General features: G+C 38.0%; 2 protein-coding genes across 2 annotated transcripts in view; one reads left to right on the top strand and one right to left on the bottom strand.

The window, feature by feature from the left end:
* Positions 1–28,571, top strand: part of LOC150087362 (homeobox protein Nkx-6.2-like) — a 30,692-nt gene extending 2,121 nt beyond the window's left edge. The window contains exons 2-3 of the mRNA XM_090372457.1: positions 21,287–21,456; positions 28,121–28,571. Of these exons, the coding sequence (XP_090228583.1) occupies positions 21,287–21,456; positions 28,121–28,333 (383 nt within the window). The 3' untranslated portion in view covers positions 28,334–28,571. The remainder of the gene's footprint in view (positions 1–21,286; positions 21,457–28,120) is intronic.
* A 10,770-nt stretch (positions 28,572–39,341) lies between these two features.
* Positions 39,342–70,495, bottom strand: LOC150087361 (uncharacterized). Its single transcript, XM_090371152.1, has 3 exons — positions 70,358–70,495; positions 41,250–41,472; positions 39,342–41,080 (listed from the first exon to the last, which is right to left on the bottom strand). Exons 1-3 carry the CDS (start codon positions 70,410–70,412, stop codon positions 39,526–39,528), a joined length of 1,833 nt encoding a protein of 610 aa, XP_090227278.1. The 5' UTR covers positions 70,413–70,495; the 3' UTR covers positions 39,342–39,525.
* Positions 70,496–72,089: the final 1,594 nt, after the last annotated feature.

The following is a 72,089-nucleotide window of genomic DNA, read 5'->3' as shown; positions in this document are numbered from 1 at the left end:
AAGTGACCACACAAATGAATCCAATAGTAGCTGTGTATCTATATCACCAGGCAACACGAGATGGTAGATGATTCCCACCCGGTGCAATACTACCATTTTGCTTATTGGAGGCTCGAAGGGGTGAAACATAAATTCAGTCTCCCGAACAGCATCTCTTCGCTTGTGGTACCGTTTGAGTTGTTGATGGCCATCACGATGAGTTCGAGTATTCCTTAAATAAATAAATCTTCTGTTTATACTCCGGTACGTCATGTGGACACGAACCATGGTCACCCAAATGCGTGTATTTCTGTACCCTCACCCTATGGGCTACGGATCTTCTTGTTGCTTGTACTCCAACTGTGACCGGAATGAGCCTGAGTAGTGTGTATACAGAAAGCACTGCCGTGGTCTGAGTTCCATCCTCAATGATTCGATTTCCACGTACAATCTAGCAAGCCTTTTACTTTTTCTGACTTTGATAATCTGTTACTTTTTATGAGAGATCATAATTATCGATTGCTTGAACCACCACTCATCTCAGTTGCCTTAATTAATCTCTGTAATTACACCCAACCTGATGGTTTAAATGTTCAAAACTCCAGCTGGCTTCAGTTTTCAATTTGTACAGGTTGAGTTATTGAAATTATATCAACCTGGAAGTTTTGTATTGTCCTTTCATAGATTTAAACTATGTAGTTAATGTAATAATTTAATCGCTCACAGCAGAACAAACTTTGCCTTCACAGCTAGTTACCTCGGTATTGCACTACCTTCAAAGAAATGAGTAATCTGCGATTTACTTAAAAGATGAGACACTACTATAACAGCTTGTTTCAGATCTTCTCTCATCGCACAGCAGATGGTCTCTTAATTATATAAGAGATTAATAAGATAGATTAATCTTTTTGGAGATGCAAGTTGTTTGAAAGTAGTACAATACCGGAGCAACTAGTTTTGAAGGGAAAGACGTCACTTCCGTAACGCTTTTCGCATGACGGTTTTTTGTTACAAAATTTTTGGAAAAACGCCACTTAAAACTTTTTAACTTCAAATATTCAAATTATAAAAGACTACATAACTCATCTCATCTCATCATACCCAGTGGTACTCAAAATTAGGCTGGATTGATCAACATTCCCTTATGAGTTAGCACAATTTCGAAAATTTAATCCCCCTTCCTTTTGAGTTCTGCCACTATTTCATCAACAAACACTCAAAATTTGTGACTGGAGTCTCCTAAAGGTCGAAGGTAATTAGGATAGACAAAAAACATTAAACAAGAACTTTATGAATATAAATAAACTCAGAAACATGTATGAACTACATTTTAATCTTTGAGAACATAATTGTGGTAAAGTATAAATAAGAACAAGAAGTTATTACGAAATTATTTCTATTTATACTCGGAGACGGCCACCATGGTCAATTCAAACGCGTGTACTACTTTACCATCGCATTTCACCACCCTACAATTCATTCTACGGTTTAATCTTTATGCAAACTTACTATTCTTCAGTGTATAATGAAATAAGGAGTTTGCGATCTCTCAATTTTCTTCAGCTTCATGAACCAAAACACGTATTTGAGTGCTCCTGATTGCACAAATTATTATTTTTTAAATTATAATTAGTCAAATTAGACATCATAGACACAAATATCGAACTACAGCTTCGCACATCAGTCAGCTTCAAGGTTTCACATATGCACGCATCCCCCAACGTTTCGATATGCACTTATGACAGCTTTGGCATCATTTCTACAATTTTAAATAGTAAAAGTTATTTTTTTGCATCTGTACACTAGTGACATCTATATCTCACTATACGAAGCATTCGATGTTTGAAATGCGCATGCCCTTAACACATGCGTGTGTTGTTAGTAATACGAATATAATGAAAACTTAAAATACAGTATTTCTGATTATTATTCAGGTGACTGTCTTTTTCCCCCCATTAAATTCTCTCAATCACCAGATGGATTGTGGGTAGAATTGACTTCGATTGAACTGATTTCAACAGAAAATCTGTGTACCACGTCTCACGTAGTAAAAATGCCCACACTTTCCTTCTTTTGAAAAACAATATTATTCATTGTATTTAGGCAAAAACAAACAAACAAAAAACTCTGTGGTGTCAAGTCTGCCAATAACCTGGGTTCTTATGCGCAGCTGTTCAATCTCACTGGTTAATACTGAAATAAATTTTCTGTTTACACTACAGGTGGACCATGTAAGGTCAGAGAAGTCTATAAGAAACAGAACACAAGAACATTACTGTATTTAGCAGTTACGTGAGTTCGAACCACGGTCTACTAAAAACGCATGTACTGCTGAACCCCCGCGTAATGTATGCCTGAACAAGAAATGATCAGGCATACAATCCCCGTATTATTAGACAGGATTTGTTTAGCCAGAAAATGTACACCATGGAAGAGATGGTTATCCAGGTCATCAGGTGCACTGTTTCACTAAGTGGTTCCATATCTCCCCAACTCAATCTCTAAACCTTGCTTAATTTCTTTCTTGAATTATTTTGTAATCTAAGCAGTCCTGGAGTATTTTCGCTTCTATCAACCTCCTCTGTTCAGCATGCAAATATTTCAAATTTGAAAACAAATTATTGACACCACCAACACCTCTGTTGTTCATCGTACTTGAAACTTTTAAGAAGCCGTATAATGTACTCGAATTTATTAAGAGATTCATATATAAGTTCAATAAATCCAGTGTTTACCAGACATTTATTTATCGCGACAGTGAACTCATGGTTGGTTGGTTATTCTAGGGTTTCTAGGCCATATTGCGCTGTCCATGCTACCCTCACCAGAAACCGACTAACTCAGCCACGTTGTGGAAAAGATCCATAAAAATTCCTGGCATCACGGATGGGATTCGAACTCAGGCCTTTTCCACTTTGTATGAGGAGGACAGTGATTATTCGAACTATGCTACTCACAAGTGCCGTGGATTCATGGCAGTGTATCCATTCTCTGTATCCATTCACAAAATGTTCTTAATCAGCTTATTGAATATCGAAATCAGTGCCGATTTAGTTGGGTTCAAGGGAAAACTAACTGCGTCCAGAATAGTTTTCCAGTTCAATTATTTTGTTGTTTGCTGATCTCTGGAATTAGTTTCTCTTCTTTGGAGCTAAAGCTTTTAAAACTAGTTATGAAAACTTAACTTTTCAAAGAAATTCTAGAAATAATTTTCTAAGAAAATTATTTCTTAGATAAGAAAACGAAATAAATTAAAATTAATAAAATATAAATCTGCGGTCTTAGAATATCCATTTGTCCCCCAAGGGGTCCTGATGAGTTTTTCAAAGAGCCTTGATTTTCTGCTAAAGGTTCATCCACTCGCACAACGAGTTGCCTCGGTAATGTACTACTTGAAATAAAAAAAAAACAGCCATTTTAGAGTGTGGTTTTTAGGAGATGAAGAAGACGGTTTTTAAAATCTAAGTTGAGGTAACTAAAGCTATGAGGTGTCAGTCTATTGCGTGCATTTTATGGTCTATTTGTCTATTTTACGAGAGCAGCGAGCGTAGCCCTCGTCACCCATGAGTGGAATTTTATAAGATGTCGAAGGGGACATGATTAATTGCTCGTTATTGATTGCGGCGATTTATTCTGTGCAGTAGAGGAAGGATCATAAAAGCATTCTTAGGTTGAAAGTCGCGAGCGGATGAAGGGTCATAAAAGCAATAAGTCCACCTTGAAGGAGTACAAATAAATGACCTGAAATGGAGGAATTGAGACCCGGTCTACCCGTTAATCCAAGTCGTCTCTCCACTAAGAAATCAATGTACCGGCTTGTATTCTTCGCTTCTGCGTGTTCAACTTACCAGAAGTCGTCGAACAGAACGCGGTTATTAATGGCACGTGCCAAAACATCGAGGTCAAGCAATGTTTCTGTAGTATAAGAATCGAAACCGTGTAACGGAGCCCGGCTATGGTCGGCACACGCGACCTGCAACCACGACAAAATACGGTGTCAATCACGCTGAAGCACCACGAAGATAACAAAACAACCTGAAAAGTAAGGGACCAGAAACGCGCACACAAATAATTTTCAATGAAATCCATCAGGTAAAAGCCAATCGGATTCTCAAAGTGAGGAAGGCCTTGACCATCTGCGAGTATTGATGAGTGAGAAATGCATCTCAAATTGTCAAAATTGCGAATTCTGGTGGGAATGTTCTTAGATCTTTGTAGCAGGGTCCAAAAAAACCCCCCAAAAAAACCTTGCTTTTTTTGATTTTAAGTACGAAATTTCGATAATTCGAATCCCGTTAATTCGATGCTATCCATAGCATAACAAAGGAAGATTTGCATAAATTAAAATATGAAATTTGCATAAATAGAAATAGATTTGCATAAACAAAATTTTGTAAATTAAGTTGTTTTCAGTAAAAAGTGATTGAAAATATTTTTTTAAATTTTTTCTCTAATATGACGGGTTGTACTGCACGAAGATTATTCTATCACTCAATAATCACAGTTGGGTCTGCTCTCATTTTTCTCAGAAATCGATATTCTACTCTAGTGCAATATCGAGGCAACTCGTTGTTACAGATGGATCATGCTTCTGCCATTAATCAAGAAAATGTTTTGCTTCCTAATACTGTACTTATATTGCTCCATACTATTATAGAATAAAAAAAGTTGTCTGCTTTTTATAAACATGGATTAAAAAACATTTAATTATTCATAGATTCATTTCCTGAAATGGTTTCTTTATTTCAAGTAGTGCATTACTGAGGCAGTTCGTTGCAAACTTTGCGATTGCTGTGTATGAAGATTACAATGTACACCATTTTAAGGAATGAATAAACTTCCACCGCGAGCTGCCGAATGATAGAAGTCATCATCCAACTCAAGGAAAGGACTACACCAGGAAGATAACAGCCAGTGTCCACAAGGCGCAGTGTTATCTGGAATCTTATTCTCTGAAGTGTTGAGAACCACGAAGACAATTTCCTCTGCTGACGATGTAAAGCTGTTTAAGACATTCAAATCAGAGGACAGTCCAGATGATCTTAATAACTTTATCAGAAAGAAGACATTGAAGTACCCATCTAAGTCTCGTCAGGTGATCTCAGTTAAACGTATCCCAATTCAAATGTCGATCAGCAGATCTAAGCAAGTTGCCCTTCCTAAATCTCACGTCGACTGTCTTCTGTAGAGTAAAACTCTAAAGCAAATGATGCGTGCACTTAACCAAGCAATAGCACGCAGATGCATCAATGCTTCCATCTATTCGCAAGCGTATACTGGAAGTTTAGAAAAACCACAGTTAAAGCTGAACATAAAAAGGATCTACGCAGGAGAATACTGGCTACACATGGCCAAGGCCCCGTGTCCCTGTTTCTCAGACCTAATTCGAATTCCAGTAGGTTGAAGGTGTTAAATCGGTTTCTGCATGTTCAAATACGTCCAAAATATCTGTGGCCAACCTTTATGAGTTCCCTCCAGAAAAGAACTATAGCTGAAACAAACATTATTCTCCACACGAGAGAAATGCAGTAGGACCGGTCTTTAGGGCAGGTGATCATTGTGATTTCGCCATAATAATTGTAATTTTTTTATTTAATAAAATAAATGATAGATATTATTATTTGCTAAGAGGTTCGGGCTTCATCTCTGTCCTGGACTGGACATCATTCATTTTTTTGGAAATATTAAAAGCAATATGCGGAACTAGACTGGATTTTAAAGTGACTTGAAAATGGATCATGTCCTCTAGCATGTTTACTTCTCTCTATTATTATGGAAATACGTAGCTGTGGACAAAGACATGATATCAATGGACCCGAACAGATTTCAATATGTAGACTGAACTCTATTATTCAGAACTTTGGTATAACTGCGAGAAAGAAAGAGAATGTGAGTGTATTTTATTTCGGTGATGTCAGGGTTGGGCAGGGCCGAGAAGATATCAAGAGATGGATAGCAGCTTCCTCTGGGGTCTAGCTGAGGCCCTCGATACGCTTTTAATACACAAATCCATACAAAAATGTTTTTATTTTCTCAGTAGCAGGGCTTCTAAGAAAATAAAACTGCATTCTGTTTGGAAGTGACCATATTGTGTCACGGGTCCTTTTCATATTACCAGGACCTTTTCACCTAGTGGAAGAGATGTTATTTTCATGTTGCGCCCGTACCCTTAAGTCTTGACACGACCCTTCTCAGAGGCCCGTTTATTCAAGATATTGAGGCTAGACCTTTTTCCAGCCCGATCCTATCCTCAGTTCTATATGTTGGTTGTAGTGGCGTTTTAGGAGCATCAGCAACTAAGGCCATATTGCTCCGAGTGGAAAAAGCCCAAGTTCCTAACCAAAAACCATGCTACACTCGTCTGAGACCGACTAACTCAGCTTTGTTGTAAATAGGCCTATTAAAATTCCTTACGTCATCAACGGGACTCGAACTCGGGTCTTTTCCACCCGATGTGGGGAGGACGACGATCCTACCAACTGTGTTACGCACGAGGGCCCTGTATGTAGTACGATGGATACGAAATAGTGTCAAGGGATCGTGAATAAATATAAGTTCAAGATATTAACCAGAATTAAACAAATCCAGAAAAAAAAAAAAGTAAATTTAGGCAAAATGCTCCTGGAGTTAAAAAACATTATTGTACAAGTAGGGCATAGCCACATTCTGGACTTAATAATAAGCAAATAGGCTCTCAACTTAGTAAATGTAGTTATTATTAGGACAGTGATCTCATATTTTGGAATGGTACAGTATCATGGACTCATGGCGATGTGCTCCATGATTGGAACTCGCGGATTTGTAGCTCAATCAGTAACAGAACTTTCTTGATTTGCTGGATGACCGCTTTCTACGCAAACAGTTAGGGAGGCAACGAGACAAAGCAAGTCCTTGATATGGTTATCATCATCAGCGATTCATCATTTATTAGGAATCTTCAAGTAAAGGAACTTTTAGATAACAGTGACCATAGCGCATTGATGTGGGATTACTTAAAGATGTAGCTGTTGTAGAGGGTAAAGGAAAGGAATTCTCTTTTCGGAAAAAATAACTATAATAGGCTCGGGTAGTTTTTAAAATCTTTTCAGTGGGACCAGATGATGTTTATAAAAGTGGAAGTGCCAAATGGAAGTGTTCAGAGAGGTAATCATGGAGGCCACTAAGCATTTTATAAAAAGTAAAAGATATTTTAAGGCTTAGAACAAAATGGATGTGAGATAAACTTATGAGCCAAGTGGCAACGAAGAGGAATGCATGGGATAATTATACATTGTCAGGATTCTGCAGCATGCTCTGCAACTAGTCTGTAATCAGGTTACTGGAGGTTAGGCAAGCTAAGGCAGATTATGAGCAGTCTTTGACCAAAAATGCAAAAGAAATATAACAAAGAATTCTTTGTTTATTTTGACACTAGAAGGAGAGGGTTGAATCAAATTGGTGAAATAATGATCTGTACAGATCATTAGATCACCAATTTGGTCTCTGAGTTGAACGTTTTTATAATAAGGGAAGCTAAAGTTCACTTTTAGCTGCAGCTAAAAGTGAACAAAGCACTTGGAGCTGATGGAATCTGTTCAATCATATTAAAGAAGCAGCAAAATAGGTAATTAAACCTTAGGCTATAATAATGACAGCATCCCTGGATTCAAGAGAAGTCCCTATGGATTGGAGAAGTGTAAATGCATCGCCTATTTACAATGGTGGCTCTAAGGGTGAATTACGTACCTAAAGACCTACAAGTTTGACTCCTGATTCCAGAAAAAATAATGGAATCAATAGTTAAAGAAATAACAAGATCATCTTGATAGGAACGGTATCATTAAGCGATCACAGCACGGGTTTGTTTAAAGTAAATCATACCTGACCAATCTGATTAGCTACCATGTTTATGACAAAGGAACTGGATGTAAAGAATAATTATACACTTAGATTATTGCTGTATAAATTAAGAATGTGGCATTATGAGCAAGTTAATAATATGGATAAAGAGACAGTTAAGCGGTAGGAGAAAAAGAGTGGTTGAAAATGATAACTGCTCTTCATGGACTATAGTGATGAGCTGGTTACCAGGATCGGTGTTAGGTCCTTACTGCTTTTGATATTTATTAATGATATTGATATAAGTATTTAAATTTTGATCTTTAAGTTTGCGGATTATAGAGCGGTGGGCACAGTAGTTAATGACAGCAATCAGGGAATACTATTTCAAAAAGATCTCAATAGACTAAATAGAAGGGCTTAAAATTGCGAGTCAAGGTTTAACCTTGATAGCAGTAATAGCAACCCCAGAATAACCTACAATTTGGGTGATACCCAACTCAAGGTAGTTTACAAGGACAAAGGACCTTAGGGTAATTGCACAGTTTACAAGGACCTTAGGGTAATTGCACAGTCCAACATGAAATTCTTTGAGCAGGGCAAACAGGCTGCTGGAACTCATGAGAGTTCTGTCAATGATGAACAGGAATGAGGTTTCCATAGGGGTTTGGAAACTTCATTTATAAAGGACATAGGGCGGTTGGAAATAATGCAGAGAACAGCAACATCAGTTGGGGCACAAAAGGATGTTGCCAAGGATGGCTGTAAACTGGGATTCTGTAAACTGCAGTCTTCAGAAATTAGGCATTTGCGCGGGGAACTAATTACATGATTTGTTTAAAGTAGTGGAATACTTAGGCAACTCGTTGTATGGGAGTTTGTTCTGTTGTGAGTACAAAGGACATTCTCGGGAAGAACATGAATTATTTCGTTTTACCAAATTTTTTTGCTAATGAATATCGCTCAAACACGTTCTTTTAAAACGTTTTAAATATCGTTTTAAAATATAATAAATTAAATAAATACGGCAAACCTTTCTATTTCGTAAGAAGGGTATTAAATTAAGAAAAATAAAGCCTTTTCTATATTTATTAATTCTATAATTATCATCGCATCACATTAATCAATCAAACAACAAAATACATTCTACAAAAATAAATATATTTGTATAGAGATTATCGTTTGGAAAGTATACTTAATTTATAAGATGTTTTATTATTTTATTTATAAAATCTTAATAAGAATTTATCAGAAATTCAGTAAAGTAGAAATTTCTTAAGGTTTGGTTTCAGTTGTAAAAAAATCTTGGAGTCTTGAGGTGAAGGATACAATACAAAACCATCTCGACTGTAATGGTATCCTTAATGGACAACATGGGTTCGTGAAGGGGAAGTTTTCCCTGACCAATCTAGTTAGTTATTATGACGAAGTCACAAGGCAGTTGGATGCAAGAAACAATTTTAACATTATTTACTTTGACTTCAGTAAAGCTTCTGATACAGTTCTCCAAGAGAGGCTTTTACATAAACTGGAGTAAATTGGGATTAATAGCAGGATCCTTCGTTGGCTTAAAGACTGACTAAAAGATAGGAGACAGAGAGTAGTCATAAATGGACTACCCCCGAGTGGACTAGTGTAGCAAGTGGAGTTCTTCAGGGCTCGTTATTGGGACTATTTCTGTTTGTGGTCTTCCTTAATGATATTGATGACGGAGTATCGGGGAAGTTGTCAAAATCTGCTGATGATTAAAGGAAGGAAGGATGGTTAATGACCAGAACCAGGCCATTTTGTTTCGAAACGACTTAGATCTGTTGCGAGAATGTTCTGAAAATGGTAACTGATGTTTAATGCTTCTAAATGTAAGGTTTTGCACCTAGAGAACAGAAAACCAGGAGTTGAGTTAAAAGTGGTCCAGGAGGAAAAATACTTGGAGGTTACTCTTCAGTCAGACATGAAATTTTCCACTCAGTGTAAACAGGCAGCTACGAGGGCACACCGTGTCTTGTTTGTGATAAATAGGACATTCGCAAGTTGGGAAAAGTGTATCACCATCCTTGAAGAAAGACAGAACTTATAGAAAGGGTTCAGAGAAAGCCAACCAGGTTATTGGCAAGGAACACTAATGGCGTCCATAAAGAAGAACGGCTTAAAAGTATTAATTGCAAAGCTTAGCACTTAGACATGTTAATGAGGAGAGAGGAAGGGACCTGATAAAGATACACAAGACCCTAAACGGAATCAGTAAAATGAACGAGGAAGGTATATTTTCACTTGCAGAAGACAAGAACCAGAGGTGGACAAATGCAAAATTTTAGTGAGTATAGAAGGCTGGATCGTATGAAGTTTACTTTTTGGCTGCATGTTGTGGATCATTGGAATGATCCACAACACGCAGTCGAGGTTGATAGTTTGGGAAAGTTCAAAGTGGAATTGGATGAGCACTTTTTGGCGACTGGGAAGACGTGTGTGTGTGTGTGTGTGTGTGTGTGTGTGTGTGTGTGTGTGTGTGTGTGTGTGTGTGTGTGTGTGTGTGTGTGTGTGTGTGTGTGTGTGCATTAACGCGCCCCTGACCACAGCTGTAGACACCATAATACTATATTTTTTTCTGTTATAAAATCACAAGCCACAATCTGTCTGGAAGGGATTCAGTGAAAATTTAAGTCATCGTATTATTGAATTATTTGCCTTAATTTACTGAGTATTGCAAAATTTGTTGTTTTAACGAAACCATGAATCCGAAAATAGCTAACTGGTAAGAGGAGAATTAGTTTGAGTGAATAATGTAAGATCTCTCTCTCTCTCTCTCTCTCATCCTCAAAGATATTCGATAAACGATTAGCTTCGAGTGCCCCAACATGTTTTCGCATATTTTACTTACGAACACGTTCCGTACAGGAATGTGCCAGTAAGGGAGAAATCGTGGGAGTGATATCTCTAAACGCAAGTATGTATTACATTTGCACATTTTAATAAATATTTTGAACATTTTGCGAGAAAATTTATCGTGGGACTGGAATTCCTTAGAGCTAGGCGATCGCACGGGGTGGAAGGGTCCTCTCATAAATATATTACCACTTATTACTGACACGAATCATATGGGATCTAAATTCACTGGCATTTATACATACGCATCGGTACACAGTACTCTTTAATCGGTGATATGTATGCAAATACTGAAGCAAATCTCCCTTGACTCAACAGTTAACCAATTGAGAAAGCCCAAAACTTCATTGCACTCGAAGGCCTTAAGCTGTTGCATCATCTTTAAGATTTTAACGCGTAAAAATTTCTCTACGAAAGCATCTAAGAAAGATTCTTCTTAAACATTGTGATGAGGAAGTCTTGTCATCCCGAACCAAGAACCAGATATAGTTGCCCCTAATAGCTTCATTCCATCTTCCTTGGTACCTTCTCACATATGATACATTGACTGCATGTCCTGGTCAAACTGACCAGGACATGCAGCTTTTCCCATAATTTTCAATCAACTTTCCAACAAGTAATCTTCACTCTTATTAGTTGAAATCTCAACAACGATTCTTTAAAAACAAAAAATGTAATTTCAACTTTTTTGAGCGACTTGAATTCTCTATAAATGCGCATGCGCAACTTTTCTAAGTTAGCAACTCGATTCTCAAGAAATGAGCATGCGCACTTTTATATGTCTACTAACCTCAGAAGTTTTGTGATCTGCAAGCCTTTAAAGGAAGAAAGTTTCCATTTCGTCCTTAAAAGCACACTATATTCTCTCTTTAAACAGAAAATTTTATGTTTTATATACATTAAAATCCTTTATGTGCGCAGTTCTTTTGAGAATATTTTAAAATACTCCATTTGAAGTTTTCTCATTTAAGTGCTTTGTTTAAAACTTAAATTCGAACTTGATCATGTTCATCATACACTTACTAATGTATAAGATAATATTATGTTTATATAAATTCTTTTATTAAATATAATATTTCTTAACTTTTATTTAAATTTTCTTTAAACTTTAAAAACATTAAGTATTCTTACATATATTAAAAACGCCTTTCTTTATTTATCATCGTAATAGTATTTTAAAACTCACCTATGCATGTCATGAATTTTGTTAAAACAAAACAATGAATTGAGAAGCATGAACAAAATTTCGACTGATATCATGAGCAATGATTTGCTATGGATGACATATCATGCTGTTTACTAAACAAAACAATGAATTGGGAATCATGAACAAAATTTCGTCTGATATCATGAGCAATGATATGTTATGGATATTATCATGCTGTTTACCAAACAAAACAATGAATTGGGAAGCATGAACAAAATTTCAGCTAAGCTTTATGTTTACAGCAAAACAAACTTTACCTTCACAAAGAGTTGCACCGGTATTGCATTGCTTTCAAATAACTTACATCTGCCATTTTTTAAAAATAACTGTAGTCTAAAAGCAAGTAATACTTGAATCACAAACACTTCCAATGCAATCATAATGCTCACAGGAGGAAAAAACTGCATTCACAACGGGTTGCTTTGGTATTGCACTACCTTCAAATAATAGAATGAAGACAGTGGTGTTCCAATAGTTAGGCAAGTTCGTTCTATCAGAGAGACACCCCTATACGGTCACCATAAAATGTTTTGTACTGACTATGTACTTATGCATCAAGAATAAATTCAAGATAAATAAAAGTTTGCTTTTTTTTTAAATTTCTTAACTTTATTTCTGTGTTTATAATACATATATAAACGTAGTACCTGTTTCAGTTATTAATTATGTGGGTAAAAATGGCCTTGAAAAAACTTTCAAGTTAATGGACCTTCAACAATAACGGGCATCCCCCTTTTAGCCCTATCAGTTCGTAAAATAGAAGATTTACTGTAATTTTTGGTGGTATCAGTAAGTGTTTTATTGAAGCAATGTTTGTTTTTATTTATCATCGAAAAATGGATAAATAGAACAGAAAATCAGCAATTAAAAAACACGGATAGAAAGCAATATGGTGAACACAGGATTTTGTGTTAGTTAAGGGGGTCTATACCACGGACTCGTTGAGCAGGTACAACACCCAAAAGCTACTGCACATATTTACACCAAAATTTCTTGTTAACACAGAAAGGTGCTGTTTATTTAAATATAGAAAACTTTTATACCTTCACCAGTTTCTCGGTATTGAACTACTTCAAATAGCACTTCATGGTACAGAATCGAGGCAACTTTCTATGAAGGTGAAGATGGTAAATGTCGTATGTACTTCCCCCTGCGTAATATTGCCAACCTTGGTTTGTGCATCCGAAGAAGTACAATGCCATTGCAATTTTCAATGCAGACAAATCGCATCAGATCTCTCCCTATACGAGACCTAATTCGATTTACAGAAAAAACCACCCCGCAACCTTTCTAACAAAAATTAACAGAGGAACAAAAACATGTTCCTCTGTTTAAGAGGCCTGACGTAGCCGAATGATTAGTACGCGATTTCAATAGTACACGCGTTTGAATCGACTTGATATATAGTACGTATTGACTATTTTTAACAAAATTATTAGTTATAAATTCTGTGACTTAGGTGATAGTGCGGAGTATAAACAGAACTTTTTTTTGTTTGTTTATTCGTTGAATAATTCACACTGATGAAACTTTTTAAATTGTGGGATTTTATGTTTCTTTGCGGTAGAAATTACACTTATTATATTCGGCACCGAAATACAGCTGATCGTGCAGACTCAATTAAACCTAACTGTACTTTAGCATTAGCAAAGGCACATAATGCAAGAAAGCAATCTTATATAGCATCAGCCAAAGAACACACACACACCCCTTCTCATTTCACCCATCCACTCGCTCCAAATGTTTGTCTAGTTCTACCTTGAATCTATTTAAGCTATCAACTTCTACAACGACAGATGGAAATTTCTTCCAGAAATCAACCATCCGCTGGCTGAAGGCAAACTTCCGCATATCTATTCTACATCTGTCTTTCCTCAATTTGAATTTATGCCCTCTCAGGTGAGCAAGTGAAAGAATCCCATGAGCATTGAGCATGCTCAAACCATTCAAGACTTTATACACCTCAATCAGATCACCTCGCAGGTGCCTAGTCTCCAGACACTGTAGTTTGCAAAACTTAAGCCTTTCTTCGTAAGAGCAACCTTTTGTTCCATTCACTAATCTTGTTGCCCTTCTCTATATTCATTCCAGCAGCTCTGCATCCTTCTTGAATGGAGGCCTCCAGACCTGTATGCAGTACTCAAAGTGTGGCCTGACCATTGCCTTATACAAAGGGATAATCACCTCTTATCCCTACTAGAGTGCGTAGCACACGCTTCTTGATTAGACCGGGGTTCGAGCCCGTCACCACCAAATACAGAGGATGCGGAAAGGTCAGGGAATGACCACCGCATATCCCGGAGCAATATGGCCTTAGTTGCTAATGCTCCAAATAACAAACAAACAATCTTATCCCTGCTAGAAAAATTCCTGTATATCATTGACAAGACACAATGAGTTCCTCTTGCAGATCGTCTGCGCTGCTCAGAAAATTTCATATCAGCCTGCACAATTACCCCCAGGCCCTTTTCATTCTCTACCATTGTCAGTGTAGTACCACACAATTGATACGTTACTCTGGGGTTGCTGTTTCTCATATGCAGTAATTTACATTTGTCAATGTTAAACTTCATTTGCCACCTCTCAGCCCATCTGCTCAACTTTTCTAGATCCTGTTGCAGCAGTGTACTGTCATTAGTGTCCTTGACAACCCTGCCAACCTTCGTATCGTCTGCAAACTTGGACATTAAGCCTGATATACCATCATTAATATCATTTATAAATACAGAAAACAACAATGGACCCAACACTGAACCCTGAGGGACTCCACTAATAACATTATTCTACGAAGAGCAGTGTCCATTAATTACAACTCTCTGTCTTCTCCCACTCAACCGTCCCTTTATCCATAGCAGCAATTTGCCCCCAATGCCACACTGCTCCAATTTGTGCAGCAGTCTTCCGTGTGCAACAGTATCAAAAGCCTTTCTAAGATCCAAATATATAATATCAAAGTTATTCCCAGCATCCAGTTCCTTTGTGACCACATCATAGTATCCAATCAAATTGGTCAGGCAAGACTTCCCCTTAACAAAACCATGCTGAGTCCGAGCTGTAACGGAAGGCTTGTCTAGATGATCCTGCAATGCTTCTTTAACCAGTGATTCCATTATTTTCCCCGGGAACAGAAGTTAAACTAACAGGTCTATAATTACCTGTCTCCCTTTGATCCTCCTTTGTGGATTGGGGTCACATTTGCACATCTCTAGTCCGTGGGAGCATCCCCTGAGTACAAGGAAGCCCTCATAATTATGGCTAAAGGTTTGCTTACTTCCTTTGCTGGATAGATTCCATCCGCCCCAGGTGTCTTTCTTTGAAGATAAACAGAAAAACTGTTTATCTTCAACAGTTTTTCCTTCTCATTACTCTCAGTTATTACAAGATTATCTAGCTTACTGTCAGAGTTTAATACACCTCTGGCAATCCCCTCCGTGAATAACTCCTCGTGTGTGAATTTCGATGCAAATATTCATTTAGTTTGTTAGCCACGTGAGCAGGATCATCAACAGTTGACCCACCGATATCAAGTGGACCAATCTGATTCATCCCCTTCCTTCTATAGCTTATATAAGTAAAGAAGTCTTTGCTGTTTTCCTTTGCCAAATATTCTCGTATTGCATCTATTATAGGCTTCCGTGTCACCTGTTAAAATATATGTATCCATGCATTTTCCTTCTCTGCAACATGTCTAATTAGTTCATCTGACATCCATTTAGACCTTAATGTTCAAGTATAGTAGTGAAAGTTCAAAATACAAACCTGAAACTATTATGAATGCTTTTCGGAGGCTCAAAATTCAGTTTTGAGCGATAAATACTTCCATCCTTAAGAAGTTTCATCGCTTTAAGAAGTTCATTAATTTGTCTCTTCAGCGAGTGTCAGTGAATTCGAAGAGTGTTACCTGCTTCGTTTTTGCCAAAAATTAGATTGCAATACTTGACACCAAAACAAAGTGTTATGAAACATTTTATTGTGGTTCAGCGCTCATTGAAGACTCTTAACTATTTATTTTATGGTCGAAAGACCTTTAGTTTCCAAAATGTTCTATTGAATTGTCTGTAATTTCTCTTTGCTTTTTAAGATAACTAAGTTTACCATTAACTTGGTTTTCGGACGAATCCTTCACTCATACAAATAAACTTTCTAAATGAGGCTGTCGTTTAAAGAAAATGTTTTATGAATTTGCATCATTAATCTATATACAGTACAAAACCATCTGATGCTGCGGTTAAGCGTAGACTTTAGACTCTTTAGATTGAAGAGATTGGCGATTGAGAAGATTGGGATTGAAGATTGAGAGATCTCAGAGAGGTATAACTAGAGGTTGAGCAGTTTTAGAGAAGCCTATTTCAATTAATATTAGGTACAAGTGCTGTTATTTACATCTGTAAACATTTATGACTACGTATCTTGTCCTTCCATCTACTTCCATAAGCAGCAGGATTTGAACTGTACGGATAATACAATGGGGTTGACTCTGAGAGAAACTTGCCTTTGTAATGAGTTGCTCTGGTATTGCACTACTTCCATCTTTGAAACTGAAAACTGATTTCGTTCACCGCATGACAGTTGACATCGAACTACTTCTTTACAATTCCGCATGTTGTCACTAGAGACCATTTGCTATCTAATGAGAGACCAGTTGGTCTTGAAACATGCTGTCACAACAGTTTCATTTTTAAACAAATGGCCAGTTGTAGAGGCTATTTGTTTGAAAATAGTGCAATCTGGGACAACTCGTTGCAAAGGCACCATTCATTTTTGCATGGATTCTTAAAGAATAATGCGATCTTCGATACGAGTGCAGATACCTTTCTTAATATTTTCAAATTTAAAATACTGATACTAGAGGTGATATAAGTACATGAAGAAAATGACCAACCTGTCCGAATTCTAGAGAGAAGAGAGATCAAATAGTTGGTGCACGTTTAGCAGGGACATTGGTGGCTAAAACTGCTGATTTCTTTAATGTATCCAGAGCAACTGCATCGAGAATTATGTCTGCCTTCACCAAGTATGGAAAAACAAAATCTGATAGGACGAATTGTGGCAGAAAATCGAAGCTGACTGAAAGAGACTGCTGGACACGGACGCTGAAAAAGGATTGTAGGTGCAAAACATCAAAAATAACTGCAGAACTTAATGCGAGTCTCAGCAAACTAGTTTCTAGTAAAATAGTTCGGCGAGAACTTCATAAAGCTGAAATTTATAGCTGAGCAGCTATTGAAGGTGATGCAATGGTGTAAGGAGCATAAAAACTGGACACTTGATGATTGCAATCATGTCATATTTTCAGACGAATCATCACTCACACTTTTTACAACATCAGGGAGAGTTTACGTTTGGAGAAAGAAAGTGCATCGCCCTGTGATGTCTTGTGCCAACCATCAGATATGGAGGAGGATTAACAATGGTGTGGGCAGCGATATATTGGTATTCTTTTGGTCCCATCATCACCATGAACGAGAGCGAATTACTGCCACTGATCACCTTGATATTTTGAGTGATCAGGTTCATCCCATAGTGCAAACGTTGTTTCCACAAATAATACCATGTTTCAAGATGATAACGCTGCTCCAGAACGCACAACCAGGTGAAAGTGAGGCTAAGAATCTCCCATGGCCTGCACAATCACTAAACATGAACGTTGTTGAGCCACTGTGGGCATATCTGGAAAGGAGAATAAGAAGCAGATTTCCTCCACCTTCATCACTCAAGGAGCTTGAAACGTTCCTCCACGAAGAATTCCTCTAGTCCAGTAATCCTCTTAAGATTTATTTGAATCTATTCTCCATAGAACGCAAGCTGTTGAATGTTTGCATTAGAGATTCCAAACGGATAAATTCATAATAAGTTGCCCTATTAGCAATAAATTCGTAGCAAAACTGGAACATCCTAGATCACTGGTTGCTGACAAAATCGCCCAATGGACATGTTCATGGTGCTACCATAACTGGGACAGTTCAGTGACTGAAATAAACGGAAAGAGAGCAAAGGGCGCTCAGAAGAGCGGTACGTGGATTCAGTCAGGCTTCACTGAATACTATCAGCCAGTAATTCAAGAAGGCCACAGGAACTGATCTTGTTAGTACAAGGATGATACTTCGGAAGCTTGATGGGTGCGTGCAACAGCTTCATTTTGGCCTGCATAACGCGCCGACTTTAACCTCCACCGAACACCTTTCGATTAAACATGGGACAGGCCAAGAGGTCCACAGTCATTAACGGAATTCACCACTACGTTGAAGGAGGACTGGACCAAAGTGCAGCCCTCAATGGAAGTAAATTTCTGTATGAAATTCGTGTCCTCTAGCTGCAAAGCTGTAAAGTGACATTTCTTCGGAAATAAATTAATAATCATAAAACGACAGAACTAGTTTTATTACCCTTTCATAAACTAAATAATTTATTCAAGATTTGTGTCCCTGATGAAAAACTGAACCCCAAAAGTTTTTGCAATTTCTATTATCGTTAAATATTCCAACCCATGGAGGGAATGCCTTCATATTAGATGAATTTCTCTGTTAGTGTGTGTTCTTCAGCAATAAAGAAATGCGTCGTATTTTAATCTAGATTATGATTTCAAATCTTCTTAACGTTAAAAGTACATATAAAACGATCATTTACTTACAAATTCTATAAAAAAACATTTGTAAGTATAATATTATTTTTAAAAAAAATTTAAATATTCAGAAATTTTAAATAAAATTTTAATTTAATTTTCTTTATACACCTTTTTGCGCTAAATGTGAACTTAAGCCTTTAATTTTTAGTCACCCAACTACGTTTAACTGTATAGACCGATCAAGATGCTTTCTTTTTTTCTGTTGTTTCTCAGTTTTATCACCTGAATAGCCTGAAAATTTCTAATTTCTGGTAAGACACACACGTGCGTATACCCATCAGTATAATGCGTACGTTTTGATTAGTGTACGTTAATATGCAGCTGTTTGATGAATGAGTGCAGTGGACATAAAATCGCAAGCAAGTCTTCAGCAGACGACTAATTCGACTAGCAGACGATAATTGTTTCGCGCGCTTTGCTCGTTTTGCCTGTTTCCGACTTTCAGCCTTCACCAGCGTTACAGGCCACTCCATTCCTACACAATGGAGGTGTTGCTAATGCAAAGCCAGCTCTGTGTATATGTATAAAATTGTTATTTTGCCATTAAATCGAGTCATTCTAACCTTTTAATTCGAGCATAAGTAGATATTTCCTTTTTAGATGATTTTTTTTTCTTGCATCAAAAGTTAACTTACACACTGCGAGGGTAAGTTCAATGGCCTTAATGCTAACAGCAGGATGAACTTCTTTACCTCGAATTTCCTTTGTATTATACAACTTTTAAGAAAACGGAACGTCTTCGTCATGCATTTTTCAATGGCTTAAAAAAGCACTCTGAGTACCTTTCGGCTATTGATTGAATCGTGCTACGTCCAGTTCAAACTGCAATTCAGAAAAGTAGGTCGTACAAGATACTGCTTTCGGTTTTTCAGAGGTACAATCGAGTGGCCAGTGAGGAAGTTCTGAGCGCGTGTTCGAACTTGTAACATTGATTAAAAAAGAGAATTGTACAGCTCCGATTAATAATGTCATTTAATGCTCATACGAAACTGCACTCATGCTAATAGGCAAATACACCACAATCAGATCGGTTCTATTCAGTGACATTTGAGAAATTAATAGTTAATAATTTATATAAAATGTGTTAATGCTAAATTATACAAAAGTATAACATGCGCCAATTTAAATGGCAAAAAGTTAAACCAGGAGATAAATTGTCTGTAAATTTTGTGCGTTCTAAGAGTAGGCTTGTCTGTATTTTATAATTTATGCATCAACCAAATAATGTAGTAATGGTGGTATCTGATAACTTTCATATCCTCGAGCGTGATCTTATTACTTTAATTGTATATCTTCACTTTTCCACCAGAGGATTTACCACTAAAGTTCTTATTGACGTTGCGCACTATGGCCCTAGACGCCGCTACTCCATTAACATCCAAATATCTAATCATCCATCCTTATTGATATCCTTCTCCAAAACTTAAATATTGAGGGTGTCAATGCAGACAACATATTACTTCTGATCACTTCCTTTTTCATTTTATTTTGCCTTTTAAACTGACAGTTAGCCCCATCCCCTCTCTGTTGGCTGTCCAGATCATTTAAACTTAAGAGTCAACTGGAAATTAGTTAAGCATGGCGAGAATACTGTATTGGTCTGTTTTATCAAAGTAGAAAAAAAAGCAAACTACTCTATTACTTTACACCTTGACCGTAGAATACCATTTTTCAACCAATTGCTGTTTTACATAATCAAAGGAAGACACTAGGCAGTGGATCAAGTTGATGTAGTCTTTGACATTTCATAGAGTAGATTACATAAAGTTATCAGGACATTGATCAAGTAATCATTCTCAAATTTCAATGCGAGTGGAGACCTCACCTGCTTTCTCACTCCAAAGGTGTGTTCCATCCACAGAGCTCTTTCTTCGGTCCATTAATATTTTCGATTTTTCTAAATAATCTGTGAATGCAGCTTGAGTGGTTGTTTCCATACCTGCTCTGGTTACGCCGACATATTTAAGAATTCCCGCCCTACCATAGATTGTCATCAACTAAAGCATGAAAGATTGTGGAGTTCGATGAAATGAATAGGTACTGTGGACAAATATTCTTATCTCAATTTTGAATTCTGACATAACTTACAGCATCTTTTTGACTTTTTTGTGAATGAGTCGTGGAGCAATTTTCTTCCACATGGGTTAATACTCATATTAATAATAACTGTGCTTCAGCAGCTAAGAAAGTCGCCTTTTCCAAAGACTCTTTAAGAATTTTAATACGAAATCCTTAAAGATCCTTAATTTCTGAAGTCATCAACCACACAGTTTTCAGAAATACAGTTGGTGTTGCCAACATTTTCTACTCCCTCCCTTTCAAAAGAGAAGACAGCTTTAATTGAGCTCAGTTTTTCTCAATGTGATGGTTTTAGCAACCGTTGACTTGTAAATTGTCTCTTAATGGATGGACAGCTCCTCAATTTAAATTTTCTCAACCTGAGGAACTTTGTAACTTATTAAACCGCAGACGAATCTTTGGGCGAGTCATCGTGTCAAGTCCTGTTTACTTTCTCATAAAATCCTTCGTGGAGTTAGGAAAATTCTATTGAGATGCTCAACCAAATATATTTCTTCCAAATTTAAAGTTCAGGTTGATTAAAACATGAGTTCTGTAATAGTTTAATTCAATAGAAGTGGAAATCCAGGCCGGTTTTAACTCTGAAGTGACTTTCAAACCTTTAAACAATTTATAATAAATAGATGTCTTACAAATAATTTCATTCCAGATTTCTCAAGTGAGTACATGTCAGTAAATAAGTGTGTATTCCACAGTGGTGCAGAACTGTCTGGACAAGGATGGAAAGAAAAAGCACACGAGGCCCACCTTTTCTGGTCACCAGATATATGTTCTCGAGAAAACATTCGAACAGACCAAGTATTTGGCAGGACCGGAAAGAGCAAAGTTGGCGTATGCTTTGGGAATGTCAGAAAGTCAAGTCAAGGTAATATTATATAGCAGGTTAGTTCACTAAATTACAAGCTGGAAAAGGACAAAAAATAAAATAAATAAATAGAGAATAAAAAAATGTGTTTATGGATAAATAGAAAGTTCTCGTTTTTTTGTCCTCTTCCTGAATTACTTTCAAATCATTTAGAAATTTTTAAAGTAGGTAATACCCAGGTAAGTTTCCATGCGTTTAAACTGATTAGGTATTATTATTATTATTGCTCTTATATAATATTTCTCCCTGATTGGGGGAAATGGGATTCTTGGTATTGCTACCAAGTACACAGGGTGGTTGTTGTTATGTCTGGTGTTACTGTTGGTCGAGGAACTCTCTGACTATCCTACAGGATTGCGACTTTCTGGAGTTTCTGTTCGCTGGAAGACCTATTGCTGCTAGGCTGTTATGTAGGGTCTTTGGCACCACACCTGTGGTTGACACGATGATCGGGGTGGTCGTTACTTGTTCCATATGCCACACTCTTTGATCTCCTGTCTTAGGTTCGTGTACTTCCTGAATTTTTCCCCATGGGTTTTCTGCAGGTTGCTAGTGTTGGGTACCGCTATATCAATCAGATAGGTAGTCTTTTCCTTCTTGTCCACAAGGGTTATGTCCGGTCTGTTGTGCGGGATTGTCCTATCCGTTATTATGGCGCGGTCCCAGTACAGCTTGTGGGTTGGGGTCTCTAGTACTGCCTGGGGTTCGTACTTGTAGTACGGTACACTTTCTTCGACCAACTGGTATTTCCTTGCTAGCTTCTGATGTACTGGTCGTGTCTATGAGTGTACACAGTCTGGGTGATCACCTTGCACTCCGCGGTGATGTGTTGGATCGTTTCTAAGGCCTGGTGGCATCGTCGACATGTGTAATTGGACATTCCGGGCTCCTTGGCGATGTATTTTCTATAGTTGCTGGTGTTTTTTACCTGGTCTTGGATGGCGAGCATGAATCCTTCAGTCTCGGGGAAGAGCGTCCCTCTCGTGAACCAAGTATTGAAAGCAATTTTATCTATGTGATCTTGATGGAGATCATTGTAGTGTCTGCCATGGAGTGTCTTCTTTGCCCATCTTTCTAGCTTCGTTTGTACCTCCAGGTTGAGGGGGGGACTCCTCGCTTAGTTTGAATGGGGTATCCAGCTTGTCTATCTTCCTTATAGCCTGGTGGAGTGCTACTGTGTGTTTCTGGAAGTAGAAGAAAATCTTTATTGTACAGTAAAGATACAGATACAATAATGTGCCCGCCACAGCCAGGAGGCCAGGGGCTTGACAATGATATGGGGTAATATAAAAATATGTACAGTATAAAAGATAACATAACAATTAAAAACGTAGCATTAGCCATTCAATAGGTATGAGTATGTACATAGTTGTGAGGCAGACAGTACACCAAGGTATGTGCACGTTCATATGTACAAAGTACATATTTAAGCATATTCACACAAGTCAGAATATTTCACAGTGCCAAATTGATGTTCGGTATTGCATTTTCTTGTGAAGACAGTTCGTCGATTTGCCTGCGACGTGCCGTTATGCGCCTCATAGGAGATAGCAGGTGGAGATATCAGTATGAGTCGACATCAGGGGCCAAACAAAAGGGGAACAAGTTCGGCCAACGAGCGCCTGTAATTGCGATCAGAAGCGAATTTCTGCAGGTCAACTCCGATCATTAGCAGGGCTTGTACTGTAGGAAGTACTTGTCCAGGTAGGAATCTGTCACTGATCTTCAGCCTGTTCCGTTGTAGCTGAAGAAGAGGGGTGGCTCGTAAGGAAGGAAGTGGAACATGCCACTGGCATATATCCCAGAAGTCAGGGGAGTTGATTTTGCCAGCCAGCATTTTGACTGTGGTTGCAGTTCTCCTCATGCGGATTATTTGAGGCAGCCGCGGGATTTGGAGTTGGTCGGCCATGCTGGTGGTCCTCTGCTGAGGGGGGAGTCGATGTTTGTGGGTTGCCCACTTCAATATCCAGTATTCACTGGCGAAGATGGGCTTCATGAGAGAAGGGACTGCGGATGCCCATATTTCAGAGGCATACAGAAAGGTAGGATACACAACGGTTTCCAGGTATCTGATTGTGGTTCTTGCATCTGTGTTATGAAGAAGATGTTGACGGGCAATCCAGCGCATTCGGCTGATCTTGCGTAGAACACATTCGATGTGACAGTTGAACCTAAGGTTTGGGTCGAAGGTTACACCGAGATCTTTGTATTTAGTTACACTTGGAATAGCTGCACCCTGCAGTGAGGGTTGTATGGATGTGGGACACTTCTTCAGAGAAAAAACCATAATAACGGATTTTTGGGGGTTCAGTTTAAGACCGAAATGGTTGAGATGGCTAGAGAAAGCTGTGATCTTATTACAGATTTCCGATGTGATCACTCCCCTGTCGGCTGATGGTAGTATTTCCGTTAGGAACTTTATATCGTCGGCGTAGGTAATGACATCATCTCTGTTACACACAAACGGAATAAGGAGGGCGGTAAAAAGTAACCCCGATAAAACGCCACCTTGCGGCACATCAGCATTGATGGATCGGGTATAGCAGAGGTTGCGATGAGTGAGGTACACTGTTCTATTCCAGAGGAGAGAGTGCAGGAAAGCGAAAACGTCACCTTTGATCCGAAAGAAGTTAGTTAGGAGATTCAGAAGGGCTGAGATGTTGAGGCTATCAAAAGCAGCTTCGATATCCTTCAGGTTAGCTATCGCTGTCTTCTGTTGCTCAATGAAGTCTATCAGGCCCCTTCCTCCTCCTTCCCGGGCAATCGTCAGTCTTTCTACGGCAGATTCCGGGTGGTATTGGCGGCTCTTGGTCATCATTGTCCTTGTCTTTCTCATATATCCTCCAGCTCGGTGTTAGTCCAATCTATCACCCCCAAGGTGTATGTTAGCATTGAGACTGCATAAGTGTTTATGGCCTTAATTCTGTTCCCTCCGTTCAGCTTTGCTTTCAGCAGGCTTCTGAGTCTCTGATGGTATTTTTTGGACAGGCAGGCCTTAATTTCTTTGTGCTGTAACTGCTGAGCCTGCATCATCCACAAGCATTTGTAGGCCTCTCCCTCTGCCATGGCTTCGATCTCTTTACCAGTCTGCAGCTGGTAGTTTCGGTTGACAAATTTTCCCTGGTGCAATCCGTGGGTCTTCCATTTATCTAGACCAAATTCTATCCTAATGAATTCTTCGGTGATGAGGAGTAGTAGTTGCTGGAGTTGCTTCTCGTTTCCCGCGTAGAGCTTGATGTCATCCATGTACATCAGGTGGATGAGGGTGTACAGGTTCCTTCCTTCTTTGAAGTTATTATTATTATTATTTCCACATTGAACGTTAGACAAGAATCGAGTAGGAAGTTCATAGCATAATTGTCTTCAAACTGACAAGAAGTTATTACGCTACAAACAAATCCTTCCACTGTAAGCAAAAAGTCATGATATTTGAGTTATGGCAAAAATTATTCATTTATTAAAAAGCTAATTTCTGACTTTTTTATGAAATCTATTATTATTAGTATAGTCAGTAAAATAAAATTCTTCTATAACTTCTGATTCGATACTCATAATGAATGATTATCAGTTTTTTTTTTTTTTTATGTTTAATTGGTTTCGGACCCAGGGCATCCCGAATTAACAGATAAGCGTTGATGAAGACCTTGTTAATTTAATGTTTATAGATATAGACACAGTAAGGGCACATTACAATCACCTTACTGATTGCCACGTGACCATTATACCTAAGATTTAAATTCAGTCCACTTTACAATTAGAAATAAAAGTAGAGGCGTCAAAATAAATTTCTATTTAGTAAGTAAAGAACGAAAGAAAATAAGTATAAAGAAGAATATAATTCATTTTAATATATTTTAATAATATAATATACTTTTTAATACACTGAGTGAACAGAAATCATGGGATACCTACCTAGTAAAGGGTAGGCCCATCTTTCGCTGGATTAAGGGCAGTCACACGGCGAGCCATTGAGTCCACTAGTTCACGAAAGCGTTCCACAGGTATTTCCATCCATGCTAGCTGCACCGCTATCCATAATTCCGTACCATTCTTGGGTGGAGGATCCAGAGCTCGAACGGACCTTTCCACAGCATCCCAAAGATGCTCCGCAGGGTTCATGTCTGGTGAACAGGGAGGCCATTCCATGGTGGTAAAATCTGCGGAATGCTCTTCGAACCATGTTCTAGTCACCACGGCTCTGTGGGGGATATACCGGTACATTGTCCTGCTGGAAGAGTCCATTGCTCTGTGGATGCACGATGACCATGAAAGGATGCAGATGGTATATAAGGTATAAGGTATAAGGTATGTTAGTGTCTAACGGCTCCTGGGATTTCTCCCATCTCCGCGGGTGTACATTGTATCGGGGCCAGAGATTTGAAGTGTGTGGGGGTCATGTGCTGTATATTGTGTTGTGCCCTTTGTTCCTCCGGTCTATTAGCCGCCGAGCCCCTAGTGGGACCCGACGTTACCACACCATGCCACGGGGAGGCTGACCGGGTGTACCACTGTAGCTAGAGTACTCTGGCGGGTCCTGCCACCTACTTTCCTGGGATTTCAGTGGCTAGGACCAGATTTAAGAATGAGATGATCGCTGTTTCTTGAGCAACGGTTGTAATTTTAACAGAGCGTAGGGTTGTTCGCTGATAACTTGTTCTAGGGCCAAATAGGTCGGGCAGTAATTTTGATGTTTTTAGATTTAGACCTGTGGGGGCATGAGTGTGTGTGTATATAAAAATATATATACACACACACCCACACACAAATATATATATATATATAAACTAAAACAAAAAAAAAAAAAAAAACGTTGTGCAGGAGAAAAGTAAGGGAGGAAGGCAAAAAGACTGGAGGGTAGGAAACAGAAGAAAGGGGCCAATAGGATGCAGATGGTGTACAAGGATGGACACGTAACCTGGACCGTTCAGAGATGCATCTAGAAGTACCAGAGGTCCCAAAGTATGCCAGTTGAACTCGCCGCAGACCATTACCGACCGTCCACCTGCCTGGACAGTTCCTTGTTGACATGACGTGTGTATAGCTTCGTGCGGCTTCCGCCAGATGCTAACACCACGACACAGGACTCTATGCCTCAACTGAGCTTTCGCCCGGTTGAGGCGAAGAGTCCTGTGTCGTGGTGTTAGTAATCGGACTCTGGTGGGTTGGCGGCTCCCATAACCTATTGCGGCTAATGATCGCCTGGTGGTCTTTGTGGAGACGTTTCTGGCACTTTCCTTGTTGAAGTCGGCGGTGATTTGCGCCACTGTCACTCTCCGGTTGACTGAAACAATACGAGACAGACGTCGACGACCACGTTCATCCACCACCTTTCTCCGCTCACAGCGCTGTCCAATGAGATGTTATTCCGGAAATGGGGTATTCCCGCTACACTCTTAATACTGCCGAATGGGACAGTCCAATTTCTGTACTACCTCCGCGATAGAGCGACCCATGCGTCAGACACCCACTATCATCCCTCTTTCAAAGTTGGTTAACTCACGACATTTATCCATACTGACATCGAATTACCGTCTACACGAATGCAGTGTACCTATATACCTGCCAAGAGGTGGGTTCGTCCACGAGCGAGAGGTATGACAGCGTGGCGTTGCCCAGAAACCAGATATCCTACGAATTCTGTCCTTTCAGTGTATTTCGAGATGGAGAAATCCACAGAAGATTCAGATGATGACAATTTATTTATTTATTAGATAAGTTCTTGCACCAGTGCACGAATCGAATGATCACTCCCGTATATGTACATAAATAATATTTAGAGTGTAATATATACCAGCATTTTTTTTACAGTTACCATGGTGGCAGTGGTCAGTTTCTTTTAATCCTGTTTATGGTAATGTTTACAAAATGAGACACTTGACAGTAGAGTAATCAAACTGCCATTTCCGTATGAGCTCTACTCCTCAGGTCAGCTGGAAAATTGGACCAAACCCAATGGAGTATTGTCTGTAAGCAGCCAACAACTGGTGCATGTACGCAGCCACATGAGGTGAACGTAAACTTTCTCCAAAACAAGCGCAGAACGACACGTTAAAACAAAATTTTTCCCCTTATAAAGCTATCAGTCTATAACGTTGGGATTAATGGGCTGTTGTCAGCACGTTGCGCCCCCTATCTACACTCTACCTAATGTCATTTATAGAGGAACGCGTCCGTACTCTCAGTTCGGCTCCAGTGACTAATAAATGCAAGCTATGCCGCACGTGCGGGCGACAGCTGTTTTCTAGGGATTAACTACACTTGCATGCGCCGTTAGACAATGCGACGTTTATTAATACGAGAAGGCGGAACTGACTGTACTCCGCCGCACGTACACGCACTGATTCCCGACAAGGAAAAAATATAACGATAATAATAAATAAAATGAAGTAAAACCCTTAAATAAACGATAACTAAAAAAAAAAAAAAAAATGGTACATATATTATATAAAATTACTAACACCAGATGGCGCTGCCAAAGGTGTTCTTAATCTTTTTCATCGGATGGTTTATAAATGTAAACATTGACCTCAAACCTCTTTTTTGATGCGGATTTATTATTAATAATATTAATCGTATAAAATAATATTAATATTTACATTATAAATAGTTTTTAAAGATGTATTTTAAGACGTAATTTTATTTATTTCTTTGGTATGACTTTCAGGTGTGGTTCCAGAATCGCAGGACGAAATGGAGAAAAAAGCACGCAGCCGAAATGGCTTCGGCTAAAAAGAAGCAGGACTCTGAGGCCGAGCAGCTAAGGCAAGTTGATCTATCTGATCCCGAGGATATAGACTGCATAGAAAAACATTTTAAAATGAACACTGGAGGCCCTTGCCGGCAAGATGACTGTACTCAAAGTATAACGTCGACTTAAAGTGTTGTAAAATTAATTCCTAAAAGCGGTGGTAAAGAAAAAAAATAAATAAAAATAAAACTATCGCGACGGAGACCTTACCGAATAGGTTTTACCGTGACACCTTGTGGGTGTTGGTGTAGGCTGAGGTCTCTTACAAGTACTCTCGACTTCTGATGCCCATCCCGGTTCCTGAAGAGCGTGACCATTTCCAGCATCGAAAAGTGGATCGTCACTTTCTACTAGACCAAGGACTTACTCCTACTGATAGCTTAGATTACGTCATCACCTCGTCCGGGACAAGTTCCTGTACAATAATGTCTCCGGACCTCGGGATGACCACAATGAGGTGTTTAAGTTGTGTTTTCGCCGTTTGTTGAAAATCTGACTAGAAAGATGACGAAAGAAGAACAATCAACACCTACTTTAGTAGTTAATTAAAGTATTTCTGTGTTAGTTGTCTCGTTCTCTTTAATTTCCACCGCGAAAGTGGACCTTCTCAGGTTACAAATGTAAGGACGAGTGAAAGGCATTCAATACGTTCACGATTACTTTTTCTAACATGCCTTTCGTGTGCAATTCGACACAGGAGTGTTCAATCTTTTGTGGTTCGGAACCAAAAAAAGGTTGGACACCCCTGTAAAGGAAATTCTGTGAAATCCAAAACTTTACAATCCGGAAATATTAAGTAAATAATCCTACTCAAACGATCGCATTTGTCAAAAATCCATTACAAAAACGGCAGTTTCTCTTGTTTAGTGCTATCTCTTATTCAGTAAACTTAGCGCATATTGCTTCTTCAAACTGCCTCTACGTGACTGGTTATACAGCGCTCGCGTGAGCCGGAGAAATCGGTAATGTCTTAACAGCAACTTACTGATGCGCACAAAAAGTAAATATAATTCTTACTTTTTGTCACCATTATAACTCCTATTCATACAGCCCTGCAAAAAGTAAACTTAAGTGAGCTTTGTTATTATTACACACTAGAAATTGATAGAATATTGCTATAAACGGCCACTTATTGTGAAATAGCCTGTATACAGTAATCCACTTTCATTTCTAACGATGTTGTTGTGTGTTTTATTTATTAATTAACGAAATGCCACTTACATTCAAGAAAAGCATGAACTTTTTGGTCGGAATTATATTTCTTTATTTTCTTGGGTCAGAATCAAGATTTTATATTTATTTAAACAGCGGTTTAAGAGGTTATATAAAATTCACGAAATAATGAAACGGTTAACTTTTTTTGTTTGTTTTTTACAATTCTCAAAGTTTAGGTAGACGAATAAAAATAAACTACTAAAATTGCATTTATTATAATTTTATGTTTTTGAGAGATTTGTAGTTGCGTTTGTTTTTTAATAAAAAGTCAAAAAAACAAAAAAAAAAAAAACAAAGACCCAATAACACAATTTTAAAAAAAAGTGCGAAACTTTGAGGCTTTTTCTTTTAGTTATTTTTTTCTTTTTCTCACCTGTTTATCATTAACAATTTTATAAATATAAAAAGCATAACGCGAGGACCGATTTGTATTTCAAATTTAGAATTATTTAGAATTGTTTATTCGATTCTAGATTTATTTATTTATTCATTCGATTCTACATTTCTTTCTTTATTTATTCATTCGATTCTACATTTCTTTCTTTATGTATTCATTCGATTCTATATTTATTTCTTTATTTTATTATTTATTAAAACAATAAATATTATTAAGGGTTTCATAATATACATTTACATTATAATGTAAATATATATTATGATGATCGAAGTTCCACTAAAATATCCTAGATGGCGCCACTAACGTAATGACACTGTACAGTATCTCCAAACAGGCCTATGGGGCTGGGAAATTCCATACTACAATAATTAAAGACAAACACCAGCCAAGGAATAAAAATTTTTACTATAAAAATGCATTTATTTTTATAGGAAAAAATTTTTATTCCTTGGTTGGTGTTTGTCTTTAATTATTGTAGTAATGACACTGGTTTACAATCTCTTATTGCAAAGCTGCATATTCGACAGATCTACCAAAGGTTGTCTCAGTTTATTTTTACTATTAAAAGAATAATAATAATAATAATATATTAGAATCTTAGCTTTATTTGCATTTTAACAGCTTCATATTTGTATAAAAAAACACGGCAAGCAAATATCAAACGTTATTAGTAAAAGAATTCGCCTTAACGTAGTGTTTAATTTTTAATCAAAGTTTCTGTTTTTCTTTTCGAATTGAACATTAAACTGATATAAAGGAATGCATTTATCTAATTCGACCACAGCGCCACCACTCGCTACTTTCTCTTGAATTTACAAATTGAAAATTATTATTACAGTAATTCTTGGAAAGTAAGACATTGTCCCTAAAAAGGAAATGCTCGCTATTTTGTTCCTTTACTTTTCTCACGTTTTTTTTTATTTTTTATTTTGATTAATATATGTAGCATAGATAATATTTCTTTAAATATTCTAAAATAAATGCGCGGTTATTTTCTCTGTTTTACAGTATTACGTAGATAAAGTTCCACAGTCAAAAATGCCAACTAGCATTTATTTCCATGCATAAATTCACGACGTGTATTGCGTCAGTATTTAAAAGTGGCTTTACATCTTCATGGGTTGTCAGTTTACTACGCTTTCAGGAAGAGTAATTTAAAATTTAAAATCCCTATCGTGTGACCACAGACGAAGGCCGGCAGATGCTTTAACTGGTGTGACTAGTGTACGGTCCACCAACAAGTTTAGCTGGTTGTAGCACGCTACTTGCATTGCTGAATATCTTTTCATTACTTGAGGGGAAACCGAGTAGCCTTATGCGAACATACATCTCTCTCTCTCTCTCTCTCTTGTATAAATTCGTAAACTTATAATCGCAAAAAAAGAGAGTTTTAAAATACTCCTGTTCTACACGTCTAACTATGCTTTTTATTTTCATTTTCCTAATTTTTCTTTTTTGTTTCAATTCCGAATAATATCTAAAATTATTTCCCCATCCCTCCCCCTTTTTTACGGAATTATTTCTTCCATTAAAAGTTTGGTAAACACGCTTCAAGATACTCGCCAGGCACTTTCAAACTACACTAACAGATCACACCAAGTTCGAGACAAGGCTTCCATAAGTGCAAACTGAGTCATGCGAAGCAATGCTGAAGATGCTGCAAATAAACGTTATTTCAATCAGTATACAAGTTTGATTTTTAGTACAGCAGTAGGAATTTCTGTGGTTCTTGGGGAATATTTAGTATGCCAATTAGCAGAACATCTTTCAATTCTGGCTCTTACGCTTTCTACCAGATTTCACCCAGTGCAACATTTGCAATTTCCTTCCTTCATTTAACTTGTATACAGAGGTGCGTTGGCTCTTGTAGCAATCCATTAAACTTCAGTTTATATCTGTCTGTGACATCCATCCACCTTACGAAGACTTTCCTCTTCTCTTACTTGTATTTTAAGATGTGATAGACGAGTGTTTTTGTTAAGCCAGTTTCCTTACAGTCCACCTTCTGTTCTCTTGAGGACTACATCTAGACTACATCTATTATTTAGGGTGTCTTATTATATGCTGCACACGGACATTCACTCCTATTTCAGTTTGGTAATGATTTATCTTCGTTCAAACACATCACATCCATTCTGTTATTATTTGATATGGTTATGCTACATTACCCAAAGCTTCACCACTTAATTTATAAGGTTCTCGGCATTCTTTCCTACTTAAACAGGATTGCTGCACTAACCTACTTACCTGCTCCGTCCAACTACTGACCTTTGTCTTGCGACTGTGAGATTGAGGCTATATGCAGATGCAATCTAAGTACAGTATATATAAACTGTCTTTAGCTTGACACCAGTATAAAATAGATTTTCATTTTTGTACTGGTAGTACAGTGGTAACGATCGCAGCCCTTTGTAGAAAAAGTCTTGAATCCTGTTAAGAAGGGACGAATTTTTATGGGTGTTTTTTTACATGCCATGGTCCAGTTAATCTGTCTCACGTGAGAGCATTGTTCACCTCCCCTCGGGATTCGGGTTTTTTATCCAGCAAAACAGGCAACCCGCCCATAAAACATAGCGCTATTTACAGACACAACACAATGCCTTAAATCCTTAATTGCATTTTTGCGGAAAAAACAAAAAAAAAAAAACAAAACAAAGATAATGAATTGAAGCTTTTTACCAGGAATCTGGGCAAATTCCATATGATCATTCCGTGGGTCATTCCCCAGTCAGTTATTGTTTAAAAATGCATGGTGAATTCTGGAAAAAAATGGCCATGGAAATTGAACAAGCTACAATGTACATACAAAATTAAGCTTATAACATAATAAAGTGAGTTACAATGATCCAGTCGGCTCATATGATACATATTTAAAATATCCATATTTATTGCAAATAGTATCCCGCAAAAAGAAAAAAACGCATTGCGCTCTTTAGTTTGTAGAATCAAATTGGATTCTTAGGTTCAACAAAAAATTAAGAACTATAAAATGGAAATACTGTTTCTCAAGGCTCATGATTCCCGAGGTCCAAAAAAACAGGTGATCCAAATAAAACAGCTGAAGATATTGTAGTTCGGGTGACTGACTACACGAAAAGATGCAGGTTTTTTTACTTCAGTTAAAATAACCCCATTGAAGTTTTATTGTGAAGATAAGTGTAGTTTAAGTATCCCATTTTTACATTTCACACCTGGGGATAGTCCCATTCCCTCTTTATGAATCTTTTCTGGAATTTCCATTTGTTATTAAGAATTTATTGTCTACAAGAAGTATTAGGAGAGTTCCAGCAGGAAACTTCGGGTTTTCATCCTTCAAAACAGATAAATCAACTTTTAGAACCACATAAAATGGATTTGAAGGATTATGTGCACTGACCAAGGAGATAATGGTGCTTGTGGTAAAAATCGCATATTGCAGGGGAAATATAGAAAGAAAACAGTTTTCAGAAACGATGTGTTGAGAGAATTCTCATTTCAGATATGTCGTTGGACATACAGCAAACTACACCGTTCTGTTTTGTTTCTTTTTTCATTGCTTCTTTCATTCTGTATGAGGTGATTTATGAGCATACTCTATTTACAAAGTAAGGGCGAATTTATGTAAGAGGCATTGATTTCCTTTTGTATATTCAAAAACTCTTTAGTTTTAAGAAAAACAAATTTTAAATTGGCCCAATTACATTTTGTATTTCAATAAACTGGTGGCTAATAAGAAGAATAGGAAGAAGGAAAAATTGTTTGTATTCGTTAATGGATGTCAAGAGATTCCGGTCTTCATTCCAACTTTACTGGTTATTCAGGCTTCAAGAACCTTTGGGTGGTTAACGAGAATGTGTGTCAAAGGTCACTGAACACTAACGCTTATGATGAAAGGGGAAAATACGTTTTCCGTTCTAAACTTGTCTGTTGGTAGGGAGGGGGAGATGTTCATTCTCTTCCGACGTGTGTGGATTCAGATAGTGGAGATTTTTCTTGTGTCGTCACGACTGCAAAGGTGGTAGGTGGACAATAATTTCCAGGTGCTTTCATCATCGAAAGTTCTTGACTTTACCGGACATGTAAAGCGGGCTTTACGAAGCAACAGCGAATTAAAACCGGCTCTTCTCATTATCTGACATAAACCGGTCTGAACTTCAATTTGAAAGCACTTCTTTGCGCTTTGTTTTGTGCTATTTGGAGAGGACTTTCTTCTTAATTTTCTGTGAATGAATTCAATTATATCAAGAAATTTAATGAATGGCGTTTTCAAGGTTACGTAATCTTGTAGCCCTTTTGGTAACAAAATTAAATTTTAGATGGAACAGTTAGAATTAAATTTCTTAAATTTGTGAACAAAAGAACACGTTTATATATAATTAAACTCCCGAATTCAGTTAAATAGTAGTAAATATATGGTAACAAGGGTTGTTAGTGCCTACGTTTCATCTTTGACCTTACCTTTTACTCCATATTGGCATCCAGTTTCCTAAAAGTTTGAAGCTGCATTTTTCACTCGACATTCTCCTAACCAGTTATTCCTTTATGTACTGTCGTTATTTCAATTAAACATTCACGTGCTTCCATTTTATGGTTCCTGTTTACCATCTCTTCTGTCTCCTACCAAATGCCCTTCAATTCTTTGTGTCTGCAGCCAATCCTCCAGTTGACTTTGAAATGGAAAGCGCTTGTAGAATAGCAATTTTGACACCGTCTGTAAATGTATTGCTGACTCCTAGTAACCAGGAATGACCTGTCTGCTTAACGTATTATGTTCATGAAGCGAATTAGTTTGCTCAAAATGTAATAACATCAACTATGAAGCCTTAAGGAAAGAATATTTGATCTGACTATCCAGTGAATTTAAGGAAATGAGTTTCATGATTTTCAATCTTTGGAATTGAATTCTAGTTGATTTACAATTTAAAGCATTTTTCAAGGCAGTAGAAATGGGATTAAATATTTTCATATAAAAATGTAAATATAATATCAAAAAAATTATTTGGTTGTTTTGAATTTGCCCAAGGGAACTAAGACAGTGCGACGTGGGTCTATCACATTTGTGAATTGCAGTAGTCTTTTGAGGGTTGGTAAGTGATCTCTGCCATTAAGGAGTAGAATTCAGCCACAGTTGTGAAATGTAAAATAGGATCATTAAATGCTTCATTTCGATTGTAAAATATTGTTTTATGTAAATGAGTTTTATCTTTGGTTGATAGTTGGTTATTATTTCATTTAACATCATTTTCGGATATTTTCATAGACATCGAGTCACAAGAATTTATAAAAATAATCATTATTTGTGATTATATTGGCGTCAACATATCTCTCTCTGTTTAAGATAAAAGACAAAATATACATATAGCCTTTAATTCTATGGAAATTCTGTGAGACTGTGGTAACATTTTAATGACGTCATGGAGAATTTTGATTGACAGGTTCTGAATTTTTAGTTCTATCTAATCGAAATTTTTAATTTTTTCATGATTGTAACTTTTAATTACATTTATTCAGTTTGTAAACGTTAAAAAAATAAGGTAATGTCTTTATGTTGTGTTGGTGTGTTAGCCTGTGGAATTCTACTGCTGGGCAAAGGCCTCCCCCCCCGCGACTTTCTCTATTCATCTCGGTTCATTGCCAGCCTTGTCCAAGTGGGCCCATAAGGGATGTTAATTCATCTCCCCACCTGGTTTTCTGGCTTCCCCTATTTCTTTTTCCTTCTCTTGGTAGCCAAATATCTTTATGTAGATGTTTGTAAATATAATTTGCATTATGGATTTACAGAATAATGTAATTTTATTACAGAAGTTGATAATTTGATTTGCGGGCTTGAACTTATCCCAATTTAAATTTCATTGCTGTCTGCCAGTGCTCTCTCCTTTTCTAAATTAGTGTATACATACACTGAGTGGACAACAATCATGGGATACCTACCTAGTAACAGGTAAATACCTGTGGAAAGCTTTCGTGAACTAGTGGACTCAATCCCTAGCCTCGTGACTGCCCTTATTCAAGCGAAAAGCGGGCCTACTCCTAAGCGTTCCACGGGTATTTCCATCCATTCTTGCTTGCTGCACCGCTGGTCATAATTCCGTCACATTCCTGGGTGGAGCATCCGCATCCAAAGCTCGAACGGACCTTTCCACAGCAAGGCAAATATGCTCCACAGAGTTAATGTCCAGCAAAGGGAGGCCATTCCATGGTGGTAAAATCTGCGGAATGCTCTTCAAACCATGTTTTAGTCACCACGGCTCTGTGGGGATGCGCATTGCCCTGCTGGAAGAGTCCATTGCCCTGTGGGTGCACGATGACCACGAAGGGATGCAAATGGTCTACAAGGATGGATACGTAACCTGGACCGTTCAGAGATGCGTCTAGACGTACCAGAGGTCCCAACGTGTGCTAGTTGAACACGCCCCAGACCATTACCGACCGTCCACCTGCCTGAACAGTTCCTTATTGACATGACAGGTGCATAGCTTCGTGCGCTTTCCGTCAGATACGCATCCTCCCGTTCGCTCGAAATAACTGGAAACGGGACTCATTGGACCAGGAGACCCGTCTCCAATCATCCAAGGTTGAGTGCTGATGTTCTTTGCCCAGTTGAAGCGTAGAATCCTGTGTCGTGGTGTTAGCAATGGGACTCTGGTGGGTCGGGCTGCTCCAATAGCCTATTGCGGCTAATGATCGCCTGATGATTTTGGTGAAGACGTTTCTGGCACCTCCCTCGTTGAAGTTGGCAGTGATTTGTGCCACTGTCGCTCTCCGATTGGCTGAAACAATGCGAGACAGATGTCGACGGCCACGTTCATCTACCACCTTTCTCCGCACACAGCGCTTTTCACGATAATAAATACCTTTATTGCAATCGGGGACTAGTTACATGGATGCCTGATGCAATGCTCATAATAACAACAATGCTAAGGGTTTAACATAAAAATACATAAAATTAACCAATACGGGAAAAGATGTTATCACGATGAGGTTATTCCGGAAATGGCGTATTCCCGATACACTCGTAATACTGTCTAACGGGGATATTGCAATTTCTGTACCAATTCCGCGATAGAGTGACCCATGCGTCAGGCACCCACTATCATCCCTCTTTCAAAGTTGGTTAACTCACGACGTTCATCCATACTGACATTGAATTACGGTCTACATGATCGCAGTGATGTAGTTTACCTATATATCTGCCAAGCGGTGGATCCGTCCGCTAGAGAGAGAGAGAGAGAGGGGTGTGACAGCGTCGCGTTGCTTAGGAACCAGGTATACCATGAATTCCGTCCTTTCAGTGTACTTCAAAGTGTATACATTTGTGCCATCAATGAACAAACTCGTAGAAGTCCCCCGAAAGACATTTCTCTCACAGTCTTTAGCTAACAGTGAATAACAAAACGTTGCTAAGATTCAACTTTTCCGTTATGCAGCTCGCAAAACGGTGTACGAACCATATGTAACTTAAAGACTACCAGACAACACGTCAGAACTTGCAGAAACCCTGTCAACATATTCCTGGACATACACTTTCTTATACGTTGGTCACTTCCGAAGGTCCAATATCAAAACTAGGAAGCCTAAGGCTTATGCTGCACCAGCCAAAAATTAAAAAATAATAATAAGAATAATAAATAGTAATAATAAGAGAAAAGGAAATAGACAACCTATGCATTTCCCTCCTCCTGTAGGCAACTATCCAGCTGACCTTTGAATTTCCCCAAACTGTCAGCCTCTACCACCCATGTAGGTAACTTATTTCAGTAATTTTTAACTCGCTGGCTAAAATAAAACTTCCTGCAATCCTCTCTAAACATCTCCTCCCTGAAATTATGGTCCCTCATTCTAGAATCATTTATAAACTTGAAAATTTTGTCCTCATTCATTTTACTGATGCCTCTCAGAGCCTTAAACACCTCAATCAAATCTCCTCTAAGGTGTCTAGTTTCCAAACTCTGCAACCCACATATTCGAAGTCTTTCTTCATAAGGACGCCCTTTTGTCGATCTCACCAGGCGAGTTGCTCGTCTTTGGACCCTTTCAAGAAGCTCGATGTCTTTCTTTAGGTGCGGTCTCCATACCTGAACCCAGTAGTCCGAGTGTGGTCTAACAATAGCCTTATATAATGGGATTATGAATTATAAAAAAAGTATTAGTGTAAAAGAAAAAATTCAAACCGTATACTACCAAGTAAGTGGACAATTTCGTCGCCAAAAAGTGTCTATAATTCCGCTTTGAACTTTACCAAACTCTCTGCCTCAACACTGCGACAGACACAATTCATTCTAGTGATTTACAACACACTGCCCGAAAGTCAAGTTCATGAAATCCAGACTTCTGTTACTCCCCAAAGTTTTGCGTTTGTGCCCCCCTGGTTCCTCTGCCTTCTGTAAGTGAAAATAACCTCCATCGTTCATTAATATCATTCCAGTCGAGATGATCCTGAATTGTATCCTTAACCACGGACCCCATTATCTTTCCCACCATTGAAGTTAAACTGACTGGTCCATAGTTTCTTATAATGTTAATACCCAATTAAAATGTAACCCATTTTGCGATGCGTAATAAATAAAATAAAAACGAACATTGAGTTGAATTGTCACATAATGTGCTCTATGAAAAATAAGCTATTTGGCACAAGAACGTTCGGACATTTATTGCTGAATCTCTTGGCGTTACAAGAATGATTTGACTGCAAGATAATAATCCCAAAATAAACAGTTTCTTCTTGGGAACAACCACATTAGGCACTGCACTAATAAATGTTATATTGCTCCTCAAATACTACCACTGCTCTCCTAATCAGGAAGCTTCTTTGCATAATCATAAATGTAGAAAACGGATTCTCTTTAGGCCAAACTGTAAAAGAAAGAAGGAAACAGGAGTCCATCCCTTTTTAATTCGAATTAAATGAATACATCCCTTTAATTCGAAGTCTACAACGCTCAATTTCGAATTAATGAAATTTTTCTGAACAAAACTGAAACAAAAATCCGAAATATGGTAAAATGATTTTTTTAATATTAAAAACTTTCTTTTTTTACTATTCCACAAAATCCGATACAAGAATTTCCAATATTTTAAATGTAGCTCTTCAAACTGTACATTTTTGATACTCATTTAACAAATTCATCATACTTTCACCGCAACGTTGCAAGATCAACATTACTCTGCTCTCAGAAACATATCTCGAAAAGGCACAAAGCTACATATTTATCTTAAACAAAACTTTTTTATTATTACAAAATACTGTAAATAAAATAAAACCCAACAACTCCAAGTTCGTTTTTCTTATTGGCATCTGGAATGTGTAAGTCCCCGCCGTTCATTCTAGTGTGGCTAAACATCGCATGCATACATGGGCACCCGGCAGCACTGCCCCCCCTCCTTAATCTTAGGATGGCGTTTTTCATATCTGGTATCCAATACAAATTCCCCCAGTATACATTCATACCTGAGAAAGTGTTCATATCTGTAGATCAACTGTCACACACGGAAAAATACAAATTCTTAATAAAGAATGCGATAGATAGGTATTTCTAAGGCTAAATACAATGCAATGATTTTGGTTTAAGAAACAGGTACCATGGAAACTAATTAGACCTGGGAGATCGTGGGGGTTATTAATTATTTTCTTTTGTAGACAAGTGTGGACTCGAAGATTGTTTACCAGTCCTTCGTCCTTTTCTGTAAGAAACATGTGTCCACACCCTTAAAGAAATCAATCCGGAACTTTTCACTTTCCGGAAGAGTAATGTTCTACGATGTTGGAACAGACCATGGGGTCATTGCTGTAATCTTCGCCGTTAACTATCAGCGACCTGCCCACCACGCTGGTTGGTCCAAACAAAGATAAGTTTGGATCGGTGAAGAAGTATCGAGCTATTTGTTGTTTGTTGTTCTGGATGCCATACGGTGGAATGTCGATGTAACCCAGCTTTCCGGAGTTGTCCCCTAACATACACCGTGAAGACGCAGTTCCGGAACAGTGGCAGGTGTACACCGAATCGACACTGACGTTATATGGGTTATACGGACCACCGGCCTGCTCGCAGCTGGAGATGCTGAGCTGCTGGCCAGTAGGTACAGCTCGTTCGTGGACTCTCCAAGGATGGTTGTAGGTTTTCTTATTTCCCGAATCTGTCGGATATGAGAGCTCTATGTAGACAGAAGTATCGCTGTTCACATTGTCCCTATCCTGTCGCAAGATTACTTGTCCCTGTACCGGAAGATCAAATGTAGCAAAGGCCGTAATAACCCTCTGTCCATTCATTTCAACGTTCGCACAAGACAGTGGTCGGCCATCGGGGTAGTAGATCACAACTGCTCTGCCCATGACACTGTTAACTCCAAATAGGGTCAACTGGGGATCGTAAATCTGCGCAAAGTGCTTCTCCTTTTCATGGAGTGTTCCATACTTTCCGCTGAGATCTCCGATAGCGTACTGATCGGCACTTCCTTTTCCCGGAGAAGGAACTCCATCCGGAACCACTTTCAGAGGATTATAAATAACTCCACGGACATTAGGACAAACGTCGGTCTTGTCTCCGCGGAAAATCAGAGGCAGTTCGTCCACCCCAAAACTATACGCTTTCTTATTGATGTCGCTGAGATTTATGGTAACGAGGGTAGGGTCATAGGGTGACTCTTGACGGAATGAGATCTCGCCCGACACTTCGTTTTCGAATTTTGCCACAGCCTGCTTGGGCTCGATAGGGAAGACACGCCCGCATGCTAGAACGTGACTTGGATCAATGTCGGAAAACACGACAACGTAGAGCGTGCCGGAGATGCTTTCCATGGACGCAGCATTAGACAGGGTATAGTAAGTGCGCCCAGTGATTGCATGAGGCGCTCGACCTACGGCCACATAGCCGATAGTCTCTGAAAGTTGAATCAATGGAGTAGATTGAAGATTTTCGCATCGATTGACGACATTGTCGAAAGTTGCATCTAGTTCCTCCGGCTCGGGAGTCTGCACGATAGCCCACCTGTGGATGGAATCCCTGCGTGTACCGTTCAAATAATACAACTGGGACAAGATGGAAAGTCCGAAGTTGCTTTGACGGATCACCACTTCGCCTCCTAATGGGGTGAACAGTCGGGCCTGGTAAGTCCGGATTCGACTGATCGGCTGGATGACGCCGCATGCCAACCTTCCCGTTTCTGCGCTTCTTAACACTAAGGTACGCCCAAGTACCGAATGAGGTCCGGTAATCTTCAAGCTGGAAGTAACCACGAGATCTTGACCCGATGTCAGATGACCATGAGCAGAAGTCAAGTCCACAAACCTGAAAAGAGAAACATTTTTTGTACATAACATAATCAATAAAAACACAAAGTTACTCAGAAAAAATCTGTAACTTGAAAATAAGTTAATTTACGAATAAGGAGAAAACAGAGGTTGGGAGAGGGGAGAAAGTATAATTCTCAAATGACTGGAATGAAACGTAAACTCACAGGCGACCAACTTTATCTTCACTGCAGGGTTTCTCCGTTCCAGAAATGGCTGGAAACTCGTGAACTTTCCATCGAAACTGCTCTCCATATGTTCCACCACGTAAGAAAACTCTGATACTTGTACCTTTTCCAGAAGATTCTGGCACAAACTCCACAGTACCCGACAGCCCTCCAGAATTAATGGTAGCCACTAATCCACTGCTCGCCGTGACTTGCTGGCCTCCTGTAGATTAAACAAACCTGTCTCTGTAATCTAATAGGCAATGTTCACAATAACAGAGAGAAAGAGAGAGGTTTGGCAGTTTAAGATACAATGTGACAGAGGTTGCAGACAATACTTGTCACATGTTTATTTTAGTTTATTTTTTAAGTAATTTTATTTGTTAAATTAGTAGTTGTATGTCAGAAATATTAGCTTAAATCAAAAAATTAAACTTTTATTTTTATAAAAATATTTTTATAGTTATGGTAAGTAAATATTTTATAGAATTTAGGAAACAAAAGTTGTTGCAAAATACTCTTTTTATGCGCCTGTTCTTGGTGATAAAAGTGAAATTCTTTTCTGTCTTAATTTGTTCGCTTCAGTTGCTATTATTATTATTTTTTTATCGAAGTTTTATTATCGACTTGTTCCATTTAAAAAACAGGTATTACTCCGATGTACTGTGCGCAAAAAAGCTTAATTCTTTCAATTAATTGCAAATATGAACTGTGATATCTTTCCTTTAAAAAGACATAAATTTATATGTTAATACAGGAGAATTTGTTCATTAAAGATACTTTAATGAAATATTACAAAATAGCATTTATTTTACTGGCTGAACAACATCAAAATACAGTTCACCCATGAGCCACAGCCATCAACTGGCTGCTCAGTACAATTGAAGTTAGGGCCCGTTCTTATCGGGGGTTGGAGTCAACCAGTGCAACCCGCCTAGGTCCCGGACTGAAGAGGACCCCGAATCTCAAAGGAAAGCTGAATCCAGAAATGGAGGTCGCCTGCTTTTCTTCTCCCTGACATTAATTCCGAGACCCGGGGCCCTCTGAACTAGCGTAAAAAGGAAAAATGTACACTTGATTGTGTCTTTTGGCAAACATGGGCGTCGCCAGGAGGCGGTGTCGACGGATCAGTCATGTCTACTCGCTATAAAATAACCACCATTTTCATTTGAGAAATGAGTAATCACTATTGTTTTATCTTAGCTTGCTGAACTCCACCTTTCCCCATGAGAATTTTTGGCGACGCCCCTGGCTCTGTTTCTAGATATTTGGGAACTTGTGGTGGACCTCTCAAAGATTTAAAATCAGATAAAACTCATATTATTAAAATACGAGTATATAAATATATTATCATTTATAGGTGGATTGCAAGATTCCTTTACTAGACCCTAATCAAAAATGAACTCAAATTTTAAGCTTCAGTAAGATTTCATCGATGGCATTTTCATTTATTTTTCGTCTAGGGAAGACGGCAAATAATCATCGAGTCACTTGTAGTGACCTCGGTCTACGAGTTTCTTACAAGGATATGCTGATCGCAGAGTGAGAAAACGTCCTAGTAAAAGCTTGTTAGTTGTAGGTATCTGCTGTAAGAACAAAAGGAAAGGGTTAAGAATCTCTTTGTCAGCGTAGATGATTCAGGGTAACCTATTTAAGTGAATAAAGAAGAAACTGAGTATAACGGTTAAAATTATAACTGCAGCTTGTTGCAACATGGGTAGTTATACAGCTCACTTACTGGTGTCGGCTTTTGAAAGAGGGATTTCCTTGTTTCTTACTAGGAAACGAAGAGGCGGTTGTAAAGACCTTGACCAACTTCAAACTACACGTTGAAAATGGCTTCCATGTATGGGATACGTTTCCAAAACTACCCCACTGCATATCAAACGAAGGGAAGGTGGGGGCTACTTCTTTGGAGTCGTGTAACGTTATAGAACTAGGGGACTAAGACCCGAAGGGACTAAGGTTGACAGATTTCAAACGATCTTTGCATACGTTTTTTTTTTATATTGCAGAGTCTCCCAAATAATCATGGCATCCTTCTCTTCTCTCTCTTTCTCTGTCGAGATGGATGCATCTCTTTGCATATATTGAATAAAGATTGGTACATACATTTTCATTTCTATAGTTGAGTTTGCTACTTTATATTCATAACACTTATCGTGTTATGAATATAGCAAATTATTCTCATAACATACAAAATCCTAAAAGTCGTACCATAAAATTAAAAATAAATCTTATTAATGTATTTTAGTATAGTTTTTTATGATAGAATTGTAATACTCGCCATTTAATAGCCAGTTTTTAGTTTTATCGTTGAAAACATCAAAAAAACTTAAAAAAAACCTATCAAACTTAGGAAAGCAAAAAAAGGTGTAGGAAAGTGATAGTGGGAGAGGAAAAATTCCCCAGAGAGCACCGTTTCGAAGCTGATTGGCTTCTCATCGGTGGGTGGACAGGTATCCCGTTGTTGGTTTCTATTTCACGGCAATCATGCCTCATTCAGATGTCAATATTGTAGTTGCTGCTATCAACAAGATAAAAAATATTTCATTATCTAACGAACACGTGAACTTGTGCTACCGATAGATAACTGCTGTTGATAGAGATTACTGTAAGGTTTATAATGATAACATTAATTATTAAAATAAATATCTAAAAAAGCATCATACTACGAGACAACTAATACTAATTATATAAAAACTTAAGTTATATAGAAATATAATTTAAAATACTTCAGAAGTAACCCAGGCTTTTTTATTCGAAAACAAAAATGGCCAGTAGAACACAATACCTGATGTTCTGCGATAATTCAAAACAGCATTCTCCAAAAATTGGATTTAGTTTCATAAACTGTAATATGAAAATAAAGTTTCTGATGATTTTTCTCCAGATTGATCTCCAACTGAAACTGCTTCCTTCTCGCTTCGAGATTCGAACCCAAACCTTTCCAAACGAGGGACAACTGGTAAACCCAGAACACTATTACAGAGTTATTCACCTCTTTCTATATTTAATTATATATCTCTATTAAAATATTTAAATGGTTAATAACATCATAATACTGTTCTATTTTGTAAATCTCAAAGCACACAGGTATATTAAATATTTGAAGTGAATAATTGAAATGCTTGAAGATAATCATTTATTTCAATTTGTTTTAGTATTAGGCCAAATTACGTGAAACTAATAATAAAAAAAAAAAGAAATGCATTGAACGTGCTGTGATTTGCATATTGATTCATTGTCTTGTGAAGAATGTGGTGGTGGTACATTTTGTACATCACTTTAAATGTGTGAGATATTTTCGACACAAATATTTAAAATTAATAATAATGAAAATATTCAATTATTAATATAAATTAATATTTATAATTAGAAATTAAAATATATTATTGAATAGTTCCATAGGTTACAGTAATTTGAGTAATCGTGTGATAATAAAACGTCACACACATTTAAACTGCTTCTGTTCAAGTAATCCACGAGGTGAACGATAACTTATTTGCATATTACAATGTTGTGACCTCCGCTGTACACTCTGAAGGTCTGTCTTCATATTAGTTTTCGTTTCTGTCCTAAGGTGTGGTGGGTGTGCCAGAGAAGTTGACGTCACTGATGTGGGTTAGGGCGTGAGGGGTTGGAAAGGTGCCAGGCTCGTGAAAAACTTTTGCTCGAAGGTCTAATGGACCACACGTGGTGGTAAGTGAACGTTGCAGATTCTAAGTAATATGCCACACAAGAAAGTTAAGCTATTCTCCAGATTATGGTACACCCCCGGAGGAAGTTGCTTGAATCTGTCCCGAATTTGGCCATGCCCGCGGCGCATTGGCAAGGTGTACCCATAATCTGGAGTTCAGTCGCGAGTTATCTAAAAGAAGGCAACTTTTTCGTAAGAAAACAGCAATTCGCTTCGCCTACAACTATTGTCCAAACGCCAACCAACTCAAGGGAAAAAAAAAAAGGTAATTGCTCATAGCACAGTGGCCCACTTCAACGATGGTTTTTCAAGCCCACGTTCAACCACTGGTACCGAACTCTAACCAGAATTATGATAGAGTTCTGTGCCAGTGGTGGATTTGTGAAATCAGGTGGATTGTCTGACGTAGAGCATTCTGTTATTTTGCAAAAAAAGGGTGCGCAAGAGTAAGTAGGATTTCTGAAACGAATTCATGAATTTGAAATGCATTTAAAATTAAATTAGAACAGAAGCACGCCTATTAGTCTTTGATGCCTTTCGAGATTGATTCCTCTTTGCAGCAGACTGCCAACCCCTGACTTAGGATGTGACAATTAAATATTCTTGGTGGCTATAAAAACAGCCCACTTTTAGAGAAGATTCGATACGAAGTAATCCATCCATTGATTACGCTGGCCCTGAATCGCTTTTCCTAATACAACACTTCCAGGAACAACTAGTTGGTTCCAGCTGTTTAAATCTAGCTACTGATCCAGTTATAAAAAGGTATGCTGAATGAATTAGGAAAAAAGTTTTGAAATCAATAATATTATTTATTTAATTTATAAGTGACCATTTGTTGTTTATTATTATACGTAACATTTTTATTTTGCCCCACATAACTCACAACATTTAAAAAAAAAATGAAAACTAATAAAATGAGCTGAAAGTGCCAGAAGGGGTACAATAACTGAAACCCCTTGCTAACCTCACCACTAAGGCAAATAAAACATTGCTAATGTTCAGTGAGCCAAGAATTCCAAGAGGAATTCAGTCTCCTCACTTTACCCCATCCCCTCCCCTCCCCCCAAAGTACTTCAGCAATTGTAAAGCGTTGGTGGCACTAAAGAATTAAAAAAAGAATTCGGGATTTCTGAGTTTGCGAACAAGGGTTAGGAGCCATTGTCAACTTCAGGTTATCCTACTTTCAACCGGATGACCTTGGGCACGTGCATCGGCAGCAGAAATGATGACACTAGTCTGTATTTCGTATGGATTACACGTGCTGCAGACATGGACGTTAGACTAGACACAGTATGGCTGACAAAAAAAAAAAAAAAAAAGTACCTGTTCTTTTTTGTTTATCTTTTTATTCACTCTCCAACATTCCAACATAGTTTCAAGCTTCAGTGGCTTTCTGACTGGTTAATACGAACTTCCCTACCATTACCAGCTCTCCACCGAGAATTTAAAAATTCCAGGAACAGTTTTTAACTTTTAAATCGAATTTCTGCATTCATGGAATCGTGACGGTTTTTAAGTATTTCTGTTAAGTAGGGGGAGAAGAAAAGGACACCAGAAAACGTCACATGATATATTGACCTAAGTCCTGAATGTTATGTTGTTTATTTATATTTATTATTGTTTTTATAACTGCCTATTAATTCGTATATTATTACTCTCAGTATGGTAATCAAAGGATCTACAGTGATGAATCCATACATAAATCGGCAATTAATTTCCATTTCTCAACGTAAATAAAACTAAATTTTCAATAATTTTAATATATTAAAAGAAAGAAAGTTTTTTTTTATAAATTAATAAAATTTATTTCAAACAGAAATAAGTTTAAAAATACAAGATAATCAAATTAATAATTTAAACACCATTTTAAAACCGAAAGAAAAAGTTACCCTAATAATGATCGATTAAAGAGCTATTCTTGGACGAATTTGGTTTTCACTCTATTTATTTATTTTTTTTTGTACTTAACATTTATTTGTTAACAAATAATTATAAAATAAATTAAAGTAGTTTATGCGCGCCCTTTTCTACTTCCTGACATCTGCTGGCGCAGTTTACCATCGCTAGGAAATACATAAGTTAGGAAACATTATTATGCGTGAAATTAAGTAGTCATTTTTGAAATATGTAAGTTTAGCCCATGCGTAGCTGAAAATGAGTATCCAGCTGGGAAAGTTGTAGACCTTAATAGGAAAGGTAGAATTACCCACTGACAGCCAGGCAAGATTCGCATTGAGTTCATGCCGTGAAAGAGAGTGTTCAAGATAATTTCGTAGCTTCACTTCTTGGTGGTACTGAAGTGTACTCTTCCAGGAGGGAAATTTATAAATCGTGTAAGGTTACTGGGGGGTGGGAAGGAATTGACAGCTCTAAATTTGCTTCCTACAGCTTTCTATACATGTCAGACCACCTCTGTAGCTCTTTGTTTTTCTGTCAGGTGAAGAGAATCGGACTATAATGAATCTGGAACATCATATTGGATCATTGCTCTTGGTTTCAATTGACATATTCAAGATATCAGTTGAAATCTGGCCCTTTTTTGCGATGATGTAAGACGGATATAAGTCACGGTCGTCTTAGACCTCCCTCTCTTTGTAGCCAACGGGATGCAGTTCAACTACAGATATTCCATCCTGGGGTGGATGCAAACTCGGAACACAGTTTCTGTACTGTCTGCCAGTTGGGTTCAGTTATCAATAACCTACTGGTGTTGCGATCCTTGGTTGATCTTAAATAGTTCTCCCAAACACTTTTTGTCTCTTGGAACTGTTTTCACAATTGGGATATCAAATTTGGCTGAACATGAAGACTCCTGTGACGACCTCCTCCTACGACTATCCATACACCTAACGATTGCTTTCCAGCGTAATGAATCGCATCGCTCATACGGGACCATCAAGACCTCAGTTTGCTTACGTAGTCAACCCCTCTTATTGTATGCGTTTCTTATGCACACATTGACCTGTTTCTGACTACTGCCAACCCATACTTGACCTTAATAAGTCACCTACTGTTTTTTGCCGCATCCTTCTCTTCATTCCATGGATTTTGCGTGAATTGCTGTACTTAACGAGGAAAGAAAACTGGATTATATTACACCGAAAGAGGATGTTTTGCTGCTGCTGCACACAATATTTGTTTCTCGCGTGCGTGTGACCATTCAAGTTTCGAAAGTAAAAGAAACTTGTTTAAGTAGCAAAGCCTCTGGAAGCTTTGTAGGTCAACCACTACCGGATATCACTCGTGCTTTCTGCCACCTCACGTCAGGTATAAACCAGAGCTTCCCTACTTTCGTCACTCGAGGCACCCTTGGAAAAATGAATGGTATACTCGTGCCTGTCTTCTCTTCCACAATACTTACAACACCCAATTTGCAAATTGCTGGTTATAAACAGTTATCAATTTTAGTTTATAATAAGAACAACTCTTTATACAGAATAAAGTGGAAAAAACTATTCGAGAAATACATGCGCAGAATTGTTCGTGAAATTAATCAAACAACCAACAGGGTTCTTCAGTTCAGTGAGCAATATTTAAATTATATTTAATAAGTAACACCGTAGTCTAATTTTTCGAATTGTTTAATGGATAATTCGTTTGAATGTTCCCGTTTTCAAACTTAAAATTGTTTTCGCTGTTCCGAAGAGGTGTCTCTACTGGGAGACCAACGAAGCCTGTCCCCACTTACATTTACGCTTTAGCAACTTAAACAAGGACAATTTTCTGAGAAGCTGTTCTCATAAATAGCGATTGTTTCTTCACACGTGCGTGGACAAGTACGTTTTCAGTAATAACACCCACAGAAAGCATGAAAATGGTAAGACAATAGTTCTTTGTCTAACTTCCAAGGGTCATCGTCTGAGTGGGTATTTAGTTCCACTAAGGAATCATGAAACTAGCTCCATCTCTCAAAGGTGCTCTTTGGGGTGCTTACATGATGTGTAAGTACTTAAAGATATTTGGGATTATTTCTATAATTTCCATATATAATGGAATAATGGGCATTAGATCGTGCCCGCTTATGGACGGATACAGAATCTGTAAGAACCATTGGTACGGTTCTGACAAGGTTAGATGTTTCTATCGTGGAGAAAGTAGGATATTGGTGTAGTTTCAGTGGACCATGTTGATCATAAGATCATGGATTCAAAATGAGGTTGAATTCGAGGGCATATTGACCTTGTGGATAATGGACATTATCCACAAGGTCAATATGCCCAATATGCCTTGTGGATAATGGACATTATCCACAAAGTCAATATGACCATATTTTATTAAACTGTACTTCATATGCTGATTTGGGATATACGTTAGGTTCTAGTAAGGAGATTGGCTGATAGTCAGTGATAGGAACTCCGTGGCAAAGATAAAGTGTTTGGATTTGTTCATTCTGTATTTGCACATAAGTGCAAGTGGTTTTTTAAAAATGAAAATGAACAGCCGATTTGTACGTAATTTTCCTGTGTTATTCAGAGCTGGAAAAACCTCAGAATAGCTCATTGGGAAATGGGGGAGGGGAAGAATACTGCTCCCTGCGCTTGAGATCGACTAGCCAGAAGTCCTTTACTAATTTCTCCAGTCTCTGACAGAATTTTAACCCTGACCTCTCGACATAGCGAATTCGCTATACTCTCACGAAGGACTAGAGGATATGTAGGATTTATTGATAAGATAGGATACGTCTAGCAATTTAGTCATTGCGTATCAGACAAGCTATTAGATTATCTCGGTATACAGGAAAACATTGAGGTTGCAAAGTTGGTTAAAAGCTCGTTCTTTAAGAGAAAATGGTAAATAAATTTGGAATAACAACTAAACGTCTAACGATTTAATACTCAGTTGACATCTTTCAAGAAGTTCATAGACTGTTTTTATCTTTCATTCAGTCAGACTTGTCTTTCCTCAATATATAAAAATGACAAATTCAAGAGCACACTTCCATTCGTTTCAAAAGGCATACAATCATGTTAAAAACCCAGACTGGAAAGGTAATTCATTTTAAATAACCAACACTTAAGATTGAATGAATTAATTAAATAACCAACACTTAAGATTGAATTAATTAAAATATTACAACGTATTCGAACAGATTTGGAATATATATGGATATCTTTGTTATTTGGCTATTTTCGTTTGAAAATAAATTCGCGTGTAGAGAATTCATTTTGAGTACGCAGTTGTCGATAGTGCTGGGAGTTAAATTACTGGTTATTTCCAATTTGCGTAGTTTTCGGATAACGAAAGCAGAACCATTGCCAACGGAGTTGAATCCCATAACAGGAGTTGTGAAATTGTTTCATTTTCTCGGCAGGCTTAAATGTTAGTAGTTGATATTAGTTTGAAACCTGACGTATTGATTTCAGCATTTCATTTTCTAAATTGTATTAACTGTCCGATTCTGGATACATTCCCATGTGCATCCATCAAGTCTCTAATGCTGTTGTTAAGTGAGGAAATTCTGAACTGCAGTCTCGATTTTTCAGAGTAATTTACATTTTACCACGAATGAACTGTCCCTCAAGTATATCCATGTTAATTGTACCAAATCAATGTACCAGTAGTGGATATCAGAATATAGTAATATGTTGAGAGAGTACCCGTGACATCATTTTTGTGTGTGTATGCGCGCGTGCATTATTAACAAACATCATTACATTCTAACGACCATATTTGGTTATAAATAACGAAGTATAGAAACAGAGCCATTAATTTAAAAATAGTGTAACTCCTGATAAAGACAAAATTCATTCCGCTGTTAGGATTAAGACCATTGTATTTTAAATCCTTCCTGCTCAAAAAAAAAATGACAGAGGTTTCCTTCTTATAATTTTGAAAAAGTCAAAATAACATTAGCTATTTTATAACTTCTAAATAAGTATAACTTCCCATTCTTTTCTGGAGAGCGAACTCTTATTAACGAGAGTTGAATTATTGAGATACAACTACAATTATCAAATCACGCTTATTTCCTTTCATTCAGAACTTTCAATGATTCTGTTTGATCACAGAAATATCACAATTTTTTTCTAAATAGCAGATATTATGATGCTTGTGTTGTATGCATTTAAATCTACAAATCGAATGGCTTATTGCGTAAAATTATTTAGGCAGGTCTGTATCGTTGCTAAATTGAGAAACTGGGTGGATCCAGTTATCTGATCCTCCCCACCCAAATACCCTGGTTTCCCCTACACGTTCAAAGTAGGCAAGAACACGCACACTACACGGATACCTCAAAAAAATAAAGGCTAAATGTATACGTTGTCCAACTGAAATCACTGGTAAATTATGTAGCCATTTATTGCAATTACTTTCGAAATTGGGGTAAGTTGAATGAAATCCTTTAAAAATGATAGGCAATATCGTTTATAAGCGGTACTATAAAGCAAGTCAGTAGGTTGGGAAAGATAAAAATTCTAAAGCGATGCTTAAATAAATATAAATTGATTCTTAATAGATATTGCAGTAGCTGCATTATTTCTGCTATATACTTAACTGAATTGGAACACGGTAAGATGGAATCAGCTCAATTCTATTGAGTTACTCAAAAAATATAGATCCACGTGAAAACAGGCAATCTGACATTATAAACTTTTATCACTGGCGTAATTTCTAACTAAAATTTAAGCGAAATTATAACATTTCTTAGGTTTTATCCATTATTAGATGGATAAAAACCTAAGAATGGTAGAATTCCTTCGCTCTATTTCAGGACAATCGGAGTATAAAAAGAATTCTTTAATTTCCTTCTACACACCTGTAAAAGTTCTCTTAAATCTTTGCTGAAGGAAATCGAAGACATGACAACCAGGAATTGTCAAAGATAAGACAGGAGAATGAGGAAGGTAGACTTTTTTTCTCTATGCGGAAATTCTCCAAGCCACCTATTTTAACATGTTGAATAGACCCCAAAAGGACAAGATTACACGCGTACCGATTTACTGGGGGGCCCCAGTTGATTACAATTTGAATTTCCGGCTGCTGTAACTACCTGACAATGATAAAATATATTTAATTAACTTTCTTAAGTTGGTATTTAACTGAAATGGTAGGCAATTAAGTTCAGTAGGTCGCTCAATAATACGTAAGTGGCGTATCTCTCGTAGACCCGTTCTATATCTCACTCCAAATTATACTGAGGGAACAATGCAGTGGATAAAATTTGACTTCGAGGCAGCTTGGTTGAAGCAGACCGGAAAATTGGTACACCTGTGATGTTATTGAATACAATATCTGACTGAAAGAATGGGAATCTTTTATGGTGTGTGTGGGGGAAGGGGATGAATATATTTGTTCAAAGTAAGTTAATAAATATAGGTACGGTTTAAAAGAAGTGGAAAACAGTTTATAAAATGTTATGTAATTTATTACGAAAAATCCACTCCACTGGGAGTCGAGTTATTACGTTCTGAAGGACGGACAATGGTGAATAACAAAAATTATTAGCAATCAGTTATACAATATCAAACTTCTTAGAATCATAAGCCAAACTCGAATTTTACAAACTACTAAAATGACCCCGAGAGATTCGCTAATTGACAATTTATCGTGCAAGTTCTTGGACTGTTCCATTTAAAGAGTTGTCTTTCAACCAAATGTGCACGCAACTTGCGAACGTATGCAGCAAGAGTGAAACGGTTTTGTTTATATCAGCTTTTTATCCACCTTAGGTTAAATAGAAGCTTGTAGAATCAAATGAAAATGAGCCAACGTGTCCCACACAGACAACTGACTTATTGCGTATGGAACTATTGAATTTGTTTAATGAGCGTGTCGCACGGATAGCCATGTATTCTCCAACTGAAAAACAGTGCAGTACAATTCGATTTTAAAAGAAAATAGAATAAATAGAATTATCAATGAATCTCATAGATGAATATTTGTTCTTGACATCAGGAACACAATAGAAAAGAAAGAAAGAATTCAGTAAGTGAGAACTCGAGTGACCTGGCCAGCTGTGGTTCATCTTTACAACTGAGTCAATTTTCTAAGTGGGTGCTTTGATGGACAGTCATGAATGGCTCCATTGATTAGTTGGCTGACAGTTACCTACAAAAATATAGGGAAGTTTATTTTTTTAAAATGAATTAACTTCGAAATACATTGCAAACACGCTTGATCTTTTTCTCACAAACAACCCTTCTAAGTACACGGTCGAAGTGAGTGGTCCTTTAGGCACCTCAGATCACAACTTGGTGATATTCTCTACTCCAATGGAGCCTTTATCTCCTGGGTATTCCCGACCTCGTGTTGTTTGGCATTACAAGAATGCAAAATGGGATGACCTGCGAGATTTCTTTTCTTCTTTTCCTTGGTCGGATTACTGTTTCAAAACTTCTGATGTCAATGTTTGCTCAGATGATGTCAGTGAAATTATTCTTGCAGGAATGAAATCCTTTATCCCACACTCCACTTTAAAGTCTCGTCCTTTATCTAAACCTTGGTTTTCCAATAAATGTGCTAAGGCTGTTCAAGAGAAGAATATTGCATATCATAATTGGCTTGTTTCTAATTCTCCAGTTTCATTTTCTGCCCACACCAAAGCTGGCAACAATTGTAAAGCAGTTATTAATCAGTCCAAACTATATTTTGAACAGGCTAAGAGTAGAAAACTTGCTTCTTGCCCTAATGGTAGCTGAGCATTCAGATCTCTTGCCAAAGCTATTGGCCTCAACTTTTGCCCAACTCTGCTCCCACCTCTGTCCAAACCAGATGGTTATGTTGTCACTTCAGCCAAGGATAAAGCTGACCTGCTAGCATCCCATTTTTCTTCCAGCTCATGTATTAATGATCTTGGTAAAACACCTCCCACCATTCCCAACACGCTCCATTCAATGCCTCCTGTGGTCTTCCGTCAAAAGAATGTCAGAAGGATTTTGATGAACCTTGATGTTAAGAAAGCTCTAGGTCCCGATGGTATTTCTCCACTTGTTCTGAAACCTGCGCTCCTGTTCTTTGCCGCCTTTTTTCACTTTCTTATTCCAAAAGTATTTTTCCTTCTGCTTGGAAATTTGCTCATATCCAGCCAGTTCCTAAAAAGGGTGACAAATCCCTCCCATCCAATTATCGTCCCATTGCAATTACTTCTACTCTTTCTAAAGTAATGGAGAAATCAATTAACCGCCAACTCTTAAACTACCTAGAAAACTTCCGTCTGCTCAACGATCGCCAGTATGGATTCCGTCAGTGTCGATCCACTGGTGATATTCTGGCTTATGTTACCCATTTATCTATATAATATCGGTGTAAATACACCATAAATAACTCTTAAACGAAAAAACTACGATAGTGGTTTTATCTGTATCTGTTATTGTGCACCAACTTCACAACGAGTTGCCATGTATTGCACTATCTCGAAAAAGGTAGTGCAATACATGGTTTTTACGCTACTATCGTAGTTTTTTCGTTTAAGAGTTATTTATGGTGTATTTACATCGATATTATATAGATAATTTATTCTCTTGGACATATGATGGCTTGCAGCATTTAGTTTGACTTAAAGGTTACCCATTTATGTACAAATTCAATGGAAAAGTTCGGTAAAACACAAGCAGTTGCTCTTGGCATCTCAAAGACTTTTGATCTTGTTTGGCATAAAGGTCTTCTAAACAAACTTCCCTCTTATGGTTTGCCAACTGTTCTTTGTAATTGGTTATCCAGTTTTCTCTCTGATCGCTCAATGAGGGTGATGGTTGATGGCTCTCTTTGTTCTAACTTCTCTACTAATGCCGGTGTCCCCCAAGGTTCAGTTCTTTCCCCCACTCTTTTCCTCTTGTATATCAATGACCTTCTTCCATTGACTGGAAATCCTATCCATAGTTTTGCCGATGATAGGACATTGCATTCCACTTTCCATTTTGAGAAACCTTGTCCAGCTCAATCAGCTTCAACTTCTCGAAAATCTGCTACCAATTCCTTAAATGCCGATCTCCATTAATTCTCCAGTGGGGCAAAGAATTTCAACCCTTCTAAAACTCAGTCTTGTCTTATATCTCGCAAAAAGGATTCTTCTACTCCTATGCTTATCTTTAGTGACACTCCGATTTCTAGGCAAAATGATATATCTCTTTTGGGGATTACCCTGTCTTCTAATCTCTCTTGGCACAAACACATTACAAATATTGCTTCCTCTGCATCTAAAAAACTTGGTTTTCTCTTTCGCTCTCGGCGTTACTTTTCTTCCAAACAGCTGCTCACTCTGTATAAATCGCAAATCCGCCCTGCCATGGAATATTGTTCCCACATCTGGGGTGGTGCCCCCAAAACCTCTCTCAGGCTTCTCGATTCCATTCAGAAGAGGGCAGTTAGGTTAATTAATCACTAGTCTCTAACAGCGTCTCTCCACTCGCTGTCTCATAGACGTACTCTTTTTGCTGCATGCCTCTTCTACAGATACTTCCATAGGCACTGTTCTTCTGAATTGGCTTCTATAATTCCCGCACTCTCTTTCAAAACAGTCCAAACACGTGCCGCTACCAGCCAACATCCATTTATTGTCCAACTTCAAACCCACAGAACCAACTTTTCATCTTCCTCGTTTATTCATTCAACTGCCGTTTTCTGCAACAACCTTCCTTCATATGTATTTCCTGAAATTTACAGTCTACAGAAGTTCAAGTCCAATGTCAACAAATATCTTCTTTCGTCTTCTCAACCTCCAACCCAAGCACGGTACTAAGTTCTAATAGGTTCTAAAAGTTCGGAACCTTAATTTTTGATAAAAAATTTCAAAAACTTCTTATAATTACTATAAATAATTTGAGATAAATATTCGATATTTAAACTGAAACCCATTGAGATGTTAATTGGGGTTGGAATTATATGTTTAAGTTTTAGGCGCATTTTCTAATGCGCATTTATGGATGAAATAGAGAAGATTCTCTGTTCTGGTGCAGCAAATAAAACACGGAGCTTGTCTCTGTTGAATTAATGAAGATGGAAATGGAAAGAAACTTGAGGAATTTATGGAATTTTTAATCGAAGAATACCCCTTTCTTTTCATGGTACGAAACCATAAATCACACAGTTGAATTTTACTTCTGTTTGGTTTAGTGCAATCGAGAATTCGTACAATTTATAATCAAAAGTGAGGAGACGGAGCACTTTCAAAAGGACTTCAATCCTTTTGAAAGTCCTTCTTCTTCTGATCTGTATTTAATAATTTATTCTTTTTTCTTTGCAAATAGGAAATGGACGCTTCAAGATCGGTACTGACGAGTGAAAAAAAAATATTTTATGATAATAATAATACACTAAACAGAAAATGCATTTCTAAAATCTTAATTTATTAACTTTTATTTCTGCTCGAATTCAACTCGATCGCGTATTTCATATCGAACTTTCAGAAAGAGAAATCCTGGTAAGAAAAGCTGCCACAAACGCAAACAACGTTCTCTTATTTATTTTACTTTTTTCTGTAACTCCAGGTACGGGGCCACTAACCTCTGGAGGAAAAAATATAGGTCAAGAATGTAAAGGCAAGTAAATAAACGGCAAAACGTAGGCTGTTTGATTACAGCGAACTGGAGCCCGATTAACTACTCCATAAGTGGCTTTCGCAGAGGCGAAAATCTGTTACCAATTCCGATTGAGTGCAATGGCTGCAGTACCATGTAGAGGTCAGTGGGGTGGGGGATGCAACATAAACGACCACAGTGGTTCGGAAAGCAAATGATGTCCAAAAATAAAGACTCGAATCGAGAACTTGAAGTGTAAATTGTCTTGAATCACGAATGAATACTTAAAGCTGTATAAATTAAAGCGTTTAATATATTTTAATACCGTTTTTAACACCCAGATGACCAAATTTCCTGAAATTCGGTCATCTGGGTATTAGAAACGAGACCATTTTGATCCTTTCTTCCCTCTGAACTCAATAAACCTTGTACTAGGCAATTACCATTCTGGTAGAATAATTTCATAAAATACAAAAATTGTATTTCAGTTCGTTTGTTGTTGTTGGGTTTGACTGACTCCAGCTTTGAAAGTGAACTTGTTCGTATCTCCTAGACAAGGGTACTGACACAATACAGTAATGTTCCGGTGGTGGAATTTTTGGAAATGAATTTTGTTTTTAACAGCGCAAATTGTAGAGTTGTGGGAGGGGGTCAAAATGAATAGGATAATGACGTTATAAGATTCCTGCAATTCTGAAGTCGTTGTTGAAGGGCGAAGATAGTCAGCAAAGAGACAACACCTTACCATTACCACCCATCTCTGCAATGCACACTTTTCTAAAGGCAAATCCCTTAACAGTTTCGTAATTGCTCTGTGGTGATGGTACGAACAAGACACTGCTACTATCATTCAGGTCAAACACTGTGACCGGAAGCTCGTGGCACACCTTCAACTTCAGGTTACGCCACTGTCAGTATAGTAACCTCAGCTGCAGTATTTCTCTGACCAAATTTCTAGTCTGTCGTACATTCTCAGCGTGATATTAATAACTGCCTTATTGATATGCGGATATCGGGTCAAAGTGCTGTCAACACACAAGATCATTGTCAAGGCTATGCTATAACAAAAGAACTGCTTAATACTTCAGAATGAATTATTACTTCCTGTCTTTGTTTTTCTTTTAATCGCCTTTTGACTTCGTGTCCTACTATCGGAGGGTTGGTATTGTGGACATTGCGAAACAGAACTAAAATTTATTAAATACAGAAATGGGTTTAATTTATAGGATATCGATTGTCGAATAAAGGGAATCTATTAAGGAAAAAGAGAAAGGTCTATCAAAGATGCTCCTGAGTTTTGTCTATCTTTTCAGATGCGATAAGCTTAAGAAGCAGGGGTGTCAAAACTCAGAAGTGCTAGTGGGCCTCACAAAGGTTCACGGAGGACTAGCAGGCCGCAGTACGCCAGTGGTATTACCAAGAGAAATACTGTATTAAAGATTTTCACTTCTTTCCATTTGCCCCAAAATACTCAATCTCACGACCATCAGTATACATGAAGGTTCCTATAAGTTGAGGAGAGTACCTAAAAAGGCAGTCGCTTCAAGTTTGCCTAGGGGAAAGCTGGGCACCATCAACCGGGATAATCTGTCTATGGTCCGACTGGACTTAGACTGGATAAAGTTGAGCAGCGTTAGGTCCGCTTAATACTTGGGAAGGTTTTGACCACCTGGGAATTCCGGGTGTAGTTATCTTTTTACTAGTTAGTACTATTAAGAAAACTTTACAATGTCATGTTTTCTCTAAAGTATTTTTACAGTGGAATCGCTGCTTCATACCGGGTAAACATAAACTCTTAATGGGACAGTTATTACAATGTATAACTGTAAATAAATTTATTAATAGATGATTGTTGATGCAGCAAAAATGAACGAACTTTGATATTCCCAAACGATCTTCTCATTATAGTAAATTATGATGCTAATGGAATTTATTTGGCGAATTGAATGAAGCAGTCAGTATCATATATTTATACCTCCTGTTACTTTAATCTAAGGCCAGATTTAAATTGCCAAATGGAGAGCGGATTAATTAAACGTTTTAGATGAAGTGAAAATATGATTGCATTACCGTTTATGGTAATTATTGAACGAGTGAAGTATGGAAAATGCACAACCTGGTGGTCGCCAACACATTTTATCAAAACGATAAACCTACACGTTCACTAGGGTAGTATAAAAATGTTTGAAATTGATATTCGATTATATCTTTGTTAGAGAAAACAGTCATCACAGATCATGAGAAGTAATATCAACTCTATTATATAATGACTATTGGAATACTAAGTTAGTATCACGGTTTTGTTGATTTGGAACATGAACATCCACGATATACATTGAGTGGGCAGAAATCATGGGATACCTACCTAGTAATGGGTAGGCCCACCTTTCGCCTGGATAATGGCGGTCACACGAGGATGCATTGAGTCCATTAGTTCACGAAAGCGTTCCACACGTATTTCCATCCATGCTTGCTGCACCGCTGTCCATAATTTCATTGCATTCCTGGGTGGAGGATCCAAAGCTGGAACAGACCTTTCCACAGTATTCCAAAGGTGCTCCACAGGGTTTATGTTCTGTGAACGGGGAGGTCATGCCATGGTGGTAAAATCTGCGGAATGCTCTTCGAACCATGCTCTAGTCATCACGGCTCTGTGGAGAGGCGCATTGTCTTGCTGGAAGAGTCCATTGCCCTGTGCGTGCACGATGACCATGAAGGAATGCAGATGGTCTGCAAGGATGGATAAGTAACCTGGACCGTTCAAAGATGTGTCTAGACGTACATGAGGTCCAAACATGTGCCAGTTGAACACGCCCCAGACCGACCGCCCACCTGCCTGAGCAGTTCCTTGTTGACATGACGGGTGCATTGTTACGCACCCTCCAGTCTCGAAATAACTGGAAACGGGACTCATCGGACCAGAAGACCCATCTCCAATCATCCAAGGTCCTCTGCCGATGTTCTTTTGCCCAGTTGAGGGGTAGAGTCCTGTGTCGTGATGTTAGCAATGCGACTCTAATGGATCGACGGCTCCCATAACCTATTGCGGCTGATGGTCTTGGTGGAGATGTTTCTGGCACCTCCCTGGTTGAAGACGGCGGTGATTTATGCCACTCTCACTCTTTGCGGGTGCCTGGTTTCCGGGCGCTGTAGTTTGCGGGGCTTGGGCCTTTCTTTGTGGGAGCGGCCCTTGTTCCGTTCACTGGTCTTGTTGCCCTTCTCTGTGCTCGTTCCGACGATTCTGCATCCTTCCTGGGGTGGGGCCCCCGGACCTGTGTGCGGTGCTCGGGGTGTAGCCTGACCGTTGCCTTGTGCGGGGGACAGTCCCCTCCTTTTCCCTGCTGGAGGGGTTCCAGTGTGTCGTTGGCAGGGCGCAGTGAGCTACTCTTGGACGGTTTGCGCTGCTCGGGTGGGGGGGGATACGTGTCTGACTGCGCAGTTTCTCCCGGGTCCTTTTCGTTCTTTGCCGTCCTGGGTGTGGTGCCGCACGGTTGGTGCGTTGCTCTGGGGTTGCTGCTGCCCGTGTGCAGTGCTTTGCATTTGTCGGTGTCGGACTTCGGTTACCGCCTCTCGGCCCAATCTGCTCAGCTTTTCTGGATCCTGTTGCAGTGGCGTGCCGTCGTTGGTGGCCCTGCCGGCGTTCGTATCGTCTGCAGACTTAGACGTTAAGCCTGATATATCATTATCATTAATAACTAGAGAAAACAACAATGGACTCAACACTGAACCCTGGGGGGACTCCACTAATAACATGAGTCCAGGAAGAGCACTATGTCCACACTCTCACTCTTCGGTTGGCTGAAACAATGCGAGACAGAAGTCGATGGTCACGTTCACCCACCACCTTTTTCCCCCCCACAGCGCCTGTCCAGGACGAAATGTTATTCCGGGAAGAGCGTATTCCCGATACTATCGAACGGGAATAGTGCAATTTTGTACTACCTCTGCGATAGAGTGACCCGTGCGTCGAGAACCCATTATCATCCCTCTTTGAAGTCGGTTAACTCACGATGTTTTTCCGTTCTGACATCGAATTACCGTCTACGTGAATGCAGTGTATCTATATATCTGCCAAAAGGTGGGTTCGTCCACTAGCGAGAGGGGGGTGACAGTGTCGCGTTGCCAAAGAACCAGGTATCTCGTGAATTCTGTCCTTCCAGTGAACAGCATAATTATGCTTGAGCAGATTGGAGAGATAATTGAAAATCTGTCCAACCACGTGAAAATATAATTATTTGAAACTTAAAATACTTTGATCAATATCCGAACAGGATTTCTTTAATGTGTGGTTTCACAAGGGTAAGAAGAGACTGATTTTTCACATGGGAGTAGTTGCGTTCGTGGATTAACAAAAATCGCCACGAAAATGCGAAAATCGCTGTAGGGGTACTGATCAGTACCCCTACAGCGCGGCCACGGTGTAACTCGCACCCTTGTTGCGTTTACGTTTTCAATCGCTATATATTTCAACTTCTAGCAGTCCGATTTTAAAAACCAAAATATTTCTTTCATCAATCTCTACTGTATATATTAAAAATTTTCGAAGGAAAAAATTTATATTTCAAACATGCTGAAAACTAATTGTGAGCGTTATAAGGCGTATACGTGCAATGCCATCACCGAAACCACCTACATTGAGTACAAAGGAGAGATTTGTAAAACATTAAATCACTGTAAACATTGAAATAAACGTTTCGAGAATTCTAAAGAAAAGTAATCATGCAAAGAAATTTATCAGACATACTCATTATTTGGTGAGATAATTTTCAAAATACACTTGATTTGCTGTAGTCGAACTGACTTGCATCTGCTAAAGATGGTTCTAAACAGACCAAACAGTATGGACTAAGAGAACAGAAATGTTTTTCCCCCCTAACTGAATTTTGATTCTCAGAATTCCCATTATGGTAATCAGTTGAGTTCGTTTTATTATTATCCGGGTTGAATGGCAGTGAACACAGCTGTCTGGTATTATAAAAATGGTATTTCAACTTCTTTTCAAATTGGAGAAGCTCGCCTGAAAAATCCATAGTTTAGTTAAACTAGATTAGTTTCAGTGAACTACTTCAAACGAACAGGGATATTCGTGTGTTGTGTTGTGGCGGACTCCAGGGTTTTCCCCTATTAGCCGCTGTTGTACTTCTTGTGTTGAAGTTTACTCCAAAGCTGGCCATTTGCATGTAGTGTATTGGATGTGTAGGTATTATGATATGTTCTGTTGTAGTGTTGTCGGCCGGTACCTGGCTCTTAGCAGGTGGGAAGCGGTAACACCTGATCACCACGTCCACCTCCCCTTCCCCGCCACGTGGAGGCGGCCAGGATCTACTACCTTCTTGCTTGTCTACATAAGAACAGAGTTCCGGGATAGACAGTATAAAGGAAAGGGGATATAGTGGGAATAGTTGAGGATGGGTAGGGTAGGAAAGAACAGTACAGCGGGGAGTCAGATCAAGAGACCCGCTGTAGTAAAGAGAAGTTAGGAGAAATTTAGCAAAGATAAAAGAAGAGAAAAAGGAGGTGGAAACGCTCTTCAATCAAAGAGTAGCCACTTCTTGTGGCATAATTCTATAATTAGGATTAGCAGAATCCTATCCTGTAATCAGGATTGGTAACAGTCAAGGATCTTCTTCCACGAACCCCTCAACTTGAAAGATATATCTTTATCCTACTAGATATAGTCACTTAATTTTCCAGACGATGGGAGCTACCCAGCGTCATCAACAGAGTTCAATTCCTCTTCAACAATCTCATCAACTCCATGGGAAAACCAGCGCGTTCAGTACAACAGAAATCGACGATTTCTGTTGTCAATGCATATTAATTACAGTATTTACAACGTTCCAACCCTGCAGATAGTTAAGACATCAAAACTTTATACTCCCAACATGATGCAACACTCAATGTTCATGTGACATAATGCCACGGAAGGAGAAAGAAAGAAAGAAAGTTTAGCACAAAGGTTATACTGCGTACCATCCGTAAACATCAACCGATAGAATATTATTCATTTGGAAACTGGTTGCTGTCATCGGCACAAAAGTTCAGCACAAAGGTTGTACAGCATTCCAGTCGAAAGCCGTCCACAGGAAGCCGTTGACACACCAAAATCTGTCTCTATACGCTGTATACATTTCCCAACACAGAAGCCTATCCAACTTCAAGAATCTGTTCTTCTGACAGAGTGTATTTCCAATGTTCATGAAACAATGTGACTAGGAAAAGAAGACAGTTATCAGAGTTAAGCATTACTTCTTTCAATCACTATGAAAGTAGCGAAAGTCATTATGATAGGGAGTAACAAATGACTAGTAATGTCAAATGAAAATCCAATAAACATGTCAAATCATGGGACACAGTCTCATACACTAGGAGGAGACTACAGCTTCGCATCAGCAAACACATTCAACACATCCATTTAATTTATCCCAGTTCCAGCTATCTCAAAATTGCACTTCTCAATTCCTCTCGACGCTTATATACACGTGTTGCAAACAAATTAAAAGCCGCCGTAGCCTATTGGTCAGGCGCGCGGGTGCATAAATACACGTGCCTTGAGTGACCGGGGTTCAAACCCGTGACTGCTGAATACGGTGCTGTTTCTTGTATTCTGTCTATCTTGTTAACTCCTCTGACTGTTTAGTCGTCCCGGAGTATAAACAGAAAATTTAATTTTAATTTTAAATGCAGTTTGTTATTGAATGAATAAGAATTTATCCTCCATGGTAAGAAAACCAGTGATCAATTGTAACTCAATCCTGAAGTCAGTGTAATAGTGGCACTCCAAGAGGAAGATATGATCCACATTTTTCTCACCCACACAAAGACAAAGTGGGGAGGGAGATAGACCGAGTTAACAAAGATTGCTATTTAGACTGCCATGGCCAGACAGTAAGAATGTTCCATATAATCCAGGAGAAAACTACAAAAGTTCTTTCTTCCTGAATTCCCTTACGTTTGGTGAATACTCTCTTGTAGCCTTTCCCAACTCTGACACAGACCAATCACCTTGCCACTTAACGTAAATAGTGCGCAATCTTTTCAGTTCAGTTGTTATTGGAGCACTTAAATCAAGTTCCACATTATCAAGAGAAGCAGGATGAGCTATTTCTTTTTTCAAATGGTATTTCAAATATTATATTGGACTTCATATTGAATTGGCATCCTGCCTGTCAGGACCTGCAAAGCCACAGTAGAAATCGCCCTACAAGCTCTCGTCATTATTAAGAGGGCAGTACGCTGTGCCTGCAAAAGCTGTTATTGCACACTTGGTCGCTTTATATCCCCAGGTGCCAGCACCATAAGTGATAATAGACAAGAATACGCAGTTGTGGGATCTCAAAACCCATGAGGCTCCAGTCTTGTCTGGTGACTTGTCTCAGCCTGAAAAGTAATGACTTGCACTTTTCCTTAATATATCTTGCGTGAGTTATGAAGCTGAGATCATCATCCAAAATTATTAATAAGTATTTTGTTGTTGAGTTGTATTTAACAGCTTGTCCCTTATATCTAATTTGAGGAGGAAGCCCTCTGTCTAACCTACCTTTCAGCAAAATTTGAGACGTTTTACTAGTAGATACTTCGAGTTGATTATCATCTGACCACACAGCAAATTCTTGTAGTACCCCATTGGTCACCTCTTCAAGAGACTTCCTGGAATTTCCTTTTGATTAAGATGGTCAGGTCATCTGCATACGCGATAATAGATATCGCGTCAAAACGTTTGTTCAGTCAGGAGTCTAAAACTAAATTCAAAACAAGGCCCCAAGGATGGACCCGTGTGGGAAACTCCTGGTGACATTTCTTGAAACTTGATTAGAACCATTCCTAACAATCAATGAACGCTGCGAGAAGTATCTGGATAACAGGCTGTATAATGGTTTAGAAACTTCGGCCTCCCGGAATGTCTCCTGGGAACTTTGCCACCATAGGGTATCAAAGGCCCCTTTGAAGTCCACAAAGAGGCCGAGCAATTTTTTAGTTGTAGTTTCTTGTTGGATCTCCAGTAAAGAAGCAATGGCATCTTCTGTTCCTCCAACTTTTGTAAAACAAAACTGAAAAGGTGAAGAAAGTCTTTTAGAGAAGTAAGCAGCCAAAATACGAATTTTTCTCTCGCTATAACTTTTTCTGAAGCCTTACCCACAACAGGGAACAAGGCAATATGTCTAAATGATGACGATTCTGATTTCTGCGGATTTTTGAGGAAAATTTTTAAGCTAGCAACTTTCCAGATTAAAGGAAAGATACCTTGGTAAAGACAAAAATAATGTCAGGATGACGACAGGTACGATCTTCCATACACGTTTGAATACTTCTACTTCAATGCCATTAAGACCAGGACATTTGCCCGTATGTATGGACCTGGTAGCAAGGTCTATCTCCTCAAAAGTAAAAGGAAGTTCATCAGGCGTACCTAAATAATCCGCATTTTTCACCCTGATGTCCGTCATTTTTGGATCAATACATACCTCTTCATCTTGATGAATAATAACATCTAGAATTCTATTCATAGTTGGTTCCCACCATAAGTGTTTCTCGATCACCAGAAGCTTGAACAAAAACGAACACTCCACCAGCTGTAATTTTGTTATTTATTAATTTATATATGAGTCCACAAGGATCATTATTTCCCTGAATGCTCACCAAATGCCCCCAAGAAGATTTTTCTCTCTTGTAAATCTCATTGTGATAATTCCTGCGAGCTTGCTTATATCTGTTTTGTAATATAACTTCTAGAATATGACGTGGTCTGTCTCTCTTTGCTGTTTGAAAATCTCTTCTTGTTTGTTTCATCAGTCGTTTTAACTGTGACGGGTCCGAGGACCACCACGGCACATGGTATGGCTTTCTTTTTCTACAGTTCATCGATTGTTTACAAGCTGTAAGAATTATATTTTGAACAGTTTGTGCTTGTTCATCTGCAGTAAGAGAAAGTAACTGGTCTAAAAACTCTTGTAGTACATTATCAAAATTATCCCACTTAGCCTTCTTTGTGTAGAACCTAGGGGCATCAGTAGGGTTCAATCTGGATCGCTGTTGATCATAATTAAGTCTAAACGTTATAACATTATGATCGCTGGTAGACCAGCTAGTATGCAATTTCCAGTTAAAGAGCCTTGGACTGATAAGAGATGATGCGAGGGTAACGTCAATATCAGAAGTGCTCATAGGAGTCACACATGCTGGTGGATGGCTCGGTGTATTTAAAATGCTCAACCGATGAGACAAGGTAAGGTCTTCCAATAATTCGCCTTTTCTGTTAGTGGCGGCACTACTCCAAAGAGTAGACTCTGCATTTTCATCTGTCATGATGATTCTTTCCACGCAAAGTATTTAACGTCATATCCAGGTAATCCACAAACGGTTGTATGGAATCTCTATATTGTCAGTATAAGGAGATAATATAGACTTGGCCACACCAACCCTCCAAACATGCGCAGACAGCATGCGAAGAACAGAGACTAGGTATTTTGGTAACTGTAAGACTTGGATTTGTGATGGCAACAGCTCTTGAAATAGCGCTTTCCTATCTTAAGACAGAAGAATTTCACTCGCTGTGAAGATTGAGTTCTTATAATCGCGCATATTTCAATAGAAGAGCGTTAGTTATTCAAAATAATTCAATACCATGGCAATCTGTTGCAAAAGTGATGAATGCTGTACTCGCGTATGTAAAAATAAAATTATTATCGAAAAAATGTTTGTTTTTTTTTAATGCGGTTTCAAAGATATAACGAAAATACAGACACCGGACAAAAAATTAGTCACCTGTGTAATTTTTCAATTAATAGCATATAGCATCCCCTTCCTTTAGCGAAAATACCTTCATGAATTCTTGTTGGTAAGGATTCGACTAGGTCCCTTAAATAGATTATATCAATTTTGAAATCAGTTGAGCCAATAATTCATTCAGGTTTAGTAGATGCTATTGTGCGTTCACTTTTCGTTCAACATACGCTATCAATAGGAATTACATCTGACGACTTGGGTGACCAATTTAAATATCCTACCATTTCCTCGTGCCATTTTGAAACATCAGAAGCCCTGTAAAGCGGACAGTTGTCATCCTGGAATGCAGGAATATGAAAATCACGAGTGTCCTTCAAATGTTCAGCAAAAGGATAACTTGATCATCCACAATATTTGCACAGCCATTCTGATTTATCCTGGTCATTGGTTAACTGTTGGCAGCAGTTCTTGTCTTGCTTGAAATCGTTTTTCATTTACTAGACGCGATATTTATGGACGATCACTTAACAGACTCTCAACCATAGTTCTACCGTTGATTTCTGGCTGAATTCGAAGCACCATTGCTCAAAACCCTATTACTGTTCTTTCTGGAACACCAGATAACCTTTAACAGGATGTACTTTAGATGTGCGAAGTGCTACCACTCCTTTTTTGTCACTCTCCAATATGTCTTCTGCATCCCATTTTCAATACTAAATTAGCATTTGTGTCTCTTTACTACTCGGTCCCCTCCCCTTCAGCGGTGGTGATATATTTCTACTTGGGCCTAAAAATCGTGATCTCGGTGCAATGGACCGAGGTGAGATGTTCAATTCTTTTCAAGCAGAGCTGAGATTATCCTCTGAAGTCCAAGGTTTTGAGGATTATTCCCGATTTTTCATCCGCAAGACGACAAAGCAGCCTTAAAACAACTAGGGGTTACAGATTTGAAGTACTGTCACTTCAAAATTTCATTTTCCTTCCAGTATAAGTGCTGACTTTATTCCACGGTATTTAGAATTGTGGTTTTTCGTTGCAGTAATCCGCATGTAACAACTCGATTCCCAGTAGATAGATTTCCATGCAATCTTGTATTTGGTTTAAATCGAAATATTTTTCGTGCCATTCCAAAATTTCATTAAATGAGGACAAATAGAAATCCGGCAATTATTAGTTCAATCATTATGACATTTTCAGCGTGAAACAAGCTGAAATTATTGGTTCATGTTCCATGAAAAGCGTACGACTCTAGAACAAAATGTCAGATCAAGGCCAAATTTTCAAATTGTGTTCTGTTGGGCCATGAGAAAATTTTAGGTCCAGTTACGATTGCACAGCCCTCGTTCCTCCCCCTCCCCACCACTGCCACAAAATTGACATAAATTAAAGTATGCTTTCGCATTAATTGACAAGAAAAATGCCGATTGCTACCAAATTTTCAACATATATTCTGTTGCCCACCCCACCCAAGTTCGATTCCGATAGTTCTAAGTTCGCTTTCGATTTCATAAAATTTTCTCCCCAGTTTCCCCCTCCTGAAATATTATTATAAATTTGGAACAAAAGCTCTGATCCATTTTATGACTGAATACTAACTAACCTAGAATATTTTAGGATCTTGGTAAAAAGTAGAAATTTCCCTGTCGATGGGTTGACTTATTTTGTTAAAAATTATGAATTATTACTATTAGCTAATGTGCCTGAAATGTAACGTACTGCGTACATGAACCAACTTGTTTTTCCTTCGAAAATAGAAAGTAAAATAAAATCGATGATCAAATGGAGTAGTATGATCAATGAACAATGATAACTTTGCTGCATCGAAAATTATTCTAAAAGAATGAAGTTTTACCAGTATTGTGGGATATAAAAATTTAAAAAGTAGAAAAACTTACCTAGGATGCCTATATAAGATAAATTATATTTTCTTTCTTACAGTTTAGATGTTACACTAACACAGAAAGCAAACAGTCCGATTGAATCACTGAGGATTTCAATACAAGCTGCGCCTTTATGAATAGAAATTCACGGATGTTGTCCCGAAACTGAATTCGAGGTGAATTTCTCTATTGAATCCTGAAAATTAATACGATAACCTTAGTGCTCGAGCGTACTTCCTCCGCCTCCAGTCTGTTGACCCTGTTAGAATGAATCGAGTTAACACCCAATTTTCCACTCACTTAACTGTGGGTGTAACCACAGTCTGCCATTTTCTGTGTCCTGCTTCAGCAAGTAAAGCAGAAAGAATGTTATTAAATTAAAAGAGAGAGCTCCTTCCTATTCCTTTTTGTCTCAGAATACCCCTGACCAAACTCATCCAACCCCCAGCATTAGGTCATGGTACTTTATTCGTATCTTAAAACCGAAAGTTCCTAATTTCATGCATCGCTGGACATACTGATATATGCAGAGATTATCTCAGTTGGTAGGAAATAGTGTTCTATCAGACTTGATTTAAGTTGTACTAAAGAACAATGATCACTTAAATCTCATATGTTTGGTTTTAGCTTGTGCTTTAATTACAAAAATAAAGCTGATTTTGTAGACAAAACTGATATCGTTTAATGGCTCTTAAAAGTAAATTACTACGAAAGAACTTTCATGTAACACATAAATATCAGTTGTAAACATTTTGAATTATTTTGGGAACCCATTATCATGTTCACAAAGAAAAAGTAAAGAACACATTAAAGGAGCTGAAGTTTGAATCATAAGTATTACTTTGAAATCGTTTTTGAAGTAATATCAGAAACCAAAAACAAAGCGAAGTTCGACTAAATTGTAACATGCGTATTCTTTCAAATGCGATGTCCCGATAATAAATTTAAAGCCCTTTTTAATTGTTATTTATTTAGTTTTAAAATATTAATTAATAAGAAAGTATCAGTTTTAATAACATATCATTGCAAGTAATTGTTTACGATGTTTTTTTTTGATAATGGCATACATTAAAATAAAACAGCAGTATACGTCTCTGTTGGGGCAGCGCTTTTTATTGAGTTGGGCAATACCGAGGTGAAATTCCATTACATTATGAGATCGATGTACTAAGTACTGTAATGTGCTTATTTGTTTACGTACAAAATGAGGTTATGCCCTACTTGTAGAACAATGTTTTATGACTTTTATCGATTTAAAAGTAAAAGAATAAGATATTTGGTACTTTCTGGGTGTGTGTGTATATTGATATAGATCACCATGAATATCACAACCAAATCACCATAATATCAAAGATAAAAAAACAACAACTTATGGATATTCATAATGTATGATAATGTAAAAGATTACAGAGATTAGTGAGCCGGTGTGTACATAGGACAACATATGTGGTCACAGGTACGAATGTTCATCTTCGAAATCTTACTCCACCACAAAAAAAGGAAGACCAATTGTCAACTGAGAACTGTTATATCGATTACCGTAAAACATTGAAGTCAGGAACCCCACTGGTCACTGGGTGGCTGTACCGGAATATAAAAATAAACTTTAATAATTGTAACCCAGTTTTATTTTGCCCTTTGGTTAATAATAATTTTAAAATTGTAAGATGCAGATATTAAAATGTTTGAAATTCTAAGAAGTCTGAAAGTCTAAATTTTGAAGTTAACTCAACAGATAATACGGTACATATATTCTGTCTCGAAGAAATTTCTTTAACAACATGCTGCCCGTCCGATTTAAGGAAGTTGATAATTTAAGGATTATATAAACAAAGATGTTTTTGAATACTCTCAGGCTAAAAACTACATACGTATAGTATAATCGATTTTCCAGCTAGTTTTGTATATTGAAAAAGAAAGAAGTGGCTGCAAGATGGCAGTGCAGGTATAATGATTACTCATAGTTTATCAAAAATTTTTCGTTATCTTATTTTACTGCGTAGTACCCGACTTTTCAGTGAACTCCAATAATTCACAAGCTCAGTATTTAATCGATTTCCGATTCATTTTTTCCAACTATAAAATTAGACAGTTCCATGGCGGTTTCTTTCCTTGTTTTCGTTAGTACCGTCTTATCGAAAGTAGATGTCCAGTAAGATGTACAAATCACTGACACTTGGCAAAAGCAGAGATTGCAACGACTTCCTGGAAGGTTTTAATAAACCCCTAAACTAGGTCATCAGTATACCGTCACACTAGCAAACAAAGGAAGGTATTTTTCAGCAGATATGTTAACGCTTGAAGTAGCGTTACCACACACCTGGTAAAGAAAGTTTTACTTACCTACTACCAGAACTAACAGCAGAAGACAGAGAGTAAAAATCACCACAAAATCCATAATAGACCGAGTACAAACGCTGTGTGCCCCACTTAGGGCTGCAGTCTCCACATAAATAGATCTAGCTTTCAGGCGCTCACTTGCTTAAGTAGGTCCTGCGTAAGAACCTGTCGGACCAGAGGTAACTGGCCGTCTGTACTGCTTCTTCTCTTCCCTTTCTCTTCCCCCCACCTGAAGCTACCACCACTCCCTCGAGCGACAGCCTAGCGGTAATTATAAAGCCTCCATCACCACTGAGTATAATTTCTTAAAATCCCCTTCTCTGTATGATATGGCAACAGTGATGCTTGAACTAAATAATTCAAATCGAATTTCATCAATCCCCGGTTCCAAGAGCTGCTGGAACGATTTTATAGATTTTTAATATGTCTAAGAAAACCTCTAGTAAGTCTTAAAAATATCAGGAAAAACTATCGAACTTTCACACGGATTCTACCACAACAGAGAGGAATGAAAAGGATTAATATATCTCCAGAATGTAATCTATCCTCAGAAAAATATTTAATCTCAGCTAGCAGTTTCGTTATGAATTTTTTGCATAAAAAAGTTTATAAGCATTCATTTCTTTTGCGTTATATAATTGTCTCCAAAATGTTTTGGAAACAACTATAATGTAAAGAAATTATGTAATTGTCTCGAAATATTGTTTGTGTGATAACTTATATTATATACGATATTAGGCACTTAATTTGAACAAAACAATATATGAGATTAATACTTTTCTACTGTTTAAAGCTTCAAATGAGTTCTAAATTAAAACTGTTATTTTTCTTATTAAGAGGAAAATTAGTCTTTACAAATCAGCAATTTACAGATACAAATGCAGTGACACCTTTATGGCCTTAGTTACCTTAAAACAACCAGCCAAGGCCAATTATTACAGTCAATAGTACTATTTGTTACATAAACAATAACATGCAAATTACTTCCAATATATAACTGATATTGAAGGAAAATTTTTACTTGAAATGGATTAATCATTGTCATGAAAGTTTTAGAGGGCCAATTTGCCCTTGAATAAATACTTCTTTCCAAAATGCTACTAAATTTTATTTGAGGTGACGAGCATTAGGAAAGATGGAGAATGACCGTTTCTAAGTTGTTAAGATTGTTTTGTGGCAAACAAATGATTTCAGATGATTTCATGCAATAGAAACCGGTGGAAACATCAGGCACCAGAAGTGCCTCTAGTCGAGCAGAATTACAGCAATTACTGATATTAATAGCTCGATGTATTAGAATAAAAACACATAACCACTTGGTGAAGTGTTCCCAAAAGTAGCAGGGATCCAGAAATAATTGAAGAGCCCATGTCTGCTGACCAAACATCAGTGGATGTTCATAATGTTTACTGAGCCCAGAATAGCCTTCGGTCTTATTCCATGCACAGACATTTTCAATAAAAGAGAAACATTGAACCAGTCCGAAAGCATTGCTGAAAGAGAGCCGTTCGCAACAGAGTCCCAAAATCCTCTCTCCACGTCACTACAGGAATTAAAGACAGTTTTGTTACATGAATAGTCCAATGTCCCTTGTGTCACTCAGGCTACGTTGTCAGAGCAATGACTTGGGGGAACGATGGGAGAACACTCTATTAATAAAGTGACCAGTAGTGAAGTGGATTCTCCTAGGGACATTATAAACAATAATTTTGAATAGCAAAATGCAAATAATTGT

This window comes from Mastigoproctus giganteus, chromosome 4 (genome assembly GCF_048544385.1).
Source record: "Mastigoproctus giganteus isolate SK-2022 chromosome 4, ASM4854438v1, whole genome shotgun sequence".
In the NCBI taxonomy this organism is placed as follows: domain Eukaryota; kingdom Metazoa; phylum Arthropoda; class Arachnida; order Uropygi; family Thelyphonidae; genus Mastigoproctus; species Mastigoproctus giganteus.
The sequence above is the reverse complement of the archived record's forward strand: the minus strand, read 5'-3'. Positions and strand labels throughout refer to the sequence as shown.

What these genes read in the sequence shown, in the direction of transcription:
- LOC150087361 (XM_090371152.1), bottom strand. Translation starts at nt 70,412, where the DNA reads ATGGATTTTGTGGTGATTTTTACTCTCTGTCTTCTGCTGTTAGTTCTG. An exon ending in GCTGTTAGTTCTGGTAGTAG is followed by an intron (nt 41,473 to 70,357) that starts GTAAGTAAAACT and finishes TTTAATCTACAG; the next exon opens with GAGGCCAGCAAGTCACGGCG. An exon ending in GAAGATAAAGTTGGTCGCCT is followed by an intron (nt 41,081 to 41,249) that starts GTGAGTTTACGT and finishes TTCTCTTTTCAG; the next exon opens with GTTTGTGGACTTGACTTCTG.